Genomic DNA, 72,089 nt, shown 5'->3' with positions numbered 1-72,089 from the left:
TTTATTGGAACATAGCCACACCTATTTGTTGACACAGTGGTTATAGCTGCTTTTAGTGACAGTGGCTGAGCTGAGTGCTTGTGACAGAAACCGTGTGGCCTGAAGCCTAAAATATTTACTTTCCGTCCCTTGACATCTAACTTCGCTGACCTCTGACACTGAAGAAGGACTAGTCAACAGCATGAATAATAGATGGAGAGAGAAAAGGCAGAAGCACAAAGAGGAGGGTGCCCAAGTCTGTCACCATGAGGCTGGAAGCATCTATCGGAGCCGTTGATGTCGCCCAGTTTGAAAAAGACTGGACGCAGGGTGGGCACGAGAGAAGGGCTTGTGTTCTGAGCAGATGCAGCCACAAAGAGCACTTTCAAGGATCCTACGTATATCCAGGGTCTCAATATATTGAATTCACTCAGGTCATACCTGGTCCCTTATGTCATGGATGTACCAGGACTTGAAATCGGGATCCATATTTGATTCAAGAGTCACGAAGATGGAGTTAATTCAACATCCCAAGACTGGGAAAAGGAAGAGGAAGGGCCAAGATTGTAAGTCAGAGTGAGCCTGTCTAAAGTGTCCATCTTCAGGACCTTCCAAACTCCCAGCGCGAGATACCTGTGTATGAGGATGTGAGCTTCTAGCACAGCTCACAGTAAAACCGTGATTCTTAGTGTGACGCATGTCTCCTCAGAGGGCCACTGGACAATGCCTGGGGAATTTTTAGTTGTTTCAACTGTTTTTTTTTTTTCTTGGCAGTACGGGGAGGCTCGAATTCAAGGCCTTGGACTTGCCCGTCAGGTTCTCGGTCACTTGAACCACCTCCCCTCTCAGCCCTGATGGTTGTTGTTATTTTTCAAATGGGGTCTTATCTTTGTGTCTGGGCCATCCTGGACTGCCATCCCCCTATTTATGATTCCTGTGGAGCTGGGATGAAAGGTGTCCATCACCACACCCATCCTTTCTGATTGGTTGACCTGGGATGGGGGCGGGAGTATCTCGTGAACATTTTATACCCAAATTGAATTTCTCCTCATCTCTCCTTCCCTGGTAGTGATGATGATCAGATTACATGATATCTAGCCAATAGAAGATGACTCTGTAACTGAAAGGAATAAACTCCGGAGATGTGAGGTGGCCAGGATGCACTCTGAAGCACATTGTGCCACATACATGCAGCCAATCCCGAGAGGCTGTACATGCACGCTTCCAATTGGATAACCTTCTAGAAATGGCCAAGCTGTGGTGATAGCAGCTCAGTGGTTGGGGGCAGGGGAGGGAAGGGAGAGGGGCTGCAGATGGACTACACGGGGCACTGAGAACTTTCTCCAGGAACACTTTCATATTGTGAACGTAGGGCCAGTCTCACAACCCATGTGTCAAAACTCATCAAATTGTTTGTGTAAGATGGCGACTTTGTAAGTTGTATCTCCACAAAACCAATTGGAAAAATCCACTTGACACCAGCCTCCTACCTCTGTACATGATTCTTTTTTTTTTTTTTTTTTTTTTGGTCATTTGAACTCTGGGCCTGTGTGCTGTCCCTCAGCTCTTCAGCTCAAGGCAAGTGCTCTACCACTTGAGCCACGGTGCCACTTCCAGTTTTCCTGGGCTGGCTTTGAACCATGATCCTCAGACCTCAGCCTCCTGAGTAGCTAGGATTACAGGAATGAGCCATCGGCGCCTGGCAGTACATGATTCTTGTAGAGGGATGCTGTCCCTGTCCTGTTCCAAAACTTCCCATCACTCTTTCCCACTTCTATTATTACAATTCAATCACCACAGTGAATTTGGCTGTTTTTACATGTTGTTCTTTATTTTTTTTTTTTCCATGCTGGTACTGGGGCTTGAACTCACAGCCTGGATGCTTTCCTTTAGCTCCTGTTACTCAAGGCTAGCACTCTGCCACTTGAGCCAGCCCTCTACTTCTGGCTTTTTGACAGTTAATTGGACATCAGGCTGGCTGGGATGTTCAGCTCTCAGCCTTCTGGGTAGGCGGGATTACAGGAGTGAACCACTGGGGCCTAGCTATGGTGATGTTATCATCAGAGAATTAAATGAAAAATAAGTCAGTTATGAGTTTTCAAACAGCCGTTGAAGGTAAATTCATACTCATGGTTACATCCTTTCCTTAGCTGGCATGCGGGTAGGCGTGCTATCCTTGAATGTTCTGCCTGGACAGGGACGTTGTTAACCGGGTCTGACCCTGGTCTGTACTTGGTCATCTTCATTTTTGGGACCTTTTGGGGGATGCTTGACTCTGATCTTGGTTGAATCATTTAAAGGAAGGTGACAACCATTGGTTCTGGCCCCTTTGAGTTTTGACTGGCTCAGTTCTGTGCCTGGAGCCAGAGAACATACATCCCGCCCATCGGGTCTGCTTCCAACTGGGACTATGTCCACTCCCCATAGCACTTTGCTTCACCCTTACCTTCACAACCTGCAAAGCCTACTTGGCCACTTCCAGACCCCCTTCCTTCCTGACTGTCAATGTGGTCTCCAGATACCATGCTTCTTTTTCCCTCCAGCCTTTCAACATGCAGTAACACCTTCCTTTTTGCTGGAGCTTGAAGAAGACACGATTTCCTGGGAAATCAAACCAGGAGATACTTAAGTGTGCTCTGCGGTGTTCCTAAAACCAGCTCGGTCTCTGCCTTCTCCTCAACTCTTCGTGACTAGAAGGATCCAGTGTGGGAGTTGAGCCTGTGAAACTGCTGGACTCCTATCTCCACGCCTGCAGTGTCTGTTCAAGCCAGAAGGCTCTCCTCTAAGCCTGCAGGCTCCTTGCTGTCTGACCCATGGCATCTATCCTTGCTTTGAATTACAAATTGACCTGGAAGCCAAGCACTAGCCCAATGCATCACAGCCCTCACTGAGGAACAAACTGAGCTGCCAGACAGAAGGATTTGGCAAAGAAAGCCCATGGACATCTGAGAAGCAGTAAGTTTGAACCAAGGTGATTGTGCGTGTGTGTGCATGCATGCACCTCTACAAACAGCTTCACTCTGAATGGAAGCTAGGCATTTCTCTCCACTGCTTTTCCCTTTCGGGATCAGCGGGCCTTGTTGGGGTGGCCTTGGGAAGCATGGCCCGCCGTGTGATGTGGCACAGAACTGGTGACTGAGCTGGCTTCCTTTCAAGGAAGGTCACTGCCATTGCTTCAACTACCTTTGAGTTCTGATTGGCCTGGCTCTGTGTCTAAGTCACAGAACGTACTGTTGATCCAAGGTGGTGCTCTTGAAAATGAATCTTTGCGGGACCAAATGAGACCAGGGGAAAATTACATGAGGCAGCACTTGTAATTTTGTACTCACAGGTAGGCAATTGGCTTCTCTCCTCTCCTAGCTCCAATGTGCATTCACTTACACACACACACACACACACACACACACACACACACACACACACACACACACACACACACACACACACACCTACAGTTTTATTCACAAGTGTGTAATCAGCCTCTCCTCTCCCAGCACCAACACACACACACACACACACACACACACACACACACACACACACACACACACACACACACACACACACACTCTACAGTTTGGTTTGTCCGATAATTGGCATTTTTGTACTGGGCAGGGAAACGGCTCCTTGGGAACAGCATGATCCCTCATCTTGGATGCCTCAGGTCCTTCTTCTTGGACCACAGTCCCTGTGGATATAATGTGGATGTCATGGATGATTTTGTAAATGCGGGTCTTAGAAACCCAGAAGCATGAAACAAAAGATGCTCATTCTTTGATTGTGTTCTTCTACCCATTCATTCATGGATCCATTCAAAGCACCTTCTGGGAAACACATTGTTGATTTTCCCTCTCTCTCTCCAGTAGTCCTGAGAGATTGTGGTTGGAAGGAAAGCCCTGGTGTGGGAGTTGGGAGATGAGGCCTGGGCTCACTCTTGCCGACTCTCCAGGTGACCTTGCTCATGTTGTTTCCTGTCTCAGAGCTGCCTGTATCTCCCCTGAGCTCCCTTGCACTTGGGGGTGGAACTGGTATCCACACTACGCTCCTTCCAGGCTGATTCTCAAGGTTCTTCCTCTTCTTTATCCTCTGGTCCCCTCCAGATGAGGGAGAGATGAACAGATGAGGGAGACAGAGAGAACACCAAGCAAGCAGAATCCCTCCAAAGCCGAAGATTTCCTACAGCAAGTGGGAAAGAAATCATCAGGTTTCAACCTGAACAGAACGGAGCAGAACAGAACAGAACAGAATGTTAATGCTAGTTCTTTGCCTTTTGAACCCAGCTGGGTGTTCTCTGTCAAGCCAGAGATGTGGTTCAGGATGAAGACTGCCTCAGGTATACATCACCTTGGCAACGTTTAGGCAAACTTGTTCGGAGGCCCTGTGGTGGATATTATGGGGTAGCTTTCCTTTCTTTTTCTTTCCTCTCCTAACACCAGTCTAAGTTAAAGAACAGGTGAACTGGATGAATGTCTCTCATTGTTGTTGTTGAAATTTTTAAAGAGATTTCTTACCATTGGCTATGTTCAACCCAGAAACAGTAAGCACTTAGCTAAGGTGTTAGCCAAAGGTAGACTGGGTCTTTGAGTTTTCATGGATAACCAGAGCATGTGACTTATGGGTCCTTGTTGAACAAGACCAGGTGTGTTGTTAGCAGATGAAAGATGGGGACACGTGTGTGTGTGTGTGTGTGTGCGCGCGCGCTCACATACGCAGGCATCCATCAGAAGGGGTGGGAGGTGGTGCTGGTGGTGACTTTAATCTGACGATCCATGTTCTCCTTTCAGATGCCTCTGTCTGCCCCAGAGTCTCTCAGTTACAGTCCTATCCAATGTCAATCAAGTTTTCTTTATCTGCTCAGCCAGGGTTTGGGTTGCTGTCTCTCAAATCCCCGAGGACACTCATATGCCAGTAGGATCCTGGAAAAACAGAATGAGCTCCTTCCAGAGGGGTTCAGTACAGAGGCAGAGATGTCCTTCACTCTTCCCCCTTCTGGGGGTTCATGCTAGTGACCTTCAAAAATCTATAGGTAAAGCAATGGAGTAGGATTTGGGGTGGGGGACACTTGTTTCTTTGGCTCTTGTATTTTATTGCTTTTCTGACTTGGACTTTTTGGTTGCGTCCTTGAAACATCGAGGTCATCTGCATGCAGATTGGCTCCCTGAACATCGGTGCAAGGGTTTCTGGGTCTCATCTTCTTAGAGAGGGTTTGCCATCTTGAAATTCTAATTGCTAGGGTTCCATCAGGGGCACTGGGGATGGTAATTCCCAGGTGGTGACTAGTGGAATGGGATGGAGCCAGTCCCCATTGCTCTTCTTCCCATCTCCCCTTTGAGGGCAAGCTTGTGAGCTAGAGATGGTAGTTCTTTTTTTTTTTCTGTTGGTCTTGGGGCCTGAACTCTGGGCCTGGGCGCTGTCCCTCCCTCAACTCTTCAGCTCAAGGCTAGTGCTCTACCACTTGAGCCACAGCACCACTTCCAGCTTTCTCTGCTTGTGTGGTGCTGAGGAATCAAACCCAGGGCCTCATGCATGCAAGGCAAGCACTCTACCACTGAGCCACCTTCCCAGCCCCAAAATGGTAGCTCTTTTATCGAATGGAATCAAAAGAGGATATTCTCCTCCAAGGATTAAAACATCTGAAAAGCAACAGCTTCTATTGTTGTGTTTCTTACATTGGCAATGGACAGTGCATCTAGAAATCCCACATGTCTATAGAAAATGTAAAGTTGAAGATTTTTAAAAATTCATTTGAGGAACTCATTACTGGAAATCATTGGTGATTCTTCTTTATTCTTCAGCTTCCCAGATTTTTCTGACTTAGGCTGGCTTGGAAAGCAGCATCTTGACTTTGGAAGAAAAAAAAATCAGAGTAAGCAAAAAAGGACATTGGCATCCTCCAAGTTCTCTCTTTTTTGAGATCCACTTAACAAATTTGGGATGTGTGGCCATCCTTTCCTCTCAGTCTCTCTTATTGTTACTGAGGTCACATTTCTTGTTTAGAACTGAAATATCCTGGGCAGAGATTCTTCTATATTTATTTCTATTTTAGAAGTTTCTATGGCACAGAAACCTGTAAGAAACCAAGAAACCAAAGCAGTATTTTGACCCCTGTTTCTGAAAACGCATTTGTTACTCAGCTGCACAGTCAGCAGCCTCCACAGGAGGCTGAGTTAATGTAATTAGAAAAACAACTACAGGGATGGATGCTGGACAGAGGGGGAGGGAATCTAATTTTACACCACAGAGCACCTTCGGGTTCCAGCTTTGAGTCCACGTGGAACTCGCAGGACTCTTTATGGAAGGGAACGAGGGACTTTTCCTATCTGGTCTTTTCTTAGGCTCTCACCACTCTTGGTTAGACTGCAGTGCGGTCTGGAAAGCCAAAAGTAGACTCTGTCTACTTCAGTCCTCCTTAGGGATAGCAGAGTAAGTCAAGTTGCTTATAAAGGAAAGATATAAAGGGCCTAGGGTTAGTATCCCCAGGGGTGTGTTGTGAGGACTGTACTGAAAAAGTAAGGACACGGTCCAAGCAAACACTGCTGTGTAGTCTTCCAGCTGGACAGGGCTCCTGCTAGTTTCTCTGGGCAGAGGGGAGATCCACGGTCAGATAAAAAGCCACTCATCACCCTCTGAGCAGCAGCTGGGCGAGGGGCCAGCCTGGGAGAACAATAATTTCCTCGCTTTTCAATTTGATTATTAGTTCATATTCATTGGAACCTGCGATGCTTCTAGCCTTGTAGCCAGTGTGTTAAGAGAAGGCGTCTGATGGGATTCGTTTTTTCCTCTTAGCCTTTCCCATTTTTCATCAAGCGAGTCAGCGTGTCACTAGTTAGGGATGTTGAGCCAAACCTCATCCCGTAGCTTTCTGTCCTCTCACCCTCTCCAGGCCAAACTGGCCCGTTGCATGGTCCCCTCCCCTCGTCTCCTCTTTCAATGAGGTGAATGTCCTAGTTGACTTCAACAAACTACTTGCATGTTTAACAAGTTGTTTTTGTATGTGTGTAGTGGTACTGGAACTTTAACTCAGGGCCTAGGCACTGTCCCTTAGCTTTTTCTTTGCCCAAGGTTGGTGCTGTACCCATTTTGAGCCATTAGTCCACTTGTAGCTGCGTCTCTTCTATTCTCTTCTTCTTCTTCTTCTTCTTCTTCTTCTTCTTCTAATTCTTCTTCTTCTTCTTCTTCTTTCTTCTTCTTCTTCTTCTTCTTCTTCTTCTTCTTCTCTTCCTTCTTCCTCTTCCTCTTCCTCTTCCTCTTCCTCCTCTTCCTCTCCTCTCTTCCTCCTCTTCCCTCCTCTTCTCCTCCTCTTCCTCCTCCTCCTCCTCCTCCCTCCTCTCCTCTCTCTTCTCTTCTTCCTTCTTCTTCTTATTCTTCTTCTTCTTCTTCTTCTTCTTCTTCTCTTCTTCTTCTTCTTCTTCTTCTTCTTCTTCTTCTTCTTCTTCTTCTTCTTCTTCTTTCTCCTTCTTCTCCTTCTCCTTCTCCTTCTCCTTCTTCTTCTGGTTAATTGGAGATGAGTATCATGGACTTTCCTGCCTGAGCTGGCTTTGAACTGCCTCCTCAGATCTCATATTTCAGGTCTCAGTCTTCTGGAGTAGCTAAGATTGCAGGAGTGAGCCACTGGTAGCTAAGATTGCAGGAGTGAACCATTGGTTCCCGGGTAAGCACATTATTTTGTACAGGTTTAGGATAGAAGTAAAAAGAGAGGGTGTTTAGAAGGACCCCCCTCCTTCCTTCTTCCACCCTGTGTGTCTGTTCTTAGTATTTACTGAATGATCACTGTCCGTTGGACTCAATGCTTTGTAAGTTTTCTTTTCTAGTTCTCATATCCTCCTGAAGACATAGCTGTTGTGGGCTCCATTTTACAAATGTGGAATCTGAGGCTGAGACCACTACAGACTACTCTGAAGGAAGACCTGAGAGTCAGGATGTATGTCTTCCCACGAGAGCTCTGGGAGGAGGGAGTCTGTCTGCAGGCCGTGTCTGTGGCTTTGAACCCTGGTCAGAGCTCTGCGATCTTAGAAGTCCAAAGCCAAGAGAGAATGACTCAGTGACATCTCTGTTGTCCTTCCAGAAGAGGACTGGGAGCTGAATATAAAGCTCAGGTTGGAGAAATGTTCCTAATTAGAGGTCTCACATGTAGGGTTTCTTGAAGCTTCAAGCATCCATTTAAGAATACATGCTTATGCTTGACTTGGCTCCTGACACCAACCTGTAGCTCTCTTATTTTCACATTGCATTTTTGAACAATGCCTTTTAAAAACCAAGTTACCATGGGTAGGAGCAGCTTAGATGCTCCCAGGAACAGAACAGCTTGGCCACCTGCTCAACAACATGTGCGGTCTGTCTGCAGGTTGGATGACGTCAGCCCCAAGGGAGCCCAGGTTGTGACCCTCTTTGAGGATTATTGGTTTGTTTGCTACCTGAGGTTGATTCTAATGAGGAATTGTTTCAGCTGTTCCATTTTGCCTATTCGAATGAGCCTTGGATGAAATGATTTGGCCATGACTAAGTGTTATAGCAGGAGTGGGGGGGGCTAGGGGGGGTAGGGGAGGAAGATTGCAAATGAAGCCAAGATTTTTGCAATGCATTGCTGTTTTTCCTCCTGAGGATACAGTGGGCTGAGGTTAATAGCCAGGTGCGGAGAAGTTTATAGACTGCCAGTAGTACAGGAAGCCAAGAGCAGGAGGGAGTTGATGGTAACAAGCAGGTATCGTCTGGGGGTATTTTATGGTGGGCTCAAGGTTTCCCTGAGAATGTCAAAGTCAACATAATTAAGTCAACTTTGCAAATAAATCACCCTGGTTCCAGAATATACCTATCATCCTAGGAGATTAAACAAACACGTTGCTAGGTCCTAGGGTTAGTACTAGATATTCAGTAGGGTCATATTAGAGAGGAAGTTGGATCATGGTGGAGAGATTTCTCCTCTCCTCCTCTCTCCTCCTCCTCCTCCTCCTCCTCCCTCCTCCTCCTCCTCCTCCTCCTCCTCCTCCTCCTCTTCTTCTCCTCCTTCTCTTCTTCCTCCTCCTCCTTCTGTGGGTTTGTGGGACTTGAACTCAGGGCCTGGGTGCTCCCTGAGCTCTTTTTTGCTCAAGGCTAGTGCTAGTACCTACCTCTTTGAGCCACACACACCATTTCTGGTTTTCTGGTGGTTACTTGGACATAAGAGTCTCACGGACTTTCCTGCCCTGGCTGGCTGCTTCAAAACCGTGATCTCGTCTCAGGTCCAGAAACTTCCTGAGAAGCTAGGATTACAGGCATGAGCTGCTAGCCATCTGGCTAAGTTTTCTTATTTTTCTTTCAGAAGGGGGCATAAATACTTGAATTTAGGTAGTCATGTTATGATCTGGAAGGAATAAGGAGTGCCCAGAAGGTTATTTCTGGTTAAGCCCATCCAAAAGAAAACTTTAGGGCAAGATGCAAATATCATTAGATGGAGTCCAGAACATAAGCAAAGCCAGGCCCAAGATGTTCTGAGTCTCTGGTAGGCTAGCCAAGAAGTCCTCTCTCCTCCAGTAGGGAGTTTTAACCATATGCAGAACCAATGACACAGAAGGAGCTGTTGGTACCAACAGCCATCAACCCAGCCAAGTTCCAGACTGCTCTGGAAGACATTTTTGGCCATGTACCTAGGTCTACCCTTGTAAGGTTTCTGGGTAGCTAGAAGTATTGGCTCTGATGGACTAAGCTCTAAATTGGCTTAGGCTGGGACAAGACAAGCCTGCCTTTTGCAAACAATTTATTCTGTGGGTACTTAGCAATCCTTGAACCTAGTCCGAATCCCTTCTTCATGACATAATAATGGTTTAGCTTGCGATGCTTCTTGTGAATTCTTCCCACCATACCTTCTTTGCACCATGCTGCAAAGAATAAGTGTGGGGTCACTATTATCGTTAGTCTGAGAGTTTTCTCCTAGACACACTGCCTCTCTAAGTCATGTCTTGGAGCGGAGCATTCTAGAGGTCGTGGGCTGATCAGCAGTCATAGTACTTGTTCTGTCCAGCGTAAGAAAAGTTATAGAATTCCTGGGATGTTATTTTCCTCATTGATAAGAATGTGGCTGTCATAGTTAATGTTCATCATATGCATACCTATGTCTAGCACTTTTTGTGTTTTTCCCTAATTGCCCTGATCAAACTGAGAAACTGTGCTGGGTAGTTTTTGTTTATCTTACAGACTGCCAATAGTTGTAGAAGCCAAGAGCAAGCAAAGGGGGTTGATGGCAACGGTTTCTTCTGAGATATTTCTAATGTTTCCCTCCCTCCTTCCCTCCCTCCCTCCCTTCTTTCTTTCTTTCTTTCTTTCTTTCTTTCTTTCTTTCTTTCTTTCTTTCTTTCTTTCTTTCTTTCTTTCTTTCTTCCTTTCTTTCTTCCTTTCTTTCTTTCCTCCTTTTCTCCCTTCCTCCCTCCTTCCTTTCCCTCCTTCCCTCCCTTCTTCCCTCCCTCCCTCCCTCCCTCCCTCCCTCCCTCCCTCCCTCCCTTCCTTCCTTCCTTCCTTCCTTCCTTCCTTCCTTCCTTCCTTCCTTCCTTCCTTCCTTCCTTCCTTCCTTCCTTCCTTTGTTAAATGTATATCTTAGTACTGGAGCTTGAACTTAGGGCCTAGCTGCTCTTCTTTAACTTTTTCATTCCAGTCTAGCACTCTGCTACTTGAGCCACAGCTCCACTTCTGGCTTTTTTCGTTGTTGTTGTTAGTAACTTGGAGATAAGTGTTCCATAGACTCTCCTGCAAAGGCTGGCTTTCAACAATGATCCTTAGATCTCAGCCTCCTGAATAGCTAGGATTACAGATGTGAGGCATTCATGTCTGGTTTCTTGTAGGGTATTTCATAGATGACTGGTAGATGCTTGAGAGCATGTCAAGGTCAAATGTAACTAAGTCAGGTTTGCAAATAAATCACCCTGGGTCCAGAAGAGGGGATCAAATAAACCGACTGTCAGGCCTATTCTCTCTCTCTCTCTCTCTCTCTCTCTCTCTCTCTCTCTCTCTCTCTCTCTCTCTCTCTCTCTCTCTCTCTCTCTCTCTCTCTCTCTCTCTCTCTCCCCTTTCTCCCTCCCCTCCCTCTTTTAAATTTTGGCCCTGTTTTGAATGCCCTTAGCCTTCTTGTTGGGCTCAGCAGTGAGGGGGAGGGGAGGGGAAGCAAGCAGAGAGCAATGCCCTTGAGTGACCTTGGGCTTGCTGCATCCCTCACAGAGCTCACAGGTGCCGTTGAGATGCATCTCACTTCTTTTTTCTTCCGCTAGAAGGGTGATGGTACACCTCACTATTTCTAGTTCTGGGGCACCACACTGTTCCTGCCACTCACCCAGTCCTTTTTAAGTAATGCCTACATCAAACTCTCTCTTCACTTACCCAGCTTCAGCATGCTGTGTGTCTCTGCTAGAACTCTGATCCATGCACATGTGGTTAACTGATAGGCTATTTATTTTACAGACATGGTTAGAGAGGCGAGCTTCCACATCTACTATGAGGCAGAGTAGGAATTCGAGCCCACTTTTGTCTGGTCTCAGCGCCTCATGCAATTCGTCACATTGGCAAGGTTTCTTTTTAGACTGGACATTTCTGGGGTCCTTCCCCATCATTTTCTGTCCCCCTAGGAAGTGACAATGCATGAGTCTACCTGCCTCCTATCCCCTAGTTGTTGGGTATGAGTTTGAACTATGAAGATCTGGTCTGGGATGCAGACCTTACAACTGTGTTCTCAAGGGAACACTTGGGCAATGATTGAGCCTGGCTTCGGTTCCTTATCTGAGGGACATAGAAAGCAGGGATTTCCCATGGGGCAGAGGGGTTACATAGGAGCTCACCTGGCACCAGGAGGTCACTTCCAGGAGGTGCAGATGGCTGGGTCACACACTATCCTATAATTCTTCAGAGCGGAGCCCTAAATGATGGAGGTGCATGTGATCCAGAGATCGCCAGGAGCTTACCTGGCTTCTTGCATTTTCTTCATGCTCTCTTCCACGGATGCCAATAGGCCTAGCTTGGTTGGCTAAGACAACCGATGTGTAGTTGGTGGACTATGCTGTTGGAAGAATTGGTGAATGGAGTAAGTGATCATCGTTTGATTGGAATCACTAAGCAAACAGGGGACAATGCTTATAAAACTACTTGATCATCTCTTGTCTTCTTTCAGAACAGAGTAAGGTCAAGACTGAGAGAAGAAATGACTGGGAAAAGAGTAATGCTAGAAATAATTTCTGGGGGGAAATCATAAACAGTAATAGCTACCATTATGAATGGGTAGTAGATACCACACATCACCTCAATTAATGTCAATTTTTTTTTTTTTTGCCAATACTGGGGCTTGAATACAAGGCCTCTTGCTCTCGCTTGGCTCTTTAAAGGTCAAGCTAGTGTTCTACCATTTGAGCCACACCTCCACTTCTAGCCTTTTGCTGGTTAATTGGAGATTAAACCAGCAAAAAAAAAAAAAAAAAACCTCACAGGGTTTTCTGTCCTTCAAACTATGATGATCCTCACATCTCATCCTCTTCTGATTAGCTAGGATTGCAAGCACAAATCACCATTGCCAGAATGATCCCCCTTTCACACATGAGGACATCAAGACTCCATGAGAAGCTGCATGTCATACACAAACTCACCTTTCTGGTAAAGGGCAGCATTGGCATTAAAAACCCAACCTCAGATCTTAGAACTCTGGTGATAGATCCAAAACTCCAGTTGGATGCCTACCATGTATAGGCTGCTAATCCTATCTTGTGGGCATGATCTAGATGGTACCCCAATATCCGGCCACACCTATAACCTCACCACCCAAGGAATTTTTCTCTCCCCCTGTGATCCCTTCTTGCTTGGTTCCCCCTTCTCAGAGGTTGCTTCTTGCCAGCTTCCTTTTCTCATTGTGAAATGGTTTTCTCTGTTGCTGCCTGCCCCAGCCCTTAGGCGGGAGGTAGTGAGGAGGATTCACTAGTGTTTGCCCTGACCTGTCTGTCACTTCTCACACTGCATGGCGGGCGGCGGGAGGGGGGGGGCAGGAGGGGCGGCGCTGTGTCTCTGCTTTATTAACCTTTCCAATTTGACATTGTGTACGTTTTATGGTCTTCACTTCCGACCCACTTTGCCTCAATTGTGTTTACCTTTTAATGCAACCCTAGAAGACTGGGGTAAGGGGGTTGGGAGGTGGTGGGTGGGGAATCTATTTTTCCTGCCAGATGTGAAAAGAAAAGAAAAGAAAAATAAAACATTACTCCCTGTGTACACTCCACATCTGGCACAGGTAAATAGGAGGGATGCCCAGATGCCAGCTACTCAACAGCAGTAATACTGTCCTTTGGGGTGGAGGTGGAGAAAAGTGTCTAACGCCAACACGTCCAGTATTTTAACATGCATGGGGTTCCCTGGGGGTCAGGGGAAAATCGATTCTGACGGTAGGTCCTGGTTGGAACCTGAGATTCAGCATTTCATGCCAGGGAATTGCAAGGTGATATTGTAAATAAGGCTCTTTCTCGTCGTCCGATTTCTCATATCCCTGTCTCCCTGTCCCTGAGATTGTGCTCACTCCTGAAAGCTTTTCTGGGGCTTCACCACCCACAAAATCTGGGGCTCTCTGAGTGTTCTCACCTTTTTTGGGGTTCGGGCCTTTTGTGGTTTAGGTTGGAATCTGTCTGCTGAGCCCTTCAGAGGATAACAGTTAGTTGTCACTGGCTGGGAGACAAAAGAAATGCATATTTTGGAGCCAGTTTTCCCCGAAACACTAATGGTACCTTTATCTCTGGGTAATTAAAGCTCTGACTGATGAATGCGTAATTACGTCTAAGCTGGACTAAAATGATCACCTTGGTCTTTCATCTTCAGCTGACTTCATTTAGAGAGGTAACAGTCTCAGCGTGCTTTGCAGAAGAGCTGCTCCAAGGTGTCTGCTTTGGGTGGGGTCACAGGAGGAGGGGGGTGCAGTCTGGTCACCTCCACAATCACTGTGGTGTATGGAACTCAGAGCTCTTGTCTCTGTCTCCATGAAGTAGTGACTTTTGGTGGCTACAGAGGCACTGGATGGACAAGAAAGTGTCAGGGTTTGCTAAGCTATGTGGTCTTAAGTCCCATGGACCCTGGTGCCCATCCTGTTTGGGGATGTTGCCACACACATGAAGTGACAGCCCTCTGCTTCTGCTTCAGCCCTTAGACTATGGTCTAAGAGAACACAGATTAGTTCTTCAGTCTGGCTTTCCTGGCCCCTAGCTCTGCCAGTGTCATTGTCATCTGTGACCTTGGCTTGTTCTAAGCCAAGCTTGATTTTGCCTTCTCTCCTCTTTTTGGGCAGTTGCCCCTTGAGGCAGCCCAGAGTGCCAGGGAAAAATCCTAGGCCTTGAAATAACCAAGTAAAACATGGCCCAAGAATCATGGTGGGACCCCTGGCTTCTAGATGCCAATGGGCTCCAAATACCTCCTCTTCCCTGCACAGACTCTGAAGGAAAGGACAAGGTTGAACTCTCTGAGGGTCAGATTTCTCTTGTATTAAGGCCTCCAAGCCCTCATAAGATGTATTCTATCGGTCTAGCACATGGGCTGGCTGTTGCTTTAGGAGTTCCCATTACAGGAGAGGGCCAGTGAATGTTCTCTGGGTGCTGGAGACCAACAAAACTGGCTTGCTGTTTCTGAGGGTTTTCTTCTCCCTGATGTGTCCTAAAACACTGTTGTCCAATCTGATGCCCTGTGGAATCCAATGGGATTTCAAGTTATTTAAATGGTTGACATGGGTCTGTCTGCCATGAGTGCTCCCTCTGATCTCTGTGAATACAGGGACAGTCATTTGAGGGGGGATTTGGTAATGGGAGAGACATCTGAAGGAAATGAGGAATGAGATGCTGGTTGGGTCACTTCCACTGTGTTTTGTGCTGTCCGTTTTCACGTGTCTATTTTTGCAGTAAGTAGTGTTCATATGTTTAAGACTTAGAAGGGTGATTACTGTTCTCTCTGTTTATATCACTGCTAACCGATCTAGGATTACCCAATCCCAATGAAAGACTGACAATACTATTCTCTGATGCTGGTGATCTGGTTGCTTTGGGGTTTGTTTGTTTGTTTTGTTTTATCTGTTTGTTTGTTTGTTTTTTTTGCAACCCACCTATAAATGTCTTGAATGCGTCTTTCTTCCTTTATAAGATGTTCTACTCTCAGCCTTGTACTGGCAACTATCTCTTGAAGTTGACAATGACCTTGCCCTTCATTGCCAAGTTCTGTCTTTTCTGATTAATTTTTCTCTTTCTTGTGTGACACATGTACTGCTGATGGGAAGAAGGATATAGATTGAGCTCCTTCTTCTACTTACCACTTTACCTCATTTCCCTTCTCACGCTTAACAAAATGGACTTCTTGATGTTATTACTTGAGAGATTACATGTAATGGTCACAATTTCAGCTCTGTCCTCCATGCTCTTCACTGTTTACACTTGAGTCTTTAGACTTTGCATCTCACAAGCTATAGACAGGTATAGTCCTGGCTGTATTTATCTAGCTATCTGGCCATGATCTCCAGTTCCATAAGTCTCAGGTCGTCTGTGTCCGTCTTTGAAATCTCATTCACTTTTTGATTGCTTTTTCCACGGTACCATCTCTCTTCAAGGAGACATGGCAATCACCTCTGCATTCCCTGTAATCCAACTCCACAGTGACTTAGTATCCAAATCCTACATCTTTTAAGTACTGACCACCCAGTCCTTCTTTCCCCCCGCCCCTGACCCCTGAGGTTCTGAACATCTCACATGTGGTTTCTTGAGAAAACATTTCTAATGCTGTCATGGCTAAGCCATTCTAGATAGCAAGTACAACTAGAGTTTTCTTCTGGAAATGCCTCTCTTCACTACATTTGTAATAGGACACATGCCTTAACTTGACTTGAGAAATTCTCCATGATTTCCATATCCTTCCAACCTGTTTTCCCACTGATCACCTACATCTCTTGGCTCAAGTCAATATAAATGCTGTGTTAATTAGGATTAGGTTCAATTGCCAGTAACACTATCAGTCCAAATAACAGTGACTTACACTACACAGAAGCTTACTTCCCCCTCTCATTTAAAAGACCAAGTACAGGCAGTCAAAGCTGTAATGATGGCTTTATTTCACAAGAAGCTTAAAGACCCAGGCTCCTTCTCTCTTGTTGCTCGACTTTGTGCGACCTCCATCTCAAAATTCACTTAAAATACCAATCAACCATTTCACACAAGCAAAGAAATGCAGAATTTAGCCAGAAAGAAGGGGGAAGGAGTACAGAAGAACACAACTTTTTCCTCTTAAATGCATATGGTTTCTACTTGGATCTCACTGACCAAAATTTAGTCACATGATCACAGCTAAGCATAAAGGGTGCTGGGAATTTGGGACCATATTTGTGTCTGGTTAAGTCTCAAGGCTTTGTTGCTAAAATGAGTAAGTAAAGATATTGGGAACAACGAATACTCCCCAGTGCAGCCAACTGTTTCTTTTGCTTTGTAGTCTGTGGACATTTTTGTTACTGAACTGTGGTTCATGCTTGCCTTCTTTGCCTGTTATACCTAAACACTACGTGTCAGAGAAATGACATCAGAGTTGACTAAATGCTATCCTGGGTTTATTACCCAATACTTGCTGTGAAATTTTGAACTCCATTCTCTCTAGGTCTCAGTGTCCTGCTCTGTAAAATGGGCAACAAAACTCCTGCTGAGGGTTCTATGGAGGGTCATGGGCTCACAAAGCTCTTAGGCATTTTGCATGAAGTTGGGACATGGAAACATGACAATCACTGTATTTTCTCAAAAGACTTCAACTCAAGTTCTTTTTCTTTCAGAGAATTTCCTATGCATTTTAGTTTAAGATAACTATTGCTTACTTTGAATTCTTCTAAGTATACCTGTACCATTTGAGACACTGATAAAATTCACACACACTGCTTGGGACATTTAAAAAAAAGTGGAAAGAATAGTGACTTTTCCTGAGTTGTTACCTTAAGTGATTATCTCTTTATGTACACATGCCCCACTTTTCTAAACTTGAAATAGATCTTGAAGATAATGGCCAGGCATTAAACAGGAAGTTTTTGTTTTCTACCCTTTCCTTTTTTAGCCTCTTACTATCTCCAGAGTTACCTAAGATAAAGGTTCATTTCATTCCTCCCTTGTCTTCTCCTATCTTTGATGATTTCTACAGATGTCCAAATAACTGAAGGCTATAATGACTGTGTAGGAAAAGATATTTTTTTAAGACTTGTCAAACTTGTCCGTTACTATGTTAAGGGTGAGCTCCAGGTAGACATGCTTTTTTCTCCCTTCTTTGTGTGTAGCATAACCCCCAGTGGAATTCTTGAAACAAAACAACAGTTTTTAAGAATGTGAGCACATACGTGAAGGGGTGAATGAATAGGGACAGAGTCTCGGGGTTTGTGATGACCAAAGAATTGACTCTGCCAACCACTGAGAGATCACAGACTCCACTCTAGGTGAGCCATAGACTCTACACTTTGGTTTGCAAATAACAATCTCATCCAGAGGTGATGAGTGGCTTTGATGATGCTTTGGACATGTGTCCCCATTTCCTCAAGGAAGTAAAAATTATCTGATTCTGCTGCTATCCACTAAATCTCTCCCTTCTCCCCCCCCTGCCCCGCCAAGAGAATATGATTACAAGATCAGATGTTCTCTGGAGTTTTGCAGCAGTTTGATTATGGTTCATTGTCTTTCTCTGATGAACACAATGGGGGGGGGGGTAGGATGGCCTCCCAAAGGCAGGCAATGAGGGCAGGTTTCCTCCAGCTCTCTGTCCCTCTAGCCTAGTTATGGTGTTATCTGTTTTGTAATAGAGAGGAAGTAGTGTCTTCAAGGATGGGATGCAATCATTCCACAACTGCACACTTGGCAGGAAAGCTACTCTGCTAATGCACGCCACGTGTTAGGCGGTTGGGTGCAAACACGACTTCACTCATCTCAAAAAACCAGATGTTCTTCCATGTTACAAAGGAATCAACTGAGTTTCAGAAAGTTTCACATGACTGAAGTGCAAAAGCAAGAAGATCTGAACCCAGGTTCATCGAACATGAAACTTTTATTATTTTCCAGTGGCAGCTTCTCCATGAACCATTCATTAAGGAAGAACGTGTTTCATACAGTGTAAGCATCACAAATTTGCACCATTAGGTCTACAAACTAGATGCAAACATACCTACAGTCATGTTACGTTTCAGTCATATTCTGGGCATTGTCTTTTCCCACCTCTTCCTCCCTGTACCTCTAGGACATGAACTTGATGCTTCATGTCCAGGAAGGTCAGATTGTTGTCCTGTATCTAGGTTCTTGAAAATAGGATTTAGGGCAGCCATTTATTTCATTGTTAAAAAAAATTTCTTTTCTTGCTAGGTGCAGGTAGCAATCCTCGCTACTCAGGAGGCTGAGATGTGAGGACTGTGGTTCAAAGCTAGAAAGTCTATGAGACTCTTATCCCCAAATAACTACCAGAAAAGCCAGAGTAGAGCTGTGGCTCAAGAGCTAGTCTTGAGCAAAAAACAAATCAGGGACAGCACCCAAGCCCTGAGTTCAAGCCCCAAGATTAGCATGTGCACGCATGCGCGTGTGCGCATACATATACGCGCACACATACACAAAAGATTTCTTTTCTCTGAAATGGTCTCTCCATACACAAAAAAGCACTGCCTGGCTTAGATGATAATTATAATCTGAGTTCCAGAAGACCAGCTTGCCGGAGACAAAGCAAAATCTCATTGACTCAGAAACATTTACATTCTCCTGTCTCTCTTTCTGGCACATATTAAATATATTTTATAGTTGGTAATATACACGTAGACCTATGACACATACACACATAATAAACTGAACAGATAAAGTACATTATTACGCCTGGTCTAGATCACCAAATAACCTGCCGGCTGAACAAAGGTTTTCTTTCCCCCCACTTTTTGTAGAAAGATTGCAGAGTGTGTGTCCCTTTTGTCTTGCTTTCTTCTTCTCCTTTCCTTTTCTTTCCCTACCGCCCTTCCCCTGCCCCTCCTTCCCAGGCTCCAGGCGCTCTCCTCTGGGCTGTGAAGCATTGCATTCCGCAGAAGGCTGAATCTTTGCAGCATTTCTATGTTCGGGTGGTTAAGAGGCGATTGTGAAGAACCCTGGGGGCCGACTGGATGGAGGTTGTTCCTGGATAAGAGGTCCTTGCCTGGGATTATGTGTACTTCATTTACTCTAATCTCACCTGCCCCTTTAGCTGGGTCTGTTGTTCTTGGGGCCCAGGATGGGTGGAAGCAGGTACAAGGAGAGTGATTAGCGAGAGCTCACCAGACTGAGGGGAAGGTGACAGTCCTGCTGGGGTGACCTGGAGAGGAGTTCAGGAACTCTGCGACTTGGATAGAAGGTGGTGTTTGAACAAGTCCCTGTGAAAACAGTCTAGCTTAAGGGAGGGTCTCCAGTACCTTTTGAGTTGCCAAATTTAAAAGGAGGCCAAACCAGTTGCTTGACATTTACTATGATATGAACAGGTCATATTACACTGAAGAGCAGGGCCCAAGTCCAGCATATTTTCATATTTCTCTCCTCTCACTCCCGATGATTCTAATTCATTTCTTACGCTCTTTTCCCAAAATTGAAGGTTCCTACTGAAGTTCAAATAAATGTAGACAGTTACGGATAAGAAAACTCAGTTTTGAAATCACTTCATCTGTTATTTATAAGTTTCAGTTATGAAAAAGATAGAAGCTTAAAAAAAAAGACAGGATTTTGTTGTGTAGCCCAGGCCAGGCTTCTAACTTGTGATCTTTCTACCTCTGCTTCCTTGGTTGCCAGGACTACAAGTATGTGCTATCATGGCCACTGGAAGTCACTTTGGGATAAGAATCAGAGGCTTTCTGTCCCATGAAAAGGATCTATCACTAACTACTTAACAGCATTAGTGTCCAGCACCAATGAACAAGTCACTGGCTTGTAATCAGCAGACAACTGAGGGAACTCCTTGTCACCAAGGGGAAGGTTAAAGATGTGACCCCGAATATGCTGTGCCTGTAGAACTCACCTTGCTTTAACTGGCTGCTAAGAGCAAATGAAACAATAGTTTCTAACCATGGCAGCGTACCAGGATTACATGGGGAACTTAGCAGAAATACAGTGTTTGGAGCACTTGCATTTGTTCTGTTTTTAACAAGGTCTCCTTGCACAGCCTGGCATAGGAGTCACATGCAGGGATCAGGGAGAGAATGGCAAGGAGCTGGGAATTAGAAGACTGGTAATCCAACCATGAGATGTAAGCTCCCTCCTATATTGGTAGCAAATAGGAAGGAAAGTAAAAGAATAGATCATTTCTTTTTTCAAAAAAAAAAAAAAACACATACCAAAAAACAAACCCCCAGATTAGTTATTGTTATCTATGGGAAGTAGAAAAGAAAGGGGGATAATGGATGCTTTTGAATCCAAGAGCCTGAGAGAATGACAATGTAGGGGAGGGAGGATCATGGAAATGATCTTCTGGGATGAAATAGGGATATTGGGAGTGGGAGCTGGTTTGAGAGAGGATAACACAGATATAACCGAATTTGGAAGAAAGTTTAGAGAGGAGGCATCAGGAAACATATGGGAGGGAGTTTAGAACTTGATCTACAGATATGAGACTATTACCATCTCTTAGACTGTGTGCTGCATCCTGTGTCTTCACCTCTGACTGAGCTTTGTACCTTCCATAGTCCATTATCCCCACTGAAGATGATTCTTTTTTTTTTAAGCAATAAATCAGGGTACAACAGCTAGTGTAAAGTAAATCAGTTCCCTGCCAAATGCCAGTAGCACTTCTTTTTCTGTTCAGAGTGCCTCAAAATGCGTTCTGTGAAACCAATAGATGGATATCACTTTTAATTTAGAAAGTAGTAGAATGTGGGAATGAGGGTAAGCAAGGGTAGGCAAGCTCAGTGATCGAGCTTGCCTATTGTGTATGAAACTCTGGGTTATATCACTAGCAAAGAAATAATAATAATAATAATAATAATAATAATAATAATAAATATTTGTGTGTGTGGAGGGAGTGGTCTGCGATTTCTCCAGGGAAATGTGTCTTCTATTCACTTTGAAAATACCTGTGCTCTAAGAGGGGGTAGATGAGGTTCTGTAAGGTTCTCAGGAAAGAACCTTCACCATAGGAATGTGCATTATAAGCTACTCCTATCAGCATCTAAGAGGCAGAATTTCCCTAACTTGAGTGAAAAATCACTATTTTAAAGAGTTTTTTGAGTAGCCAATTTTCTGCAAATTCCCCTTTGGCGATCATTTACTAGTTGCTATAAAATAAAATTGTTATCCTCTACTATAGGTAAATATCAAAAAGACACTTCGAGAGAAGAAATGAAGAAGAAAGGCCTTTTTTTAATAGGTGAGCCTGAGGAAAGGATTATTTCAATAACTGTGAACTTTGAAAGCACGTTTCAGTCACTTGAAAATAGTGTTGGTACTGCAAGCTTGTGGCTCCTGTAAAGAAAAGTTAAATCAACCTGTGGCACACCCAGAGTGCTATAAAATTACTCATGAGAAACTTGTTGTCAATTACCAGAGCCAAATAATAGAGCATATTTTTTCCCTCTCGTTTTTCTCTATCTGTCTCGGTCTCTGTCTCTGTCTCTCTCCCTATTATTTAAAATGCCACTTCTCAGCCAAGCAAGCAGTCCTGGGCCGGATGTGTCATTTCCCAGCAGGGTTAGGCAGGTCTCTGGGGCTCACCCTGTGGGTAAATGTATGGCTTAGCTGGAACTCTGGGTGATCCAGGCAGCCTCATGAGTAGCTCAGGACAAGAACTCAGTCATCTGCCTTCTTCCATTCCCTTTAAGATGCGGCTGATCTCTGGGACCCACAGTGGTTGTCTGCACCCCTGTGGGTGGATGTTCTAGTGACCTGGTAGCCACTGTGGTGTGCTGTCAGAGAGCATGCTGCCATGCCTTCAAATACTAATGTGATCTTAACATAGTATTATTTGATTAGCTGCATTGGATCCCTGAGGTCTGTATACTTTCTGACTCTTCCCCCACCTCTCTGTGGTATCCATCAGCTTTTAATCTCATGTGTTGCCTTTCCCTCTTCCATATCAAACCCACTCAGCTGGTATGCTGAGAAAAAGGGGAACAGAGTCTGAAGTCTGATGTAAACAGCCCTCTTCCCTGGTAGAGAAGAGGCTGAAATACCCACCCCACAGAGCAATACCACAGGACACCAAAGGAAAGGAGAGGGCCATCCTAGACTTCATCCATTCTGGAAAATGCTTGCAAAATTTACAAGAATGGCTTGCTGATGAAGCCAGAGCAGTTCCAGATTGTTTCCTGTCCTGTGGCTTGAGAAGATCCCCAACTCTCACTGTGAAAGGAATGGCTAAGATAGCCAGAACTAGTAAAAGCTTGTTTTAAGAGGAGAGGAGAAACTCTAGTTCCAGTGACATAGACTATAATTCTGGATATACCTTCAAATCTAGACTACTAGAGACATTCAACTTTGCTACTGAGTTGATCACTTAAAACATGAGGTTAATATTGTGAGATTCTCCAATTGTTAAGAAGAAAGGAAGAGATATAAGAGGGCACCAAATAATAAACGTATTGCATATATCATATGAGGGATGAGACAATTACTTATCATGCAAACTTCACTTTCACTAGGTCTATTTTGTATAACCTGTTCATACCTGTTTATGGATGTGGGAATAATCTGTTGCCCAATAATCACAGGGTTATTTGAATGATTATAGCTGGTTAACCTCCCCATTTCTTAAAAATGCCTATCTGTAATTTGTTGGTGGTAGCTCACCACTATTCTCCTAGCTACTCAAGAGGCTGAAATCTGAGGATCATGGTTTGAAGACAGTCTAGGCAAGAAAATCCTCAAGACTCTTATCTCCAATTATCCACCCAAAAAGCTGGAAGAGGGGCTGTGGTTCACATAGTATAATACCAGCCTTGACTGTAAAAGCTAAAAGACAGTGCCTTAGCCCCAAGCTGTTATACATGAGCGTGTGCGCACGCACGCATGCACACACACACACACACACACACACACACACACACACACACAACATCCATGAACTCAGTTGAGAAGCACATTCGTTTTCTACAGAGAATGCCAACTTTGCCATGATTTCTGAGGGTAGCTGACCTTTCCTTACTTCCTGTATGCCATTTTGTAGTTCTATGATGCACATCACACAGTAAGAGAAGTGTCCAGGGATCCTTTAGATGTTCACTTAAATTTCTTGTCAACATGAGAAGTTCAAGAATGAAGACCCTGTCACACCACATTTCAATCATCCGTTTATTAGTGAGATAAAAATGAAGAGAGATTAGGTCATCAGCATTGTCTAATTGTAATTGTCACCGCTCACCCCTGATGGATACATTTCAACCACTCATCATAGTATATAAGAAAATCTCTGGGAGAAATCAAGTATATGTTAGTACAACAATTCCAGGACTCTTGTTTTCTAAAGGCACAAAGTCCAAGCCATGTTAACAGGAGGAAAGTGTATCTGTCCATAAGGACAGGAGAGTAAGCTGTAAGAAAACAGCATTGACACTTGCTTTGATTTGAATTTCCTTCTTAAGTAACCTGCAAGTAAATCAGCAGCAGCTTTCTGTTATAGGTTTAATATAAACCTCAGCTCCTACCAGCTTTCCCACTCTTTGGCCTCCTTTCCTTCAGGCTGTCCAGGAGATACATGCATCTAGCGGAAGGTGAAGTTGTTAAGATGCAAGTAGGGAATGAAGAGGATGTGCGGCTTTCCTGAGAAAAGAGGATGGGAAAAGCTGTATTCATCCATTTTCTATTGCTTCTCCTCCTTTGTGAGCCAGGGTCAGCCAGGGCTCTGAGAGAAAACCAAGGGCAGTATCTTCAGCAGGTTATAAACTCGCTGTATCCTTCCCATGGAAGCCATGATCCCTTTGAATGGTGTCTTGTTTCCATCCCCTACTATATGTGATTGAGAAAGACCCAATAGAAGTGCAAGCCAAATCCACTCATGTCAGTAAGAGAAACAATAGCAAGAGAAACCCGCTTTAGTTCCTCTACAAATGAAGTGTTAGGACCTCTTTATCTACCTTGTTTTAGTGTAATTTTGTTTTCAGAGGATAATAGAAAAAAAATGCCTTCAATCGCCTATGAAAACAAAGCCTTTCTACATGGTTCTGTCATGATTGGCTAAGGAGTTAGAGGCCCTCTCCGTTTTCCATGTGTTTCTGCACTCTGTTGTAGTCATTAGTTGGATGTAAGTGGCTTACCCAAAAGTTTCCTTTCTTCATCTTCAAGTCTGGGACAGGTTGAGCTGGTTATTGCCAGCTTCTTGAAAACATTTCCAGAGAGGAGTGGATGTCCCTGCCAGGTGGTTGGAACAGGGTGGATTTCTAGACAGGAGTTCCTGTTGGGTCTCGTTCTCATGGCTAATTAAAATCTCCAGGTCATTGGTTACTAATTTGTTGGTTCTTTTATTTTATTAGTATTATTATTATCATTACATATGGGCCTTCTGAAGACCCAGGAGGGAGGGAGGAAGGGGGGAGAGGGGGAGGCTGTGTTATTGTTTCTCTTATCTGATTGGGGTATAGGGCTCTAGCAATCTTCTTCTAAGTTATCACCTCTGCCCCATTCTCATTCCGAGATGTAGGAATCTTGGTACCAGGGCCCAGAAGGACCATCCTAAGAACTTAAAGCCCAGGGGAACCAGGCTTCCTTACATGTAACTGTGAGGGAATCGCTGGCCACTGGGCAAAACTTGTCTTTGCAAAGGGGAAACACATAATTCATTACCGTCTACCTGCTTGCCAGTCAGCTTCGCATGAAGAGGGACCAGGTGGGAGGGAAATGCTGACTCTTCTTATTTTTTCTTTTCTTAAGAGCATGTTCAGGTGGAAAATCTGAGCACTGTGTTTGGCGTCAGGAGATTGGAGTCTGAGCCTGGGTGCTGCTTGTATGAATGTGGGAAAGCCATCTGAATTTTCCAAACCTCGATTCCTTTATCTGTAGAACTGAAGTAACGTTACCTCTCTCACTATCTACTTCAGAGGACAGGCAAGGGGGAGTGTTGAAAGGACAACAGAAAATTGAAACTTCAAGATACTTTTTAAATTAAAAATAATATAAAAAAAGGACAATAAAAACTAAAAAAATTGTAAAACACAGCAGGCTATTACATTGACTCATGACGAGTAACCAAAGGGGGCTATAAATTGACAACTTGATCTCAAAGAAAGACTCTCTCTCTTTCTCTCTATATTCTGTAATGTGTCCTCTTAACTTCTGTTCTTGGGGCCTTTTGCTAAACATGGTGAATTATTGAATAGGACAATCACAGATTGCCTATTTCATTGACAATCTCCTGGTGAGTTGTTGGATGACTTTATCTGGACCACAGAAATTTCTAGAGCATGTAGAGCTTTAGTTACACGCTCTATTATTATTATTATCATTATTATTATTGTCAATCATGAGGCTTGAAACTCTGGGCTTGGGCGCTGTCCCTCAGCTCTTCAGCTCAAGGCGAGCGCTCTACCACTTGAGCCACAGTGCCTCTTCCGCTTTTTTGGTGATTAACTGGAGATAAGAGTCTCACGGACTTTCCTGCCAGGGCTGGCTTTGAATTGTGCTTCTCAGATCTCAGCCTCCTGAGTAGCTAGGATTACCGGCATGAGCCACTGGCGCCTGGCAAATTATTTTTTAATTAATTTTTTTTTCTGTGAAGGAGAAGCCACGAGTGGCTTCCAGGGCTCTGCTTTTGTTTGTTTGTTTTTTCTAGAAGCCTGTGGCCCCAACAGTGGCTGCTATGGGAATGGAGACAGATCTGAACAGGCTGATGAGCAGCAGGTCCAGCACCAACCACAAGAAGAACCTCAGGCCAGCTGCCAAGTTTCAGCCAGGAGAGAACATCTCTCCTAGGGTTTATAACCCTGCAAAGGAGGAGTCAACAATGGAAAGCCCTCCACACCCTCCACACCACAACATTACTCATGAACACCTTGCTGTTAATTAACAGCGGGAAATACCACAGTTATTGCATTTTATCCACCACTCTCTTAGGAAGGGACTCTGAGACACCAGGCAGGGGGATGGAGATGGGGAGGGGGGTGCTTATCTTTGCAAAGTTTTGGATGTCCTTCAGAGAGCTGAGTTCTGGTGAACCTGATAGGTTGGTTGCTCATCAAGGGATAGGCGGATGGAAGCCCGCTTTGATGGTCCATCCTCTTGCAACAAATGTGTAGGTATTTGGCCATGACTTTTCTGGAAGTTCAAGTTGGAACCTGCTGATCTTTGAACACACCGGAGCAAGTGCTTATTTGATATAAACAAGTCTCCAATCGTCTGTGAGCCTCCCTGCTTCCTGAGAAGGCCTCTTCATCTGCTGTGGACACGTGGGCCTTCTCTTGTCCCATTGCTTGGAAGATCTGACTCAGGGAGTATGTTTCAGTTCTTCACAACAGCTGGGTCTTCCTTATGGACAATAGAAAGGTCTCCATTGAACGTTCCCATTAGATATGGCAAGCAACCGACTAAGATCCTTTTTCATATCCAACATTGGGAGATGAAGATGAATGGGTCAAGAGCTTGACCTTCAAGAAATCACAGTCCAGGGTGGTAGATGGATGGGTTAGAGGTTTAATCACAAGGTTTAAGCAGGAAGTAAGGGTGGTGGGAGGTCCGAGGTGCCGAGGGAAACCGGGAGGGAAGGCAATCATTTTCCAAAGTGAGGGAATTTGAAATAGAAATCAAGTTTTACAGGCTGAATAAGAGTTGTTATGGACAAGGTGCTTAGGTGTACCAGAGAGAGATGCTCATGCAAAGATCTTAAGGTATAGAAGAACAAAGCATGTTCCATGCAGTGAGAACAAGTAAAGACTAATGGCTGATGCCAGGTAGCATATTTCTGGGTTTTCGATTCTTATTTCCCTGTGGAATTTATATGCTTTTGGTTCAGCCTATGTTTTCTGCATATGGTGATGTGTTTGTAATAACATATGGAGCCAACATTCTTGTGCCTACCACACACTATTCTATTTTCCTACTTGTTCTTCTCCCCTCCAAGTGCATGTCTTTCTTAGTGTCCACTCAGATCTATTGCCTTTGAAGGCAATGAGTTGAAATCCTGCCCTTTCCACATTCATCCCAATTCTCAATTTACTCTCTTTAATTGGTGTCTCTGGTTGGATGGAGTTGGAGGCCGAAAGGATGCTTGGAGCAGCTTCTCTGCTCATGGCCCACTATCCTTCTACATCTCCCATAGGACAAGTGTCTCCATCTTCTAGTGACAGGCCCTCCCATTCTATGGGAGAAGCTTCCCAGCTCCTTCACCCTCCACTTTGCATGTCCTCTGCATTCTCCACTGGCAGCGCACTCAAAGTATCCTTGGTGAGATCAACACAGGCTTGGTGAGATTTCTTGGCAAGAGAACTATAGGATTTGTCAAGTTTCATGAAGTGTTTCTGATTCACTCATTCAGTCTCTCCCTTCCCCATTGGTACCAAGGGCTGTGGCTCTGATGCCACACTATTTGAGACAAATGACACCCATTGCCTTGGATTATATAGTCACAGGACCCCAACCTGTTGGCTTTCATTTGGGGATCTGGGTTTCCTGTTATCTTGGCCACCTTCCACAAAGGGAGCTATATCCACCCCAAACCACATGGCCCTTTGAGAGGGTTGCATAGTCCGTTAGCCTAGAGCAAGCTAAGGTCCCAGCAAGGATGGAGGCAGCCTCTGAACAGAGACATAGATTCTGAGGAGCAAGGCTGCTGAGGAGAAGGCACTCTGGAGGATTTTCCATGTTTTGATTCCAATTGGCTTTACGGTAAATATTTTATGTGAGCAAGAGACCTGCAAATCCATCCAACATCTGGAGCCTCCCTGGAGACGATGCATTTTATGTTTCTGAACTCAGATCCCTTCACCCACATGCCTTGAAATTACAGGTGTCTGGTCTCCATGGTATTTTTTGGAATGGGATCTATAAAACAAACCAATAGACTAGCCAGCTCGGTAACTGGACTGGGGCTCTGCTGTCTAGATGGCAGCCACCCATTGCTTCTCAGAACTCTTCACTCCTCCCCTCTGCTGGAGCAGAGGTTTCTGTCTATTGAGGCCCTTGCCCAAGCTTCGGACAGTGCTCATGACAGAATGAGCACGCAAGGCATTTTTGTGGGATGAGTGGTTGAATGTTCATTTTGACCCAGACACTACCACCCAGCTGCCAACACCTTGTGAAAAGGAAGGCGAGGTGCTTGTTCTTCCTTAGTTTAATAACAGTCTGCAGGTACTGTTGTCTTTTATATGGCTGCTTAGCTCATTGTGAAGGCCCCATAAATATTAATTGATGGACAAGAAACTCTGGGGTTTGGCTCCAGAAGCATCCAAGGACTATTTTTTTGAGGGAGTTTATAAGAGCAAGAGAATGTAGGATATTATGTTGGGGATCCTGAGAGTCTCAGGGACCCTCCTCCTCTGTCTCCCAAAGCCAAAGCCTGGGAGAAGTGGGTGGGGAGAAACGGGAAGGAAAAGCACCTAATTATATTTGTGGGTTATGTAATTATACCTTCAGGTTCTCACTGGTGGTGGGTTTGAGTACTTTCAATTTGGAGATGCTTTGTTTGCTACCGGGCTTTGTTTTATTTCCGTTTTCTTCATCATCCTGGGTGCCTCCCCAGTGCCTTCCAGAGAGAATTGTCTGAGGACCTGGACTTGGTGCCTATTCCTGACTAAACAGATCTTGCCAGTCTTTGGCAAGAGGACCCAAATCCCTTGAACCCAGTCCAAGCTCTTCAGCCTGTTGAAGTGTCTTCATGGTATTAAAACAGTGTTTCTCACTATCTTGCTACCCCAAGATCAGCAACCTCAGCATCACTTGGAAACTTACTGGAAAAGCAAAGTCTTGAGTCCCAACCCAGAACTCCCAGAAGCTCTGGGGTGGAGCCCAGCAATCTGTATTTTAACGAGCCCTTGAAGGGGTTCTGATGCATGTTGGACGTTAAAAATTGCTACTGTAGATTCTAGAGTCTAGAACGATTCTCAGCCAGGCCATGGTGATGGTATGTATGTAACAATCCTTGGCTAAACCCTACTCCAGACCTTCTAAGTTAGCAGACTCCAAGGGGTGGGAATCAAACAGCAGATGATTGTTTAGTCCTTTTAAAGTTCACACAGATTCTGATGAGGCATCATCAAAGCAGAGCACCATACTACCAGAGTAGGACTTTCATTTGACTGCTATCAGGGGTTGTTCCCCAAATCAAAAAACACCACATGGGAGGTGCAGGGGTTTGGGTCTCCAGATCCCACTTAAGAAAGTAATCAGTTCCTGAACCTTTATTTCCCACCCCTGTACCCTCTGTCCAGGACCAGCGATGCTGCCTATGAATCTGTTGCAGTTGCAAGTCCGTCATCCCGTGTGGGAGAGCTTCAACCCACAGTCCCAATAGCAAATCATTCTGTAATGGTTCCTGTCTCATCTCAACTTGTTAGTATGAGGTGAGAAGCCTGTTTGATTCTGCAGCACTAGAGCCAAAAGACTGGCATCAGGGAAAAGAAGAGGTCATCTACCATACTCAGCCTTACATGCTGTTTCTCCTGGGCTTCCTTAGTGGTCAGATTAATGGATTTCCCATCTTGATGTATAGCAGATCCATCAGGAGAGCCAATGAGGTTCAGGCTCATGGGAATAAGAGAGGGCCTGGGCTTTTGCATTTGGGCCAAGTTACCCAACACTGCTGATACCCATCATCACTGTTTACAGAAGCACTGCTATCAGCCAGGATCTGGCACATGGCTTCTGTAAATAACTAGATAGCAATTTAGACTTTGATGCGACCACTCAGTTCCATCTACTGGGCTAGCAAACTGCCATAGGTAACACAGAAGTGAATGACTGGCGCTCGGGTTCAATAAAACTTTATTTATAAAAATCAGATGGTAGGCCATTCAGTCCATGGTTTATAGCCACAGCAATCAATCTTAACCGTGAGTATATGTTAGGATCACTGGGAGAGATGGTTTGTTTTATTTTGTTTTGTTTTAAGGCCTGGGTCTTACTTCAAAAGGTTTGGATTCAATTGTTCTGAAGTAGAGTCCAAGGTTCTTCTTTTCCTTTCTTCCCTAACTCTCTTCTGAGTTCAACCTGTATGCCAGGGTAGAGAACCACTACTGAAGGTCTTCATTCAGCAAGTAGCTACTCATTCATCATGTTCTCGGAACTTTAAAACATGAGTCAGGTTATATTTTTTTCACATAACACTCCTTGGTGATTTTACCCATGACAGAATTGGTGCCCTGGGCTGGGGCTGTAGTTCCGTGGTAGAACACTTGCCTAGCACAGTGAAGCCTTCAGTTCAAAAATAAAAATAAAAAAACAAAAATAAAAAAAACAACCCTCTCCTCCACACACAAAAAATCCCAGTAGAATTGATATCGATGCCCTGTTTTGTAGTATCCTTCAAGATCTTGCTATTAGAGAGCTCTTTGGCTTTGGCTCTCCTCCTTCCTCTTCTGACACATATAGTTTCTGTCCCACTGTTTCTAGAACATGATAGGCATCCCCTAATGGTCTTTCTTTCATCAGAGAGCTCTCTATTATCAAGCTGTCTCTGTGGTGCTCTGTGTCTTAGAACAGCAGCAGGCATTTCTTTTCCCTGTGAATTTGTGGATTGTGCAGGGCTCAGCAGGAATGACTGAGCATCTGCTACAGGACATGATGTGCTCCATGAGAGATCCGCTGGGCAGGCTCAGCAGGACTAGTGGCAAGCTGTTGCTGGATGCTGATTGGAAGTGTAATTGGGATCTACCCAGGGTCAGCTTCTTTCCATCTGGGCCTCTTCCACAGGCTGGTTGAGCTTCCTTATAACATGGCAGCTGGGCACCAGGAACAAGCATCACTCTTAAAGTCAAGTCCAGAAATAGACAAAACAGCATTTCCTTCATGTATTCAAACAGTCATAGGGTCTTCTCATATTCAAGAGAAGGGAAGACAAACTCCATTTCTCTAAGACAGTGTCCAAAACAACCAACTTTCTTCTCCCGCTGCAACTTTCCCATAGGCATTTCTGCTTACCTTCAAAGCCCCTTGGCCTGCATCTCAGTCATAAATTTCTACTTCACTGGCTGCTGTGGTGTCTTCTTGGTGTCAATTAAACCCCTTAAAGTCAGCCCAAGCAGAGTAGACCCTAATTCCTTCCTCTGGAACATCTTGTTATCCAGATCTGTCAGGAACACCCAGCTGCCAAGTCAGAAGCACCGAAGTCGGCTTCTCCTCCGTATTGCCTACTGGATCAGTCAATAAGTCTTACTGGCTCTACTTTCTTAATGTCCAACCTTGAATTTACTCTCCCTCACAACTTAACCCTCTGGTATTGTTTCAAGAACCTCCTTATTCCAGGCTTGGACTTTGCAATAGACTTCTAGGGCCTCTGTTTCTCCCTGTCCAGTTCTCCTCTTCCAATATCATCCTCTGAGCAGCCAGTGCATTGCTGAGAGGCAAACCCCCACTGACTCTACCTCCTGGGCATGCCTTGAAGTGATGGAAGCCTGGAGGGACATGAAACTTGGGAACCCTGCCAGATTCCTGACTCATAGAAACCACGATGTAGTCAGTGCTTGTTGCTTTATGCTGTCAGGTTTTGAAGTTAATTGTACATTCGCTACAGGTAGCTGACACCTTTGTGTGCCACTGACCTGGCCTTGCCATTTTCCCTGAGAGTTTGAACCTAAATGCCAGGTACCCAATGTAGGGACGATCCAACATTGTGCTAAGATGACCCCATCAGTTTTACCACTCCCTGCTTTTGTACCCTCACCCATCTTTGTCAGCCTTAACCCAGTTTCTAGATGGCGGAAACTTAAGTTTTGGAGTGGCTGTTGCAGTTCTGGGAGGTCTGGATTTGCCCATGGAGCTCCTCAGGCCTATCATGGGGCTATTCCTGCATTCAAAGCAGGACTGCCCTTCAATCAAGGACTTTCTGAACAGAGGGTGTTATCAGATTCCATGTTGGAGCAGAGACTTTATTGAATTTGAGGAAGGAATTCTTTCCATGGGCCCTCTCGGTGGGCAGTCCATCTTTGTTAATAAATGTCTCTCACCTACCAGACAGCTTCAATAAGGTAAACCACCAAGCTGAGGTCACAGCTGTCAGCTCAGTTTTACCAAGACACAGAGGGCCCGTTGGAGGAGGCTCTGGAATTTACTTGCTGTCCTCAAGACATGACAGCCTGGCTGTTTCTTCCAAAGACCCAGCTCCTCTTTTCCAGATTTCCCTCTTCCTTGATTTAAACTTTTTATTCTTTCTACATTTTAAAAATTATTTTTGCTCTCCTTAAGTAGTCGTACAAGTCAACACATCCGTCTGTGACTGCAAGGCACCTTGGTGGATGTCATCCCTTTCCTCGCTCTACCCTATCTCCTCCAACCCCATCCATCCCCTCACTTTACCAGTTCCATTTTCACATGTGGACCAGCAGGAGTGATACTATGTCTAGTGCAACTCTTCAAGTGTTAGAGGGCTAGAGACACACAGTCCTGTGAGTGCACAGGTGTGCATGCATGTCACCTATATGTATTATTAAGTAAAAGAGATCTGTTCTATGGGCCTTTATACTGGAGCTAAGCCTTCCCTGCATCCTGGCCTGCCTTTCCCAGGAGTAAGCTCTACCTTAAACCCAATGATACCGGATTTTCTCCATTTGGCTGACAGAGAACTTTGCTCTCTTGCAAACCTGAAGCTGCCAATCTTGTCTCCCCCTTCCCCCCTACCCCATCCTTACCCACTGCCTCATCTGTCAGTTCGCTATACCTCACCTGTCCTGTGAGGTCTTCTTCCCACCCCCCTGCTCCCCAAATTCCTCCTCCTCCTTGTTTGTGCTTCTGTCTGTCTGGGAGTCATGCAGCCTGTCCTTCAAGAGGAGCCACGATTGATGACCAAGAAAAGAGCCAGGCAAGAGCCCCTGCTCTTCCCGGCTCTGGCAAGAGATCTGCTCATTCCTGTGGACTTATGAAGTGGTCAGCTCACCCTCCCACATGGAGCCTGGCACAGACTGGCCTGCCCAGGGTCGCCTTTCCTCCCTGCAGTCCAGCACAGAGCGAGGTGGTTCTACAAGGTGGGTGGGCAGCTGGGGTGTCTGGTAGGGGTGGAGGCTCCTTTTCAAACCTTCAAGAATCCAGGCAACCCCTGACACTTTTCCACCTTTCCTGGTCTCCCTGCTTGAATTCTGAGTATGCTTTATGGTGTACCTTCCATTCAAATGACGCCTCAGCTCCTGCTCCTAGGAAATGGGTAGTTTCTGCACCACAAGAACAGAACAGTTGTTCCTTGGGCTTTTTCCTGTGTGCTGGTCTCTATTTAAAGGTAGTATTGACTGATAAGATCTAGGATAATCTTTTTGTTGTTGTTGTTGGTCATGGGGCTTGAACTCTAGGCCTGAGCGTTGTCCCTCAGCTCTTCAGCTCAAGGCTAGTGCTCTACCACTTGAGCCACAGCACCACATCCAGTTTTCTGGTGGTTTATTGGAGATAAGAGTCTCACAAATTTTCCTGCCTGGGCTGGCTTTGAATTGTGATCCTCAGATCTCAGCCTCTTGAGTAGCTAGGATTACAGGCATGAGCCACTGGCACCTGGCGTCTAGGATAATCTTAGCAGATGAGCAGAATAGCTTAATTGCTATGTACATATGACCATATAAGATGATACTAAGCGAAATGAACTCCAACACATGAACACAAGAGGTTTTTCTTTGTTGTTGTTGTTTTTAATGTACTATGATGTTTTGTTTCTTTTGTATGTTCTTCCCCCTATGGTATATCTTCTGTTGTTACCGTATTTGATTTTGGTAGCCTAGTATTGTATAAATGTTTAGTTGAATTAGGGAAGGGAAGGGGAGCAACAGAATGAGGAGACAAAAGACAAGGGGAGAACCAAAGTGACAGCAATATATACAAGACAATATGTTGGAAATGATTTGTACAACCTGGGAGTGGGGTTGGAGGGAGGGAAAGTAGGAGAAAATTGAGAGAAGGGGTAACACGGTTGATAAGAAGAGTACTGATTACCTTACTTATGTAACTGAAACCCCTCTGTATATCACCTTGACAATCAAGAAGAAAGAAAAAGAAACACAATGCCCACGTTGATTTGACATTTTGATAAACAACATATACATATATATGGATATATGTATATACATATGTATACAGATTTATGTATGTATGTATTTAGTGAAAGTATATCACAAATATGACATGGGATATATGTACACTATCCATGGCCTTCTGGCTCTATCGTGAAGTCTCACTTGAAGAGCTATCTTGTTAATTCTTTAGTCTCTAGTCTTCTAAGGGTGAGTTTGGAAGCACTTTAGGGAAATAAACCCCTGCAGGTCGAGGAGAAATTACCTTTCTCTCATTCCTTCTTCCCATGGACCTCTCTCACCTCTCTTTATGGGAAGCTCTTGACCAGGACGGTGTTGACTTGGGGTGGTGAAAGGCAGACTAGCAGGGACATTTGGCAATTCTGCTTGTCGAGATGTGTGTGGAATGGTATTGGCATCCAAAGGTTAAAGGTTAGAGGTACTGCTAAATATCTCACCACATACAAATACATCTGCAACATCTCTCTCTCTCTTTCTCTTTCTCTCTCTTACACACTCATACACACACACACACACACAGGTCATTACTCAGCCTTATTTATATGTAAAGATGCACTTAAGAATCTTTGGAATGACCTTTGAATAATGAACTTACAGGTTAACAAACTGAAAATCTGGAAGCTAGAACTTGTGTTGTCAGTGAGGGCAAGGGAGAGAACAGGTGAATGAGAGGGGAAGGGTGGGAAATGCAGTAATTATAATAATCAATGTCCATGTGTAAAGATGAAACCCGGGCAATTGAGGGGATGGGTAGGGTTGGGAGAGATGGGGGGGAGAAAGATGAAATGATGTCCTATACTCACAAGTGGACATGATGATTTCAAATCCCTCTGTACAACGTAAGGATAATAACAAGAAAAAGAATCTGCAGAGTGAGCGGGGCATGGTGGTGCATACCTATGGTCTCAGCTGCTTGGGAGGTGGAGGTAGAAAGATGACAGAGTTCAAGGCCAACTAGGGCCATGTTAGTGTACAACTCTTATCCTTTTCAGATAAGAAATGAAGCAGGGACTGGATGGGTATCCTAGAGGCTGCAGTCCTACCGCCTCTCTCAGAGTCCCAGAAAGACGGGACAGGAAGTCCTCTGGTTTCTCCTCCAAGGTGGCTCTAGTATAACATACAGCAATGCTGGTCCTTTGGGGACCAGGCCCTGTTCTCTGGCTTCCTGCCCTTCACTGCCAGCCAAAGCAGTGCAGTGACCACGGGCCAGACTTTTCCAAAGCTCCCGGGTGTGTTGTGTTCCTTCTGCAGAAACAGAGATGTGGCTTTGCTTGCTGCCTGTAGGGATTACACAGAACCTTCCTTATTATGTTCTCAGCCTATCCTCTGGATGTCTCTTTTCTCCCTGTCCCCTCCGGGAGCAGACAACCTCTAGGCAGAGGTAGCCCTGTTGGGATTCCCCCCTCATTCTGATACCAGGAGAAATGGCCAAACTTCAGCTAAGTGTCCTAGATTTCAAGGTTTCGAGGCCAGTCTTCCCTTCCTTCCTTCCTTCCTTCCTTCCTTCCTTCCTTCCTTCCTTCCTTCCTTCCTTCCTTCCTTTCTTTTCTTTTCTTTTCTTTCTTTCTTTCTTTCTTTCTTTCTTTCTTTCTTTCTTTCTTTCTTTCTTTCTTTCTTTCTTTCTTTCTTTCTTTCTTTCTTTCTTTCTTTCTCTTTCTGCATTTCTGGCAGCTCCTGGGCTTTTCTAACAACGCTCTTGTGCTAGGGATGGGCACTGACAAACCAGCTGTGGGTTCAGATTGCAAAGACAAACACACAACCACCCCCAAAGCCAATCAAGACAAAGGCAAAAATAAGCAGTAAACAAGTGTGTGAAGGGGAATGGGCAGGGGAGGGGGGTGGGAGAAGAGCAGGAGAACCTGGCTTCTTGTGTAAGGAAACAGACAACTTTGAACTAGAAGGATGAAAGGAAAGTGTTGGTCTTACTGATTAGATTTGTTTGTTTGTTTCCCACATCCTTCTGATGCTTCACCTGTCCTTGGAGAGGCAAAATGGCTAATTTGTGGTGACTTGGGACTTTTCCCTTCACCAAGTACCAGGAGCTTCATGAGAGAAATCTTAGCAGGCCATATTCTCCCCCTCTCCTGACCCTGTTTCTGTCTGCCCCTTCTTTGCCCCCCTCCTTCCCCATCTCTCCCTTTCCAAAAGATTTATAGAGCAGAGAGGCTTGAGAACAAATGAGCAGACTTTAGGCTGATGTATTCTGCATACTAATGACAAGACACTGCTTCTGTACCTAGGGGCAGAGCCAGGTCAGGCCAGTGTAGCCGTGAACTTTATTTATGGGCTTATAACTCTGTAGCTGCAGTAGCTCTGTGTGAGCTTGGAACTCCGGACTGTCTCTCTTCATGGATTCATACATATGTCTTTAAGGAAATTTGGGGAGTGGAGGATGGGGAGGAGAGGGCTGGTAGCTCTTTGTTCAGGGTCTCACGGAGTTGCTTCAGTGCGAAATTTAAGCCAAAGGGACAATCGAGACAAAAGGTAATAGAAAAGTATCAGTAATAATATTTCTTCCCTGAGAATAGTGAAGCAGTAGGTTTAAAAAAAAAATAATTCCTCTTGGGCAGGAATTTATTCCGTTTGGTACTTCTGAGTTTTCCACACATTGGTCGATTGTTTAAAATTGTCTTGAATCTTTTATCACAGAATGGATTTCCTACAGGGAAATTACTTAAAACCCTTATATATTGCTAGGGCTACCCTCCTTAAAGCTAGTTAAGAGTGTTGGTTGAGAGAGATTAGGGTGAAGCACTGAACTCAATGCCTGCCAAGACACAACATTCTTTCTGCCTTCTGGTGATCAGTTATAACCAAGTAGACCCAAGTTAACACAATACAAGAAACCACCCAGGATTGTAGGTCTGAGGTCCATTGAAAGGGCTGATTCTGCTTTGTCTGAATGTCCATAGACTTAGCACAAGGACAGAGAGAGTGTTGATGGTGTTAGTCCTTCAGTAAAGACGTGCTGGTCACCAGCTTTGCATCAGACACTGTGTTTGGGGCCAGGGATAAGAACGAGATGGAACATCATCTGTTTATGATGAGCTGAGTGGATGGAGGGGGTGAGAGCACATTTCAGAGCATATGTTGGGCCACTTAGGGTACCGAGCCTGTTCATTGTAAGACATGTCAGTTCTAAGATAAATGTGAGAAGTGGAGCTGTGGCTTGAAGTGGTGGAGTGCTAGCCTTGAGCAAAATTTCTCAGGGACAGCGCCCAAGCCCTGAGTTTAAGTCCCATGAACAACAACAACAACAACAACAACAACAACAATAACAAAAGATAAATGTGTGGGATGTGTGCTTAGATATCAGCCTTGGTATGGTGGGGACTTGGGTCATAATCTCCTGACTGGCAGATGAAGACTCCAAGTACCTGTGGCCTTCAACAAAAGCTCAGAAATGCATGCTGACATCCCCACCTCCAACCACAACTTCCCCGACTCCCCTGTAGAGCTCGGCTGGACTTCACCTACCACTTTTACCCTTCTTAGGTGAAAAATTGGATGAGAGTGTGTGTGCATGTGTGTGTCAGTCCTGGGTCTGAACTTAGGGCCTGGGTGCTGTCCCTGTTTTTTGCTCAAGGCTAGCACTCTACCAGTTGAGCCACAGCTCCACTTTTGGCTTTTTGGTGGTTAATTAGAAATAAGAGTCTCACAGGCTTTCCTGCCCAGGCTAGCACAGAGGCACAATCCTCAGATCCCCGCTTCCTGATTATCTAGGATTACAGGTATGAACAACTGGTACCCTGCTGGATGAGGATATTAAAAAGAAATATTTGAGAACAAAATGTTGCTCATGGAGCAACATTTGCTTATAGGTGACTTCAATGCTCAGTGTCAGTTCATTAGTGAAAGAAAATTATGCAAGATTCTTCAGGTCCTCTTTTAGGGAGTCTACCTTCCTCCATTTCCATCTCTTGTTCTCAGTTTACCCCATGGGAGTCATAGGTCCCCTCTTAGTTAGAAGATGCTAGAAGGCCACAGGGTGTGGACAGCGTCAGAGGACAACTGGGTGCTGATGTGTGTGTGTGTGTGTGTGTGTGTGTGTGTGTGTGTGTGTGTGTGTGTGTGTGTGTGTGTGTGTGTGTGTGTGTGTGTGTGTTGGGAGAGAGGGTAGTCAATGGGGCTCTGAGTTTTGCAGTCATCAGCCTTGTACATAGAGATCTATGGGGCAGGCACAAGCTGGCTACTGCCTGGGGAAGGCCAGCTTGGGCAGAACAGTTTGCAATCCCTCTTCTTAACATGCAGTGGGATGTAGTGGAGCGTGCTGGTTATCCTAAGCTGCGCTGGAAACTGAGATTGGGAGAATCACAGTTCCAAGCTGGATGTGGTAGTGTGTGCCTCCTCTGGGAAGCCTACAATGGGTAGGTAGTCCTCTACCCAAGCAGGATGCAAGATCCTGTCTCAAAAATAACCAGCAAAAACAGGGCTGGTGGCATGCCTCAGCAGCAGAGCACCTACCTTGCAAGTAGAAGACTCTCAGTTCAAACCTCAGACTCAAAAATGAGTCAGCTCTTAAAACATCATAAAGAACAAACAATCCAATTAAAAATGGAGAAAGATATGAAGAGAAACTTCACCAAAGAAGATAGAGGTAGCAAATCGAATATGAGAAGATGCTCAATCATTTTCCATTAGACTGCAAATTACATTGATAAAACACCACTATACATCACTAAAATGACCACAATGTAAAAATTAACAATGCCCAGGATGTGGTGATCCCTCCTCCACACTGCTGTGGGTGGAAACTTTTTAAAAATATATGGAACAGCAACTTTGCAAGCCAATTTGACAGTGCCTTATAAAAGCTAAACGCAGTTTTACCCTCCAATTTAACAACATGCCCTACTGGTGTGAAAGTCCATCCACAACAGAATCTGCATGTGAATGCTTTTATTTATAACTGCAAAAAGCTGACAGCAACCAAGAAATCCTTCAGTATATCAATGGATAAACTGCAGCATACTTATGTAGTAGAATATTACTCAACCATACAAAAAATGAGGCATCAAGCCACCAAACGATGGCTCTTCACTGCTTATTGTCAAGTAAAGGAAGTTAGCCTGAAAAACTATCAGCTTTAAGATTTCAGCTACATGGCATTCTGGAAAGAGGCAAAAAACGTTAGAGCCGGGAAACAGATCAGTAGCTATTAATTGAAGAAGAGGAAGAATTAGATAAGAAGAACTCAAGTAATCCCTTAGTGAAACTATTTTTGGGGTATTGCTTGGATGAAGAGTATAAGACATCAGATATCAGAACACATAGAACTTTACGACAAAGAGTAGGCTGCATGAATATAATTAGAAAATGGTTGAGAGTTTGAGGAATCCCAGGATGGAATGTTGGACATGACCAAGCAATCTAACTGTGCTATAAATGTATGTCAGAGAATATGGTACTGACCTCTGTCGCTTTGGAAGCCACATTGTGATAAGAGTTCTTTTCTTATATGGGTGGATCTGGGATGGCAACTCTGAAACCATTATCCATTTATGTTGTCACTGGATGATTAAACAAGTCAAGGAAGGGCAGGGGGAACCAGGGTTTTCAGTACTGGATCAGGAGATGATGGACCCAAAGGCTGACGGATAGAATGATCCATGAGGCAAGGCTCTAGAGTTGGAGAAAGAATATGAACTTACATTTAGCTTACTATGGGTAGACGTGATTATATACAGAAATACTCATATTGAATCAGAGGTTATTTTTCACACATCTGCATCTTTGCTTCTCCCACTGAGCAATGCCCTAATACCCCAGGAACAGTGCACACACTAGTGCCCAGATCTTGATTCTTAACACCATTTATCAATAGAAAGACCTGGAGAAAGAGCAGATTCTCTAGGAACAGGAAATATTCATAATGAACCTAGAACATCTTCTAGCATCAACATGTATCAGGTTTTTAAAAACAACAATGACCATAACAGAAAGAAATACTCAAACAAAAGAAGACAGAAAACAAAGCCCCCCTGATAGTGTATATACACAATTATGGAGATACATATTCAAGTGTAGCCAGCTGAGAGAGTTTCTGATGGTTAAAACTGATCCAATAAGAAAATAAAGCAATATTTTGTATAATAAGTGAGTTCATGTTGATTAAAAACCTGGCTGAATAAAGAAACAAAGCTCTTTTTTTTTATTTGAAGAAGAATTCAAATAAACTTTGGTTAACCATCCACTCTCAGGAGAGTATATGGCTGCGTGCAGATTGTACATGGTGACTTTTCTTCTGAAGAATGAAATATGGAAAATGAGTGTCCACTGAACACTGGAGAAAATGAGCTGACTGTTCTTCAGTCAGGTGATTCAGTAGACATCAACAAAGAGTCATCTTATTGGAAGGAGACACTTTACAGTCTGTGATCTTTCTCCCTGAAACACTTTGTCCCAATCAATCTAATCATTCAGGAAAAACAATCACACTAATCCCCAACTGAGCGACAACCAACAAAATAGCCTGAGCTATGACCCCCTGGAGCTGTGTTGATGATGGTCAACAAGGAATGGTGCCAAACCAAAGGGACCAGAGGGGACCCAAAGGCTACATGTAATATGGGATCGATCCCAAATGGGATCCTGGAATTGAAGGAGGATTTTGGGAGCAGGGGGTAGGGGAAGGCCTATAGAATTATGAATCAAGTTTGGAGCTGAGCTAATAATAATTTTATCCATTTTTAAAAAAATTAATTGTGATGAAAGGACCACCCAAATGCAAACTGGTAATTATAGGGGAAACTGGGTGTGGAGTGTACAGGAAATATCTGCAGTATGTTCTCAATAACTTAGAGACTCTATAACTATTCTAAAAGTTCTTCAAGGAAATACTGGCAGCAGATTGGTTTTGGCTTCCAAGCTACTGTTTCCTTACTCTTCCCTTTAGACCATTAATTTCGAACCTGAGAATCACTGGAGGAGATTTCTTTACAGCTCATTTTCAAAATAGGTCATTTATATGTTGAGTAATATTATCAAATGTCTTCATCCTACCCCGGGTCCTAACCATTCTGTTGTCGTCTATTGCTCCAAATAATTTTTTTTTAATTAGCTTTCAAGGATTTCTTTTTGTAAGTTCAGTCTGCAAGAAGTATCCACTAGATTTTATTCCTTCCTACACAAGCAATATTACCCTACAAACTTTCTTCTGCTTGCTGATTTTGTTTTCTTTGTATGTGTCCTAGAGATGCAGAGCTCTCTCTCTCTCTCTCCCTCTCTCTCTCTCTCTCTCTCTCTCTCTCTCTCTCTCTCTCTCTCTCGCTCGCTCGCGCTCTCTCTCTCTTTCTCGCTCTCTCTCTGTGTCTCTCCTCTCTCAGTATCATGAACATGCTAGGCAAATACTCTACCACTGAGTCATGCCTCCAGCCTTTGTAGTTTTTTTTTTTAATAGCAAACATGCACAGTTACGAGGAGGTCACAGAATTAGTGGGAAATGAGAAAACATACAACAGAGGGGCTCATCAGCTGCACTGGACAATGATGAAAATGAACTAAGCAACTCAAGGGCAGCGATGGGAGGGAGGGAATGAGGGAAAGAGGGAGCAGCTGACCTAAACAAAAGGAAAGAAATGTACACGTCACCCAATGTGGAAGAAATAGTTGTATTGTTAAAGCTCATAGAATTCACAAACTTTATAGACCACGATAATGACAATTTGCCTCATGAAGGTTAAAATGTGTTTGTGACTTTAACTAAGTATCACCATCTCACGATTCTATGACATTTGTGAAATGCATGTAATCAATCCCAATTAAAAATTATTTAAAAAGAAACAGATGCATAGTATTTTAAGGTAAGTGTGGACCAGAGTTTATTTAATCAGTCTCCTATGGCTCCACATTTGAGTTGTCCCAATCTTTGCTATTACAGTTCTGCAGCAGTGAGTCATCTTGGACCTATGCAATCAGGATCTGGAGTGGAGATCTGCAGTAGATGGATGTCCACACCCGACTTGGAGTGAATCAGAAATTCTTAAGAGTCTTGGGTGGCTTTAGGCTTTTTAAGTCCTCTAGGTAGTCCGGTATGTAGCCGAGAGTGAGCAACGCTGTTATAAAACAGACATAGTCTGGAAAACGAGAGATGACTCTGAACGAGGGTGACTCTGAACCTGGGGCTCACCAGAGTTCATCAGAGTATCCCTGTGCAAGACTCACCCCACAATCCATAGGGTAAAATGCTTTCTCTTTTTGTTTTCATCCTCTTATTTTGTTTCTTTTGATATTTTCTATTATGATTCTTTAAACACAATTTTGATTGCTGTTATAAAGGTGATGTACAGTGGGGTTACCGTTAGGTAAGTCAGGTCAAGAGTACAGTTCTTTTTTGTTGTTGTTGTTTTGTTATTTTTTTTTTTTGCTGGTTGTGGTATAAAGGTGATGTACAGTGGGGTTAACGTTAGGTAAGTCAGGTCAAGAGTACAGTTCTTTTTTGTTGTTGTTGTTTTGTTATTTTTTTTTTTTTTTTGCAGGTTGTGGGGCCTGAACTCTGGGCCTGGGCGCTGTCCCTCAGCTCTTCAGCTCAAGGCTAGCACTCTACCACTTGAGCCACAGTGCCACTTGTAGCTTTTTCTGCATATGTGGTGCTGAGGAATCTAACCCAGGGCCTCATGCATGCAAGGCAAGCGCTCTACCACTGAGCCACCTTCCCAGCCCAAGAGTACAGTTCTTTTTGGACCATGTCACCCTTCCTTATGATTCTTAGTACCCTTAGGATGTGTGGATCTAGAGAGAATGGGCAAATTATTGCAGGTCTAGAGGTCTTTCTCACAGCCGCAATCACCTAATCTGTGTCTGCTCTCTTTGCTTTCCCTCCCCAGCCCAGCCACGGGGAGTCATTCTGAAGTCCAGCAGAGGATGAATGACAGGTCATGGTGAGTACCCATAATGCCACAGGGCGGGGTGGTAGGCTTGTTGGAGCCCACGGGCAGTGCAGACATGAATGACAGGCCCGCCGTTGGAGGGTGCGCATCGCTGCCCATCTGTGAACCCCAGATTAATATTTTGCCAGCCTTGATGAACTTTTCTTTCCTTCCGGCAGCCTCCTTCCCATCTGTAGAGCTGAGGCAAGCCAGGAAGACATGGGTGTTCAAATACAAACTTAACTTTCCTGTCGTTCCTGGATTTCAGCGACTTGGCTCGGCATCTAACACAAGATAGGTTTGGGCCTTGTGATATCATGGGGATAGGATGAAGGGAGTCTACTTAAAAAACAAACAAACCAGAAACAAGAAAAGAAATAATCTTTAGTGAATAATATGGGCCGAGTGTTTACTCGGGGTAATCCTTTTCTAGCTGTATAATAATTCAGCATAAGACATGGTCTCTGGTGGAGGTCACTGGCAATCTGTGGCTGCTGTATGGACATTTGTTGTCCTGGGTGGCAGCCTCCACTGTCAGTGCCTGGCTCCCTGTCTGAAGAATGCAGCCCTCCTAGGACCCGGGGTATTGCAGACAAAAGGAATCTTTCACACTACGCAGCCAAGTTTTGCCTCTCTACCACCTCTTCCTGAATATGGAGGAAAAGTACGTATGGGGCTGATTCCACAGGACTTCTTCCAGTTTCTTTATCCTAAAACTGGTGTAACAGGACCCTATGTGCTTGGAACTGGGCTTATCTTGTATTTTCTATCCAAAGAAATATATGTGATTACTCCAGAGACCTTCTCTGGCATATCATTACTAGGATTAATGATCTATGCTATGAAAAGGTATGGAGCCTCTTTTGCAGAATTTATTGATAAAATCAATGAGCAAAAAATTGCCCAACTAGAAGAGGTGAAACAGGCTTCCATCAAACAAATCCAGGAAGCAATTGATACAGAGAAGTCACAGCAGGCACTGGTTCAGAAAAGCTACTCACTTTTTGATGTCCAGAGGAATAATATTGCTATGGCCTTGGAGGTTACTTACCAGGACTGGCTGCATAGAGTATACAAGGAGGTAAAAAATCGCGTGGACTACCATATCTCTGTGCAGAATATGATGTATCAAAAGGAGCAAGAGCACATGATAAACTGGGTGGAGGACCGTGTGATACAGAGCATCTCTGCACAGCAGGAAAAGGAGACAATTGCCAAGTGTATCACAGATCTAAGATGCTTGCAAAGAAGGCTCAAGCACAGCCAGTTATGAAAATGAATCTCCCAACAGAGATCTCTAAAAACAGTTAACGGAATGGAAATTAGTCTGTGTGCAAAATCTTTCTGTATTGCTATCTGTGGAAATGTTTACCTTTCTTAAAAAGGAAAAGTTCAACTTTTATTTCATGAACTAACTATTGGCCAGTCAAGTTTCTCATTTTTAATTCTGCCTTTTGAGTTATTTGATTGATCACTTTTGAATAAGCAGTTTGCTTTAATTAAAATTTGTTGTAATTTAGGATTATTACCAAGTTACAGTTTAATTTGGAAACTAATTTTACAATCTTCCAATAAAGTGACAATTGAAACAAAAAAATAATTCAGCATACTCCTTTTATATGACAAACAGAGACACAGAACAGTTTAGAAGTTGGTCCAAAAGAACACAGCCAAGTAGCATCAAAAGAAGCAGATCTCAAAACCAGTGTTATCTAACTCCCAGATCCCAAGCTTTCTTCACTACTGCCTTCTTCTAATAGATGTGAGAATGTTCTGATTTCTGTGGACTGGCTCAAAGATTCTTAAGGACTGCCGTCTTGGATAGGATCCACAACCTCGAGGACCTCTACCTTGGGAAGACATAGACATAGCTTGCAAGAGATTATCTGCCCTTATTCCAAAGTTAACTCTCTGAGGGAGGTGAGAGGAATTGCTTCCTATCTCCAATGAAGCCTTTGTAATTTTTTCCCAAGGTTCTTTCCCATAGCAGTAGATTCCAGGATTCTTCCAATCATTCCACCTCGAACCATGTGTGAACCTCGCCTGCTCTAGAACATTCCAGCATCTAGCATGTAGGAATGTTACCTGCATGGTCTCTTGTAGCTTCCTCTACTTTATGAGATAAACACACAGTGACTCCAAGTACTTCCATAAATCATTCAGTGGCATCACACTCGTGAGTAGAAGAACCAGATTCAAAATTCAAGTCTCCTTGAATGTGCCCAGTTCCAGCCCCCTCCCCTACTCCCCATTCTTGTGTTTTCTAGCAAAACTTTTTCTTTCACCCAACGGTGAGTCTCTCTGCTCTCTACACCCATTTCCTAAATACATTCAAAACTGTTAAGTTTCTTTTTCCCCCACCCCACCACCACCAAAGCCAGGGAGAAATAGACCATAGTGGGTGGATGGATGGATGGATGGATAGATAGATGGATGGATAAATGGATAGATATGTGAAGAATTAACCCCAGTTTTCCCCAACCTTAACCGGACAATTTCCAGGCATTAGAATCAGGAGCAAGGAGAGCAAATCAGGAGCAAGAAGCAGAATTGAGAACCCAAGGGTTAATATTGCTAGAGTGGGAAAGTTATCTGCATTGTTGTAAAACAGCTTCCCAGCACTGCACAAGGGGCTATTAGCATGTAAATGTACTTTGCCTCATGCTTTTTAATGTTTTACTTCTCTTAATTACTGAAACCGGTTGTAATTTCTGAGCACTGTTTGGCTTCAGGGAAGCAGTTTCCTCTAAAGGACCTGTCATGGCACCTGGGACAATTTCAGCTCTAATTTTATTAACCAGTTGGATGGACGAGGCATTTTCTCTTGTACTCTTCAGATGGGGAAAAAGAAAGAAAGAGAGAGAGAGAGAAAGAGAAAGAAGGAAAAAGAAAAAGAGTGAAAGGAAGAAGGAGAAAGGAAAGGAAGAAACGGGAAGGGAAGAAGAGAAGGAAAAGGAAAGAAAGAAGGAAAGGAAAGAAGAAAGGAAAGGGGAGGGGGAGGAAGGAATGGGGAGTGGAGGGGAGGGAAGGAAGGGTAGGAGAGGGAAAGGAAGGGGTCCAGGTTAAAGTTAGAAAACTTATCATTTGTCCTTTTTTAACCTACTATCTTCTAAATCCTTGTGTTTGAGACTTGACATTCTCCGTTAGAGATCAAAATGATCTAAGAGAGTGGATAGAGATGAGGGAGCTTATGAAAGATTTCAGATACCAGACCCTGGTTATGAGTTTGCAGTGAAAAACGACTTCAGCATGCCCCTTGGATGGGAACATGATGTTCTCTCTCATTCCAGAGCCTTCTAGATAAGTGCAGACTGTTTCTAAGGGGACTTCTGATCCCAAAAGTCTACTTCCTGAGAAGCATAGATGACTGGGAGAAAGGAGCATGCCAGACAGACAATCATTGCTGCTGCCTCTGGGCCAGGCTGGAGCTAATTTCCCCTTCCTCCTCCCTCTACATGTCTTCCATGAGTCAGTAATTCATACAGAGACTCATTTTCCTAAACCTCCTCTAAGTGCCATTGTTCCGCCACCTCGTATTCTGGGTGTCTTATTTGGTGGTTGTTGAGTCAACGCATCTGGCAGTTTTGCTGTTGGTCATTTAGCTCTTGGTTGAATTCGGGAGCCTTCAGGACACGGAGGAATGACGGACGCACATCTCTTGATGAAGGGAAATGCAATACCTCTGCCATAGCAAAGGCTGGGACAGGTGTATTTCACCTCAGGTACGTCCTCGCTGGCCTGCACCCGCCTTCTGTGGACATCTGCCCATCATCCCCCAACGGGGTCCTGTGACATCCCATGCTGCAGCTTGCCCGTATAAATCTTCTCCCAACAAGAAGTTCATCAAAGCGTGGATGCAAAACAGAAGACAGACTGAGAGGCCAGGACCGGAATGGGATGATTTCTGCGGGAGCACTGCAGACGGAGTCAGGACAGGAAGAACTTCCTGCAATGCAGAGTTCTGCAAGTGAACATGGAAGGGAAGAGAAGGAGACCAAGAGTGATACCGCATAGGGATCCTGGGGCTTTTTCTCTACCAAATAGAGGCAGGAAAAGTGGGAGAAGAGGCAAAGTTTATTTGAAAATAAAAGAGTCAGATGCCAGGGGGAAACTGAGGAAAAAGCCTCATAGCTATTGGCGGGTTGGTATAAATCTCCAACCCAGAGTTTCAACCAGGGGTGAGGTCTTTACCTACCTGCTCCCCAAGCCAGGATGCGGGGGAGAGGAAGGTGGAGGAGGGGGAGAGGGAGGAGGGGGAAGAGGAGAGTGAGAAAAATGAGGAGGAAGAAGAGGAGGGGAAGGGGGAGGAAGAAGGGGATGAGGAAGAAGGGGGAGGAGGAAGGGGAGGAGGAGGAGGGCACAGACTTCTCAGTGTAAGAGAACAAGGAGGCCTGGAAATTGGTAGCCTGATGTGGGTTTGTGGGGGCTTCCCTTTGCTAGCCTCTTCGGGTGAGTCTCAGCTGCTTTCTCAAGAGGAATTAGCTACCCAGGATGAGGAAGCTGAGGGGCTGAGATCCAAGCGATGGGCCTCAAAGACTGATGGTGCGGTTGGCTCCTTGAGTCCTGCATTTGTGTCTTATCTGTTGGTGGGAGTTTGGGGTGGGGGGCAGTGGAGGATGGCTTTTCCTTTCCCTAAGCAGACCTCTGTGTGGGTCTCTGTCCACTCAGTGACACCTGGCTGGAAGGCAGCAAGAAGGTGTCAGCCACCATGTTGCATTCCAAAGACACTGCAGCTCAGAGTGTCGTGGAGATGCCCCAGGCCACCCCACCAGTGACTCAGTGGGACCAATCCTGTCCGTAATTCCTCTCTGATTCCAGACCATTCCTTTTTCCTCCACACTGCCTCTGGGGACCCCAGAGAGAATCCACCATTTACCTCAGCAAAACCAGAGAGAGAAGTGGTAGAGGTGGTGGTGGTGAGGAAGGAGGGTCCCCCTGAAGATTGACTCAGTCCCAAGCGGCCAAGCTCTGCCCACCGCCCCCCACCCCCAGCCACCCACGGACCCTTCCCCTCCCCAGCCATTTCAACTTGTTCCCTTCAAAGAAAACATGACTTTTTCCATTGATGGAACTCACAGGCCAACAATAAGACCCATGGCATTACCCACCCACCCCCTCCCCTCTTCCCTGGACCAGGCTTTAGGGCAGGCTTGCCCCCCCTCCCAGCCCCCACCCCACCTGCCCTGACCTTCCTTTTTTTTGGGGGGGGGAGGTAAACTTTCTGCATAACAATGCCTGGCCCATGGTGGTCAAAGCTACCCTTTTGCTATTAGGACCTAATGAAAATGTAACCGCATTTAACCCCCCACCGCCCTAGATTGGCCAGAGAGCCCCGAGTGGGTTTAATTCCTTTGTATGATAAGCATCCATTTGGCTGGTCCATCCCTTTTCTCTCTGGAGAGGACGCAGGGCTGTGTGTATGGTAACTGGGACCTCTCAGCTGTCCAGGGTACAATGGGGGAACGTATCTTTTGTGGCATTAACGGCTTTAGGGAGGGGGGAGGGGAGGGGAGGGTGGGGGGGTAGAGGGGGTGCCGTTGGAGAGGAGGAGAACAATGTGTGAGAAGCTGAGGTTGTGGGTTTCCCACACGGACCAAAATGTGCCCCCACCCCCCCTCTGGGAGAGACAGATCTGCAGAGACCAGCCCACAGCTGATCCTGCCTTGATTGGCTTTTTTTTTTTTTTCATTGTGCTCTCAAGGTTCGAAAATCCTTTTGTGGCGTGAAAGAAGAGGCGTTCCTGCCGTCCTCCCGCTGGAACTGATTGGCTATTTCCACAAGATGGTCAAATCCACCCGGATTAATGTAAGGCCCGGGCCTGGCTGCGGTGTGTAGGGCAGAGCGGGTCTGGGAGCAGGGGAGGGGGCCAGGGAGGCAGGCCGGGGCAGGCCACTACTTTCTTCATATTCATTATTCTCCCACCCTCCACCCACCCCCTAGCCCCGCAGGGATGTTTATTCATGGACCACATCTGCTGGCTGGCAGGCTACACGTCTCTTGTTAGAAAGAATGCCTGCGAGTCCCCCAGGAGCCAGGAAAATGGGGGCACATTCCTCAGGACCCGGCTTTTCGCTTGGCTTCGAGAGTTACTCCCTTTCTGAACCCACCTGTAATCTCAGCCCTCTCTCCAGGGCCCAGCCTCCAGTCTCTTAGGGAGGCCCACCTGGGCTTCTCCCACCCATCTCCTCTTACTACACCCTCTGTCTGTCCCAGGCCTCCTTTGTCCCTTCTACCTGAACTACCCTCCTCCTCCTACCACTCCCTCCCCGCATCCTGTGGAGCTTCTTGCACGAGGAAAGTGCCGGGCCTTTACAAGCCCACTCAGAACTGGGCACTGTGGTTCATCCCTGTAAGCCTAGTTGCTCTGAGAATGGTGGTCCCAAGCCAGTGAGCAGAACAGTCTGTTGAACCCTTATCTCCAGTTTGTCAGTAAGAAAGCCAGAAGTACGGGTGTGGCTCAAGTGATAGAGCACCAGCCTTGAGTGAAAAAAGCTAAGGGACAGTGTGCAAGGCCTGAGTTCAAGCCCCAGTCTTGGCACAAAACAAACAAACAAAAAATTAACTGGGGCTTTGTGGTTGACTCTCAGATGGAAAGATGTTTCCCCTGCCCTCTGTCATATCGTATTTTTCACCTTTCATGATACTCACCAGTTTCTACCTGAAGGAATCATGATCTGAGGGAATACGACATCTTCCTTCTCAGCCTGTCTATAGGACTGGGCTTTGTCCTTCACCTCTGTCTCCTCATCTGTCCCTCTCCAATTCCAACCATATTCAGAAGGCCTCACTCAGTAGCTGTTGAGTGAATGGATTTGTAGCTAGACTTACCTGTCCAGGCACTCTCCTCTCGCTCTCTCTTTCTCTCTCTTCCCCCCGCTCTCCTTCTCCCCGCACCTTCTCATGCTGGAATCAGTCTGGAAAGGTGACCTGTCTCTTTCCCATTAGTACCATGGCATTTCGTTTGAATGCAACTTTCCACCATCCCGTGTGAGCAGCACCATGTATTCAAAGGTTAGCAACAGAGGACAAAGGAAGGCCCTAACAGAGAGGGTTCTATTGAATACCTCCCTCCTCCCCGGTCAGCCAGCTCCTTGGGGGCCAGGTGCATGGTTACTTGGCAGTTGGGAACGCCTTTGCTATTTTCTAACGTAACCAGGGCAGATTCACTGTGGAACTAGTCTGACTGACCATAGAGAAACATGGAACACAAACAGAAGGAAATGGAGTCTTCTTAATGATGAGGTTTTGCAGGTTCCAAGTGAAGAAGGGACAGTGGGCAGAGCTGTGTAAGAGTCATGTGATGTTGGTATCAGCGAGAGTGCAAGCTGAACTGTGGCAGAATGGAGGTGTATGTCAGTAAGATCGTGGCAAGCGGTGGGGCTCAGTGGGTCGTGAGATGTCTAACGTTAAGGTAGGTTCACAAGTAGGATGTCTTTTAGGGACATGGTTGAGGATCTGGAAGGTTCCTTCTTCAAGGGAGGACTTGCAAGAGACACTACCCCCTGTAAATGCTACTTAAATACTGTTCAACCATGTCAGTTGTTCACACTTTAGTATAAGCTGATTCAAATAGCCTCTTTCTTGGTTTTACCTGGTATTAGGTGCCCTGAACAATAGGAACTTGGTTGCTAAGAGTAGCCCAGGGAGGGGGCCAAATGAAGGCTAAGAAAGCCCTAACACCTCAAAGGAAGAATCCCAGGAGGGAGGAAAGATGCAGAAAGGGAGGGGTATGGCTGTCCATGGAATGTCTCTCTATTTGTTTTTCTGGCATTTTATCTGAGGTGGTTCCCGTTCAGAGATGGGGCAGTGACTGTCCTCTTCCTGTCTCCCTGCTTCCAGAGTCCTGCATACACTAGTCACGGCTGAAACTTTGTCCATTTCCCAGGTCAGATAAGGAAACCCCCTAACCCAAAAGCTACACAGTCCTTAGTTCTAAATAAGCTTTATAAAATGCATACTTATATGTGCAATCCTACAAAATTAACAAGAGTGAGGGAAGGGGCGGGTGGGGGAGACATGGGTGAGAATGTTGAAAGAGCTGACATTGATCAAGACATGTTATATTCATAAGACTGCTTTGATAAATGGCAACTCCTTCATACAACTACTTAAAGATAATAATAGAAAACAAAATCCAGTCCCCTTGGTGCTGATGGCTATAATCCTAGCTACTCAGGAGGCTGAGATCTGAGGATTGCAATTTAAAGCCAGCTGGGGCAGGGAAGTCCGTGAGATTCTTATCTCCAATTGACCACCAGAAAACCGGAAGTGAAGCTGTGGCTCAAAGTGGTAGGGCACTAGCATTGAGCAAAAGAGCTTGAGGACAGCACCCAGGCTCTGAGTTCAAGTTCCCCGACCACCACCGCCTACAACAAAAATCTAGTCCTAACCTAGTATCAGTGCTGGTGATGAAGTAAATGGAGCAGGGAGCGGGGCCCGCAGAGGGCTCTCAGGATTTCTGAACCTTCTTATTCAATTAATGCAGAATCTAAAGGGTTACACATAGCACATAGCCCAAGTTCAGCCAGATGTGTCTTGGCCAGATGCGTACCTCCGTCACTTGGGTGAAAGTACGTGGGGCCTGCCTGCCTCGCCATCATCTCTCGGGGAATGCCTGTGACTGCGTCTGGAACAAGGACTCTAGTTCTGACTCCTCCATACTGGAGCTCTAGAGCAAGTGTGACGCAGTCAGACCCCTGATCCCCAAGTGAAAGAACGGAGGCTAGCCAGTCCACAGTTCCCACTTCCACACAGAACGAGTCTCCCAAAAAAGTCTCGCAACCTGCAAATAGGAAGCAGAGAGCGAGTTAAACAACCTGGTGAGCAACTTAAATACTTAAAACTGAAAATAAAGAAATAAATCTGACTTATTAGTTCCAAAGCCAACTTATTCATTCCAATGGAGAACTGGATGAGAGAGAGACAGAGAGAGCGACAGAGAGACAGAGACGGAGAGTTGCTTATATTCACAGAGAACCCACTTTAAATAGGGATACAGGTAGACCCATTGCAACAATGAGATGTACAAGACTTTATGTTGAAAAATGAACTTTACAACTTTGGCGTGGGGGGGGGGGGGAGAAGGGGAAAGGGGGCGCGGAGCGGGGGATGGGAGGGCAGGGATGGTAAGGGGAAACAAAGGAGGAGGCTACAATGCTTGATAAGAAATGTACTCATGGGCTGGGAAGGTGGCTCAGTGGTAGAGCGCTTGCCTTGCATGCCTGAGGCCCTGGGTTCAATTCCTCAGCACCACATAAGCAAAAAGAAAAAAGCCGGAAGTGGTGCTGTGGCTCAAGTGGTAGAGCACTAGCCTTGAGGCTGAAGAGCTGAGGGACAGCGCCCAGGCCTAAAGTTCAAGCCCCACGACTGGACCCAAAAAAAAAGAAAAAAGAAAAAAAAGAAATGTACTCATTATCTTGCTCATGTAATTGTGGCCCCCCCCCAGTATGGTATTTTCACAATAAAAAAAACCTTTGTTAATAAAAAAACCCCAATGTGATCAGACAATGTAAATGCTGCGAAAGTGTTCCTGAGGATAAAGCATGTTGTCTATGTGACACAGGTTGTTATCAAAGTGTAGAAATTCGTTATCTGCATATATGCAGACATACTACCCTATTCCTTCCCTGGCATCTGACAGCTCAGGTTGTAATATTTTGGGAGGAGAAGGTGAGCGCCTGAGAGGTGGGAGGGGAGGGCGGTAGTTCAAGGTTTATTAAGAAAAAGAAAAAGAAAAAAAATGCTGGTTGCTGTTTGTTCAACGCCTGTAATATTAGCTACTGTGATCTGATGATGACAGCTCAAAGCCAGCTTGAGAAGGAAGGTCCGTGAGACTCTTCATTCACTGCCAAAAAAAAAAAAAAAAGCAGAAGTGGAGGTATAGCTCAGGTGTTGAGTGTCAGCTTTGGGTGAAAAAGCTAAGGAACAGTGTCCAAGCCCTGAGTTCAAGCCCCAGTGCCAGCACTAAAAAGGGGTGAGGTAATTTTATTGAAAGAAAAAGAAAGAAAGAAAAACAAACAAAAAAAAACCCTTTTTAGTGCCAGTGCTGGGACTTGAACTCAGGGTCTGGGTGCTAAGCCACATCTCCACTTCTGTATTCTGGGTGTTTTCCCTGTGGTTAATTTCCTTGAACCTTTATCCTTAAGCCTCAGCCTCCTGAGTAGATAGGATTTAGGAGTGAGCCCTAGCACACAGCTTCAAGGTGGTTCTTTATATGTCATTTGGGTTTTTAGCTTTCTGTAGTTGTGTCTTGTTTTTTTTTTTTTCTCTTGTGGTGGAAATATACAGAACATAGGTGAGCAATACAACGAATCACCTGTTTAGCCAGCATCTGGCTGAGGAACCCCATGATTGTGAAAAATCCTTCATGATCCCACCCAGAACCCTCCACTCCACCCCACCAAGCCCTTCTCCCAGCCTCATGGAGACATCAGCCATTCGCGTTGCTTGCTTTTTGAACTTCATATAAATGAAATCACACAGGGTAGATGGCTTTAGGTCAGGATCTTTCCCCCCAGCATTGGTTCTGATTATTGTATCACATCTCAGATGGTTTATTCTCATTGATGACAAAACAATCCATCGTGTGCACATACTGCCGATTATGTTTCCATTTTCCCAGGTGGATGTGACCATGGATTCCAGCTTGAGGCAGGATGCTTAGAGGGAACACAGACTTCCAAGTCCTTTTTATTTTCTTAAATTTTTTTTTTCCAACACGTTGGCCCAGTCTTGCGAGGTAGGTGCATGCTCTACTTGGTAAAAATCCTAGTGAAATTTTGAAATATGATGCTAAAGAACTCGACAGACTCTCAAATTGTAAACATGTCATTGTGCTAAGTATTGTACAGACAGGAAAAAAAATAGACTCCTACCCTCCCGCGATTATAATCTAAACTCAGCCGGATCACCAGCCCGAGAGAGTTATATTAAGGACATTTCGGTACTGAGTGAATTTGAAATCATAACATAACATACTGGGATATTAACAATGGCCACGTCTAAGTTTTCATTGAGAACTGTTCATGTTACTTGTGTTACCAATGCGTCAAGAGTGTTTTATGTGCCCTTGGACTTTGTTTATATACGGAAACCCTAGAAAGTCTGATGGGCTTGGCTCTCCCCCCCTTCTTCTCTTATTTCTGCTTTTTCAAAATTGCTTTTCTGTGTTTACTCATAGTTTCTGCTTCTCCATTCCATTGTGCCTCATGCACAGTGTTGGCTCTATGCTGGCTCAGCCCAGATCTTTTTTTTTCTTCTTTCACCACGCTGATGGGCAGCAAGTCTTTCTGTCCATTTTCTGCCCATTTCCCTTCATGCTCAGGGCAGAAGCTGCTTGATCCTGTTCATCTTTGGTTCATCTGCTAAATCGGATTGTTTGCATGTGGGTCAGGGCTCTAGTCTGCTCTCATTTGAGGTCAGTTTAAAAGCCCTGCCCATAGAAAGTTTTCCAGAAGGTAGAATCACGTTGTACCTTGGATGTGTCATGAGACCTACGTGTTCCCAACTGTGCTTGAATTTCTCAGAAATACTTGGGAAAGAAGCTTTATCCTGCTCCAAAGTATTTCTGTTGGATTTTGCTCAGATTTCTTTCTTGGATAAGGTGCTAAGAAATGCCAAGCACGTGTGTGTGTGTGTGTGTGTGTGTGTGTGTGTGTGTGTGTGTGTGTGTGTGTGTGTGTGTGCGTGTGTGCATGTGTGCATGTGTGCCAATACTGGGGTTTAAACTCAAGGTCTGGGTGCTGTCCCTTAGTTTTTTTACTCAAGGATGGAGCTTCCAACTTTTTGATGGTTAACTGAGGTAAGAGTCAAATGGAGTTTTCTGCCTGGGGTGGCTTTGAACTGTGATCATCAGCTCTCATTCTCCTGAGTATCTAGGATTATAGGAACAAACCACTGGTGCCTGGCTAAAGTATCTCAATTATAAGCCCTGGTTTTCCTCGATCTTTGTTCTTTTCTATTCCCAAAGGCTTTTTTTTTTCTTTCTCAAAAGTGATATGTACTCGGGGATATGTACATATGTATATATTGGCACACACACATATATGTATAATCAAATGGGATGACGAATACACCCATATATTTAAATACATGCATATATATACATATGTATGTGTGTATGATTTTGCAAAAACATAAAGCTGTGACCAGAGCCAATCTGACTTCAATCGCATTGGATTCCCAGAATATTGGAGCAGAGAAAGAGGGGGAGAGAGAGAGAGAGAGAGAGAGAGAGAGATCCTAAAGAGGAATGACAGAATGTCCAAAGCCACAGAGCAAGAAGCAAGAGAAGCAAGAGCTGGCACTCAGGTCTCCCCCCTCCAGGCCATTGTTCCTCTCTCAGACAAGGAGGCTGTGATCAGGGCCAGCAAGGAGGGGCAATTGCTAGGCTTCCTCTGGTAAGGATATACACAGGAGGGGCCCACTGAGGGGTTGTATCTTTGTGTGTGTGTGTGTATGCGCACACGCACATGCACCTGTCCTCCAGTTTGAACGCAGGTCCTGGGTGCCATCCCTGAATTTTGTTTTATGCTCAAAGCTAGTGCTTTACTGCTTGAACCACAGCTCCACATCCAGCTTTTTGGTGACTTAATTAGACATAAAGGTCTCACAGACATTCCTACTGGGCTGACTTTGAACTACAATCCTCAGATCTTAGCCTCCTGAGGAGCTGGGATTATAAATTTGAGCCACCAGTACCCAGCTCCTCTAGGTTCTTTCTTACCCTTGGGAGGAACAGGTGACTCTGTGATGGTCCAGCATCAGGACCATTAGAAGGTGAACAGCTCACATACTCCAGTGCCCAGGATCAAGAAGCCGGATCCTTTGGGTGGGTCTGGGGTGTTTCTAGTTCCTGTACTCTTGGTGGTAAAACAGAGCTCCAAGACCATCTGCCAAGCCAACTTTCTGGTTTAATTGACTCTCATGTAGGATAGATCTACATTTCACTTAATTTATTTGTAACTACCTTTTTTGTAACAATGCCGAGGATGGAACCCAGGGCCTCATGAAGGCTCTGACAGCTCTCTAACACTGTGCTAACTCTACAGTCCCAATGGGCTTATGTTTTAAATTGCCACCGGTCTCCTATTCCATGACAGAGACAAGTAAATGAACATTTGGAGAGTGGGATTTATGGCAAGGCTAAGAAGATGATGGACCATCACTGGGTGCTTGGAATCGGGCTGAGATAGGGAGTTTGAACAAGTTGGGACCAGGAAGACTGATGTCAAAGATGGCCCCATCTAAGGCCCCAGTGGTTATCTGAGGGGACTTTCTCTACAGCTGAGCTTGAACCCTGGAGTGGGTGCAGACCTACTCTTTCCTCTCTGCCATTGGCCAAATTTCTATATCTCCTCAGTTCACTGATGTTGCCCTTTTCTTCAATGGCTGTAGTGTCACCATCAGACACTTGAGACTGAGGTTTTGGCCTGTGGTCTCCCTGTCACCTGCAGTCCCTTCCTCAGTCCTGACCTCTGTCTAACCCCAGGTATTACCAGCTATCAAGTGTGTCCCTGAACCATGTATTTCATTCACACAACAGCCCTGTGAAAAAAGCAGAGGTGAAAATGAAGGGTCCTGTCAAGTGATAGAGAGGTAATTCTAACTCGCAGGATTTGAATTTAAGTTCCCTGTTCTTTCATCTACTGCCCACCTTGCCCTGCCTGTGAAATCTGAAACCCCATGTTCTCCACGGGAGTTCCATAACTCAGCCTCTTTGGGTTCTGAGATTCCTCCTTCCTTCCCGGACACATTCTTCCTGCCCTGGTGCCCGTGACATCCACAGCATCTGACCATTGGCGCCAAGGCTTTTTTGCCTTGTCTTGAAGATGGCTTTCTAGTTTGTCGTGTGTGTGTGTTGGAAGGGCATCTAGGTATGTCAGCTTGAAAGACTCATGTGTTGTAAATGTGAGCTGGAATTTAAAACGAAATGTAGGACAAGGGGGTTGACAATGCCTGAACATCTTTCAGCAAGAGATGATTTAGGGTAGAAAGTCTTGGTTTGACTTGTGATTCATTTCATCAGTCCATCCATCCATCTACCCATTCATTTCATTCATTCATTCAGGCAGTCCATTTTCCAACCCACCAGTGATTTTAAGCAGCTTCTGAACTCAGATATTGAAATAGAAGTTTATAGCCATAGAACTGTAACTTCCTTGGAGCTGGGCGGACCTCCTGCCATAGGCACCAGGATGGCTGCAAGAACTTATTTAGGCTCAGCTACCTTACTTCAGGCTGAGATCTCCAGAACACAGATTTGGCTAAGGGACCTTACTCAGAACAATTCCGAGGGACTCTGGAGAAGACGTGAATGGCACTCACCCATTGTTAGACTCATTTGCTGGCACAGAGCAGGTACCCTTCTCATTCAGTACCCCTGGACCTCCCTTGGATTCATACAGAGTTTGGAAGTATTTCTGGAAAATAAAATCAATGGGCAGATTATATATGCTCTAGCCACTCAGCAGTTGGACACTAACACCTAGGTTAGGCATCTTGAGTTGTTGCTCCATCTTCTGAGTGGCAAAAACGCTGAGGAGGACTCAAAGATGGTTTCATAAAGATCAGGAAACATTGCTGGGCACTGGTGGCTCATGCCTGTAGTCCTAGCTACACAGGAGGCTGAGATGTGAGGATCACCATTTAAAGCCAGCCCAGACGGGCAAGACCATGAGACTCTTTATCTCCAGTGAACCAGAAAAGGGCCAAAGTGGAGGTGTGGTTCACGTGGTTGAGCACCATCCTTGAGTAAAACAGCCAAAGGGGCAGCTCCTAAGCCTTGAGTTCAAGCCCCAGTATTGCCCCCATTGCCTTGTGGCAGGGGGTAAATCCAAGCTTACAACAAGCTGGTATTTTTGTAAACACTCACAAGCAACCCTTGGTTTCAACTGCACTCAGCATGTGATGATTCTGAGAATGTGAGGATCAAGTCCACGCTGAACATGAGCTTGGGGAATGAGGTATAGAATGCCCCATGTTGTGTGGTAGGCTTGTCTGGGAAGGAGAAATCTTGACTCCAAAGGCTTCCAAAGGCTCCAAGACTCTTGGCTTTCTGTTGTCTCAACCACTATTTTCTAAGAGGCTGCGAGGTCAGGGCTAGTGCTAAAGGTGAAGCCTCCAGAAGTCGTACACAAAACTCTCAGCAGAGTCTTGGCCATATTGAAATAAGAAGAGTAAGTCTGGCTCTGGTAGCTCATACCTATAATCCTAGCTACTGAAGAGGTTGAGATCTGAGGGTCAGGGTTCAAAGCCAGCCCTGGGCAGAAAGGTCAGTAAGACTCTTCTTGCCAATAAACTACTCAGAAAAAAAGCTGCAAGTGGGTTCTATGGCTCAAGTGATAGAGAGAGCTAACCTTGAACACAAAAAGGCTCAGGGGCAGCTCCCAGGCCCCGAGTTCAAGCCCCAGGTCTGGCAAAAACAAGACCCACAAAAAAACAAAACCAAAAACAAAACAGTAAACTCTGACCTCTCCAATTCTAAGTTTGGCCTCTTTTGTTCCTTCCTGCCTCCTTTACTTCCATCTCTTTCTACTCACACCCCATTTGGATAGCAACCCGGAGACTCTGCTCAGCCAGCACCCCCACACCGCTCCCTCCACACTGCTCCCGTGGGGCTGGCTGGGGGCCTTTCCAGGAGATGTGTTTGTCCCAGTGGAGGTGAAGTGGCCTTTGAGGCCTCCGTGGGAGGGGGTGGTGACAGGGAGGCCACAGCCTGGCCCGGGACTGTTGACTGTGTGAATGTGGCGGGTTTATTGTTCCTCAGCTTTATGCTTCAGGCCTCGATGGGGCTGATTTAGAAATCCTAATCAGGGAGCTCTTGGGGCTTCCGGGTGTGACACAACTTGAGCAGCTCTGGGGGTTTCTTTGTTCTCTGATGACAGCTGACTCGGTGGCCAGTGGGAACAGTTTGCGCATAGCTCTACACTGCATGCGTTGGCAGCTGCTGTCTTAACTCTTTGTTACCCACGGCTGAGGTCCCTTCACTTGGCGGATCTTTCCTCAGAGTGACAGCTTTGAAAATGTCCTTTCTCTCAGCGCAAGAGCAGGGCATCTGTGCCCAGCGAGGAAGGGGCACGCCATGTCCCATGCTGGTGATGCTCTTAGAACACCAAGAGTGTCTCTTGCTCCATGCATTTCCATGTTGCTAAGCAGCCAAATGCTGTCTGGGGTTTGAGGCTGGCATGTGGCATGGATGAGGACCACACTGTCTAGTCTGTGCTCGGGTGGTTTTATTTCTACTCTGGCAGAAGTGACTAGAAGCAAAGGACAGGGGTTTCTAAAGACATTTGGAACTTAGAGAAGTTCACAGAGGAAAAACAAAAACAAAAACAGAAGAGTGATTGGAGTTGGAGGCGAGACTATTTTGTGTCAGAAGAACAAACATCACCATTTGGCCAGCCTTGGACAAACCACCTTTTCCCTTCATACCTCAATACATTCATCTATAAAATGGGAGAGATGGTTATAACAATAATAGGACCCCATCAGATCATTGGGGATAACCACATGAGCTAGGCTATGTGAATGTCTGTCATATCTCATCATGCTGCTGCATATGATACCATAAACTTTCTCCAAGAGAGGATATTGCTGCTTCTGGGGGCAGAGAAGAGGTAACAGCTGCAGAAGTTTCCAAAAATGGTGTGCACATTTGTTTTGGTTCTGAGTTCAAGAACCAAAGGAAGATTGCTAGGAAGCAAGTTATGCTTGGTACCAAAGCAGTCATTCACTCAGCAAACTAATGTCAACAATGAGGTAGGCACTGAGGCAGACAAAGATGGCTACAACACTAAGACAGGCCTGGGAACTGAGATGATATGAGGGTGCAGCGTTAGGCAAGTGCTGTGTATGCAGGTGTATGTGTATGTGTATGTGTACGTGTACGTGTATGTGTATGTATGTATGTTGCAGTGCTGGAACTTGGACCCAGGGTTTTGCACATGCTAGACAAACTCTTGACCACTGAGTTTCACCCCCTGCCCCATGGGTACATAAAATTAGGTCCCTTGCTTACAACCTGGGTGGGTTGGAATTATTCTTGTATTGGGCATTACACAGATTCCAGGTGAGGAAACTTGGTAAGGTCACCATTTAAAATATTTACCCCAGATTGAGCCTGGCTACAAGACAGGCTCACATTTCAATATTGTCGTCTCTTCTGATGCTCCAGACATTGGGATGGGAAATCAGACATAGTGATGGGAAGTAATTCTTGAATTATTAGGGAGATTATTATTGTATAGGAAATGGTTATAGGAGCAAGGGCCAAGTATGAAAGGAGTTTGAATCTTATCTCTGAGCCAAAGGGAACTATTGAAAAAAAAAAAAGTAGAAACAACATGGTCCTATTTTCAAGTTTTAACCTATAAAGTTGCAAGTGAATACCTAGGAAGGGATGATTTTTGGAAGCAGAGATATCTAGCAGTAGGGAGATACAACAGTAGAAGCTTTGGATGATGAGGGAATGAAGTAGGGCAATGAGCAATGAAGATGGCCTGAAGGAGATAGAGGTGAGAAATATTTCAGAGGCCGAATCAACGTAATCAGTTAACTCTATACTGGAGAAAGGAGTGAAATAGTAAAGATTATTGTTTTTAACTTTCTATTTGGAAAACAAGTTTGTAGTCATGGAGTGCAGTGGTTGTGCTAGACTACCTGCTACTTGTATCTGCTAAAGTGGTGAGTAGATATATTGATTAGATACATTTATACCAATTCAATATCTAAGTCTAGGTATCACATCTCTCTGTCTATCTACCATCTATCACTCATTGCCTATTTCTACAGACAAAAGGATAGTTGTGGTCCTGGGGGAGAGAGATGACAGAGAGAGATAGATACCCAACAGAATGTATCCCAGTCTCCTGGGAATCCAGGAGACTTATGTAAAAGGAATTGATCTTGGTTCTGTAAGGAATTAATGAGGACCTAAAGTAGGTAATGACCATAGAAATGGGAATGTGAAAGTGATTTGGAAGGTGATGATAAGGTGGGTTCTTGAAATTGGTGATGGCCAGATGAGATATGAGGAATAATTGCGATTTCCTAATTTGAAGGCTTTGCAGAAATAAATTAGGATTCTATTAATATTAGAGAAGTCATCAAGTGGGAATGATTTGATTTAAAATTCAACAAAACTAGGACACCCATTAAGTCCTATTTGAGGAGAAAAAGTAGAAGTAGCATATAGATTAGATCTGGAAATGTAAGATGAAGATTCTGGAAGCAGTCTTCTACCCTGATAACTATGGAGACATCTGTGGCCATAATGATTTCAGGGGCAGGATGAGGAGTACAGTTATTGGAGAATATATTTCAAACAAGAAATAGCAACATCCTGCTTTGTGGAAGAATGTTTAGGACTAGATAGTTCCATGAGGATTAGTGCTCTTATTAGTGAGTGAAAACGACGGCTCCATCTCTCTAACCATCCACCTATTCGTCTATCCATCCATCCATCAATCCATCCAGCCAGTAATTATTTTTTAACATCGCTTTTTTTAGATTCTGCACTTTGGAGAGTCAAAGACAAGGCATAACTTCATCACTGGATTAGCAGAGTACAATGCAAAAATATTTATTTCAAAAAGGATGTCCATCACCAACTTGTAAGTACTCTTAATGCATAAGGTCAAAGGAACTACAGAGTCTTTTTTTTTTCAGACTGACTATTGGTCAATGATTTCCTTTTAGCTAAGTGGTAAATAGCTTGATTCAAACAGAATGCTTTAAAGTCTCTGGCTAGTGGTGTTGAAGTCATCAAACAATCTGTCTGTCTGTCTCTCTGTCTGTCTGTCTATCTTGTTCATTTCAAATTTTATTTTCTTGTTATGTAAATTGAAAGGGCACCCTAATGTCTTCTATAGTATGATTCACATTTTATATTCAAGCAGTATGAATTTATTTTCTTTAACTGTATTTTTTTTGTCTTTTCTTTTTTGGTACTGGGGATCGAACCCAGGACGTTGCACTTGCTAGGCAAGCACTTTGCCACTGAGCTACATCCCAGCCCTGAATTTATTTTACATTTTAGCTTTAGCCACAAAGAAAGATGAGTCTGTTTCCCAGAATGCTCTAGCCTCCACTTTCACCCCACTGCCCTTCAATAAGGACAGTCAGGAGTTGATTGGGTTTAGATACTTTAGATAATATAATACCTGTGGAACAATGGTAGATTTCTTGCCCAGTATATCTTCAGAGAAGAAAATTCAGTTATTATCATTCCTTATGTCATTTTGTTGGCCATTAAGAACAACATTATTAAACCAATGACAAATTTTGGTAAGCATATTCGTAGAATCGTTTTCTTGTTTCTAAAAATCAAAACAACATATTACAACTTTTTATTTAAAAAACAAGTAAGCAAGAAAATGCATGAAAACAAAACAAAAAAAGCCCACATCAACAGTGGGGATGTATTGGCCATTCTATTGAAAGACAAGTGTAGTAAGTGGAATTCAAGGCTAGTTTAATCCAATAGATACTTAAAGTGTCAACAATCTAATTTAATTTTCTCTCTTAGCTCTCCTTTGTCTCCAAGCCAGTTTCTATCAGAGCAGTAACATGGATTGTGCACTATCTTTGTTATCTTCCAATCATGCTGTCCAAGAATGAGGAGGTTTGTTTGTTATCTTTCTATAATGAAATCAGAAGCTGCTTCTCTCAGAGTCCCCAACAAACCATTTTTAGGAGTCAGATGAAAAAAAAAATCCTGTGTTGCTTGGTCTATATTTCCTCTGCTGTAACTAATCATTGAGGTGGAAAAGTCATCCAATTTCTGGCTGGTTCAACCTTACAGGTAGGTGTGGCCAGTCTGCAATTAACCAATGGCTACTGTATAGTGGGAGAAAAGAAACACAGAAAAGTTATTGGAGATTTAGCTATAATTTCCACTACAGCAAGAAGCCACTTTTCAGTATTCAATCAACTAACATAGTTCGAATGCTTTCTATAAATGATGGGCTTTACTAGGTTTGTGGCAATTGAGTATACTGATCTAGACCTTCATAATTACTGAGTGACAAAGCATTAAGTTACAACAATAGCTTGAATCTGTCTCCAGGTTTTTTGTAGAGTTATTGTGGCACTATCTGTTATAATGTTTACCTAGAATTTGAACAATTCAAATGCCGAGTTTCAAAGTACCTAAGTAGCAGCATATTTGCATTAAAAAGTAGGAGTTACCAAGAAGTTCTTTCTTCCCTTCCTCCAGTGTATATGCTGATGATAGTTTGGTTTGGGGGAAAATTATGTCCATTCGACCTGTGGTACAACTTCAGTTAATATTTGACTATTGGTTTCCTGTTGCTCAGGAAAGTAACAGTGACCATATATGTTATCTCCCCTTTCCCCTTTCCTGTCCCCCACTTTCGTGTTTCTACTCCTTAAAAAAGAATGCCTATCTGCCCTTGAATGTGGAAGATATGTTCACTGGCATAGAGATGGAATGGGAAGAATCTTTTGAGGGTAGTTGAGCAACAACAATGACTAAGACATGGACCATTCTGCTGATTTTGTGAACTATTGGAACATATATTCACCTCCCCATCTTCGAGATCATCTAGGTTTTAGGCAGCTGAGATAATTGAGAGGAGGAGAGTTGAAAAGAGAAGAGCTTTGGTGGATGAATGAGGCAATTCCCAGGGGCGTGGGGATGAGGCTACCAGTCCCGAGGACAAAGTCTATCTCTTCATGCCTTCGTCTCTGATTTCCCATCTCACTCTGACCTTGTGGAAAGATCTTGTTGGCATACTGGTTCCCCAAACACCTGTGTCCACCAGACCATCCATTATGAATATTTCTGATCCCCTGGCTTCGGCTGGCTGGTGTCTCCGTGGTAACAGAGAGTGAGGAGGGGGATGTGGGGGCAGCTCGGTCCATTTGTCATCAATTGCCACTGTTTTGTTCCGCCTGGTGTGTGCTCTCAATTGTGTCCTCAAAGTTACTCAGGGAGAGGCTGCTTATCTTCCTCTAAAGCTGGGGATGGGACAAGGCCCAGGGAACTGCTTCTGGAGAGAGACAGCGCCTGGATCTTATACAGAAAGGTCCATCTTCCCTGGGAGAATACTTCTTTCTGTAACTCAGATGTTATGTCTTTGGGAGGCATTTGTGTCAGCATAAAGACCTTTACCTCCTTGTTGAATTAAGAAGCAAGACCTTCAGATACAACTCCCTGTAATCCAGATGAAGATGATGTATTTCTTATTGTGGGCTGGAATTTTACTTTTAAGAAAGGGTGCTTGGATTATAACTGTATCATGGCCTTGAACAGTGCAGAAATTGTGCACCTTTGGTTGTTCCCTCTATCTGTATTCTGGGCATTCATTTCCGCTATTCACAAAAAGACTATCCCTCCCATCAGGCTTAAATAGGTCAAGCCAGGAGTTGGTTGGAAACGTTCCTAGTTGGCCTGGCTCGGATGTTCCCTGGTGCCACTGCTTTGGGCTCAGTGAATGCTTCATTTTCCTTTCCTCCTAGTTTTGCTCTTAGCAAGGGCTCAGACCAAATTTCTCTCTTAACCATGGCATGTCAGATGATGCTCTCTCTTTCATTCCAAGGGAAATGAGCCAGTGTGACCAAATCTGTGCTTCTTCCTCCTTAGTGATTTGGCCTCTGCATTAACAAGGTATCATTCCTCCTCTGAGAGAAACTTCTTTTCCTCTTCCATCAAATGTAATGTTCCTATTCTCTTTCTTTTTCCTTCTCTGCTGGCTCTTTCTCCATCATCCTTCTTGGCCCTTTTATCTCTTCCTCCTCTTTCAAAGCAGAGATGTGGCTCAAGTGGTAAAGTGAAGTGTCAGCTGAGATAGAAAGAGCCAAGTAGAGAGCATGAGGCCATGAGTTCAAGCCCCAGTACTGGCACAAATTGAAGTGGTTTGTTTGTTTGTTTGGTCTTGGGACTTAAACTCAGGGGGTGGGTGCTGTCCTTGAGCTCATTTTGCTCAAGGCTAGAGCTCTATCACTTTGAGCCACAGCGCCATGTCTGGTTTTCTGGTGGTTAATGGGAGATAAGTTTCACAGCCTTTCCTGCCCAGGCTGGCTCTGAACCATGATCCTCAGATCTCAGCCTCCTGAATGGCTAGGATTATGGGTGTGAGCCACCAGCACCCAGCTTTAAAGTTGTTATTTTCTTTAGATCTTTTCTACTTCTCTTCCCTTCTTGCAATGCCATACAATTCTCAGCTGGGCAGAAGGGGGGGGGCGGTGCAGGCTGCATCTCATACCAGCTTCTATCCCAGATCATTCCCTATGTATCCCTCCCAAGAACAAGCTCGGCAGAGATATGGGCAAAACAACTGGGCCTTTCTGAAAATTCCCCTCTGTGTTCCTTGGTGTTATGTTCCCTCCATGTTCCCCTCTTCTTCCAGATGCTCAGCCTCTGAATCTTGGCATTCTCTTTTCTTAGTCCCTAGAAGACATGGTTCTCCATCCTTGTCTACTAGTTCTTTTGTTCATCCCCTCTTACCATTGACATAATCCATTTCAGTACTCTATTCTCTTTGCTCAGATATAGGCGAGGGCTCTGTATCTCTCGGCGTCGTTTCTTCAGCTCTTTCCTTCCTGCTGGCTTTTTTTCTTTTCCTTTCTTTTTTTTCCCCCCCGAAGTCAAGCTCTGCTCAGAAAATAATACCTCTCAAATCCCTGGAAATCAAAGTCCAGTCTGCTCCATGTCACACGAGTTTCCCTTCACCAGACCTGGCTTGCTCTCAGTTCACTGGCTGAACGTCTGACTCTAGTGGACAGCTGCTGCAAGTATAGAAGGGCGTACCCTTTGGCAATATAGTGAAAAATCTTGAAGGGATGTTTTCCACTTCCAGGAATTTATCTTAAGGAAATAATCAGACAGCTGCACAAAGATGTGTGCAGAGGCAGCATGTTTGCAGTAATTTTTTTTCAAAAGAGAGAACAAAACAACAGTGTCCAATATCATGAGTTCCATGGAGCAGTAGTCAACCATTAGAAAATAATATATCCCTTCTTGCTGATACAGAAAGACATTTTTAGCTTACTTATTTCTAAGTTTCAAAAAGTTACAGAATGATGTAATTAGTATAGCATTAAGCAGCTAGAGGACTATAGCTCATGACTATAATGTTACTTAGGAGGCTGAAAATGAGAGGATCACCATTCAAGGCCAGCATGGGCAGAAAAAGTCGTGAGACTCCTTCTCAACCCATAGCTGTGTGCAGTGGCTTGTGCCTATCATCCTAAGCTGTATGTGAGGCCAAGTTTTGAAGGATCACAGCCCAGGTCCAAACGTGGGCAGAAAGCAAGAGCCTATCTCAAACAAATAACCAGCAAACCCCAACAATAACAAAGCAAAAACAAAAACAAAAAACAAAGATACACTAGATATGGAGGCATGATGTAAGTGATAGAGCATTTGTCTAGCAAGCCTGAGGCCCAGAACTCAAACCTAGTACATATATTCAATTCATATTAATGTAAGATATTGATAGTATCATATTTATCTACATAAGGAATATAGCAATGCTATGGTTTTATATATATGTATGTATATATTAGTGGCTGGAATTATAATTAGTTGTTAGTCCCCCCCCCTTTCACCAGGATTAAAAAAAAAAGCTTCTGTAGTCACTGTGGATGAACTATGTAGAGTAATGAATATATTTACAATATGCTTAGACACAGCAGTTTACAAAGCTTTTTTGGGTGGAGGGGGATGGTCGTGGGACTTGAATTCTGGGCCTGAGTGCTATCCCTGAGCTCTTCATGAGCACTCTCCCACTTGAGCCAAGTACTACTTCCAGTTTTTTGGTGGTTAATTGTAGATAAGAGCCTCACAAACTTTCCTGCCTGGGCTGTCTTTGAACCATGATCCTCAAATCTCAGCCTCCTGAGTAGCTAGGATTACAGGTGTTAGCCACTGGCACTCAGCCTAAGCATTTATGTACTTATGTATTTATGTATGTATATATGTATGTATGTATGTATGTATGTATGTATGTATGTATGTATGTATGTATGTATGTATTTTAATTTGTCAGCATGGGGCCTGGGCACTGTCCCTCAGCTCTTCAGCTCAAGGCTAGTGCTCTACCACTTGAGCCACAGCGCCACTTCCGGCTTTTTCTGCTTATGTGGTGCTGAAGAATCGAACCCAGGGCCTCATGCATGCAAGGCAAGCACTCTACCACTGAGCCACCTTCCCAGCCCAAGCATTTGTTTTTAAAAAGTGTTCTGTAGGGAGCCACATGAGGTCCATGCCTATAGTCCTAGCTACTCAGGAGACAGAGATCCAGAGGATCTGTTTGAAGCCAGCCCCAATACAACAGGCTACTAGATTCCATCTCCGAAAACAAATAAAAAACAGCCAAAAGCTGGGCTGGAGGCCTGACCCAAGTGGTAGAATACCAACTGAGCAAGCAAGCCAAATAAGCACAAGGTCCTGAGTTCAAACCTGAGAGCCAATAAAAAGTATTTAAAAAGGAAGAAAGAAAATGTTCTATATTCTTTCATTCATTACCTCTGGCTTCATAGTTCCATATTGTGGCATCGTATCACCTGTTCCCGAGTACGCTTAGATTCCTTCTGCCAAAGAGGAAGGAAAGACTTGTGGCCTGAGGTGTGTCCTCCTTGTGTCCGCCTCCTGACTCAGTGGCGTTTCCTCATCTGGAAAGGAAGGAAGGGCTACATGTGAACCTCAAAGAACTCAGCATGCGATCCTGGGGGTCATTATGACCCAGGGGCCCCTCAGTCCAACTTCCTAGATTGTCTCCACAAGAGGACCTGGCATCTTTTCTGCCTCTACTCTGAGTCTGGTGCCGACATAGCTCAAGCTGCACCGCTTGGAGCCGGGACCCCCATGCGCTGGCCGTGAGGGTGATGGGAAGTCTCCTGCACTTCCCAACTCTTCTAGTGTCTCCCAAGCAACGCCTAACACCAAAAGATGCCGCATCCTGAGCCAGCCTGTCTGCTGGCCACAGAGAGACTTCAGAGCGGCCTTGCTGTCTCTCTGACTGCTTCCAGTCCGTCCCTGGGGTCTGATGGGACCCAGGAGCGAGGGCTATCCATGCTGCCAGCTGTGAATCATAAGAAAGCTCAGCTTTCCACTGCTATCCTGGCTGGAGGACAGGCTGGCCCCCGTACGTGCCGAGTCTCCTCTGCACACAGGGGTATCAGGCCCACTTCATGCTATTTGCAGTGCGTCAAGCCGGGTGCTAGTGGCTCCCACCTGTAATCCCAGCAATTTAGGGAGGCTGAGATCTGAGGATCCTGGTTCAAAGCCATCCTGAGCAGGAAAGTCCATGATTTCCGTACTCCCAACTAACCACCAAAAAGCAATGAGTAGAACTCTGAGACATGATCTCATTCCATCTGAAAACCAAGCGGGGCTCTGCACTGTAATTCTAGCTACTCGGGAAGCTGAAGTCTGAGGATCATGGTTTGAAGCTGCCAGACTGACTCTTACCTCCAATTAACCACCCAATAGCCAGAATTGTCTCAAGTGGTTGAGTAGCCAGCCTTGAACAACAACAACCAGCTAAAGGACAAGTGCCCAGGTCCCGAGTTCAAGCCCCAGGACCCACATCAAAAATAAAATCAAATAGATGAATATAAATAAACTGAGTCAAGGCTCAAAGTCAGCTACTTAGACCATGAACAGTTCAGGGTAGAAAAAAGGAAGAACCAGAAACCCACGGAAGCTCCAACACGGCCATGATGCAGAACATTTAGAATTGGATTAATCTGGTTTACCGTCCCCCCTCTGCTCAATGTCTATGGAAGAATGTGGGTGGGGGGCGGGGGCAGGAGATGATCTGTAGGGTGGGTTGGGAGGAAGACTCCAGGCCAGGAGAAGGATGTGGAGGTTCAGAGGGCAGGGAGCCTGAGATCATTTGTCCTGGCCTGGTTGGAAGGCGGCTGGGCCAGCCTGATGGAACCTGTCAACAGTCCGAATGTGAGGTCAGCTGAGGCTGGCGGTCTCATGATTCCTACGGCGCAGGCCGCAGCTCGCATCTCAACCTCTTGAGTCACCTTATGATGAAACCCTTTATCAGCCTGGGAAGAGGTAGCCCCTGTGGAGTAGCCCCCATGGAGGGCTTCGTGTTGAGCATGGCCACATCCGGAAAGACTAGTCAGGGTGACTTAGTCCCAATGCAGCCAAGAAAACCAAACGAGTTAGCCTTCGCCATGAATCTCTCCTTGTACACTTTGCTTCACGCTCCCAAGTACCAGGCTATGGATTTCCCAGGCTTTATCTCTCTCTCCTCGAGCCCCCTCCCCTCCTACTTCTCAGAGAAAGAGTCTGAGAAACTGCCTGCTAAGGGAGAGGACAAGGAAACAATTTAACTTCTATAGAAAGATTAGGGATGGTTGTGGGCACCGAGTGATAAGCCGGGCGGGGAGAATTAGGAGTTTTGTCCTAGATGTTCTGCTAAATAGAAACAGTTGCTGTCTACCAGCGGGACGTGTCGGAGATAGGAGGCAGGGAGAATATTTTGCACCTCACGGGGTGTCCCTCCAATGCTTCAAGGTCGCCCCAAATTGCATGGGGTGGGGAGGGGGGGAGTGGCGGAGGAGGGGGACGTCTAGCTTGTGACTGACAACAGCCTGAAATGGTAATTCTGGGGTTGGAGTCTGGAGGGAGGCTGGAATGTTTAGTATAGCCTTGAAAGAAAATATCTGCTCACCCCACCCCTGAGATGGCAGCAAAACAAATAAAATCTGTTGTCTGTTCCTATCCTGGCAGTAAAATGTTAACTTGAATGGGAATGTGGGGTTGGGGGGGGGAAGGGAGGGAGGGAAGACTGCACCACATAGTGCTCATGTTCCTCAGCTGATTTTTTTTCCCCTTACCTTCTCAACTTCATGGCCCTTGTCAAAGGGTTTCTTGAAGAATCTCAAAGGATCAATTGTAGGAGGGTTTCCAGGGTGGGGGAAAGTTCTGGAAAGTAAGGTTTGGCTCAGAGGGGAAGCGAGACGAAGAGCCCTGTGATTTTACAGGCCCCCTCAGGCCGCACCAGGAGAACCGGCCGGGGCTGACAACTTGAGAGCAGGTTGTGTGACATTCAGGGCCAAGATTTATCACAGACACAAGGAAGCCATTGCCCACCGGAAGGTAAGGTAAGGCACGGGACTCGGCCTTCCGGGTGTTTTGTGATTCTCAGGAGAATTCTGCCATCACAATGGTAACTGAGCTGTCACTTCTGGGGACGTCTCAAGTTTTCTTCTTTGACTTTGACCTTAGCTGTTTTTCCTCAATGTTACTCTTATCATGTAATAAGGAAAATGGCTGCAGATGTTCCCAGGAACCAAGCTCTTCCATCCTACCACAGTATGAGTCATCCATGCTGATGGCTGCTTCTAGTTACAGAAGTGACAATGATTTCATTCGAAAGAAGGAAGGTGCCAGGCATGGCGGTACATGCCTGTGATCCCAGCTACTCAGTAGGTGGAGGTAGGAGGATCATAGTCTAAAGCCAGCCCAGGCAAACACTACCAGACACCACCTAAAAAAGAGTCTGAATGCAGATAACTGAGGGTCAAGGTTCAGTGTTTAATCCTTAGTACCACAGGCAAGGAAAAAGAAGAAGTAGAAGGAAGAGGAGAAGAAGGAAGGGAAGAGAAAGAACGAAAGGAGGAAAGAAGGAAGAAAGAAAGGAAGGACAGAAAGAAGGAAGAAAAGGAAAGAAAGAAGGAAGGATGGAAGGAAGGAAAGAAGAAAGGAAAGAAAGAAGGAAGGAAAGAGGGAAGAAAAAAAGGAAAGAAGGAAGGACAGAAAGCAGGAAAGAAAGAAAGATATGTTATGGTACCAGAGATGGTAGAAGCACCTGTGATCCCAGCCCTTAGGAGGCCAAGGCAAGAGGGATTTGAGTTTAGAATTATTGTGAGGTTTTTATTTATTTTTATTTTTTGCCAGTCCTGGGGCTTGAACTCAGGGCCTGGGCACTATCCCTGAGCTTCTTTTGCTCAAGGTTAGCACTCTACCACTTGAGCCACAGTGCTACTTCCAGCTTTTTCTGTTTATGTGGTACTGAGGAATGGAACCCAGGGCTTCATGCGTGCTAGGCAAGCACTAAGCCACCTTCCCAGCCCCAAAGTATAGTGACCAGCCTGGGATACACTGTGAGATCTTCTCTCAGAACAAAACAAAAACAAAACAAAACAAAAAAACAAAGAAGTGATGATCACATTGTGCTTATAAGATCGTTCTATCCTTAGGGCAATGACAAGAACCCGGCCAGTCAAGAAGATTCTGCAGTCTTTTACTTCAGAGGCTGCCCAAGTGTAGCCAGATGTCTGGGCAGATGGAGGAGTTGCGGCTCTACAGAGACCACCCTGCGTGGGAGATCGTTGCTTGGACTCCGACAGCATGAAATGACTATGGAAATACGTGATACATGTGCTGAGCCCCCTTCTACGTGGCTCAAGTCAGCAACTCCAAGGAGCTTAGCCCCTGGAAGGTGTCTCCTAAGTGGTCCGAGCATGTGAGCTAATCAGAGCTGGGAAAGAACGTGAGCCTTGTCATTTGGGAGCTGTCTAAACGTCCCGCACCTGTTTGTTTTCTGTTTGGTTTTCTTGTTCTCTATGTGTCACTCTTTTCTGTCTCTGTCTCTCTCTGAAATTACAGTCTCTCAGATGGGCTAAGAGGAAACATGGGAGAGATGGCTGGCCACACTTGATCCAGAAGACAAATCATATCTACTCCAGGCCAATATGTTGTAGCATGATTTTGAAGGCAAAGAGGATGTCTAGGGGGAGATGTCAGCCTGGCCTAGTCACCGCCATCTCCCCACCTGGACAGTCAGCTTCCACTTTGAAAGCCTCTGGGACTCCAAGTCTTGTTTCAATAAAGAAAGCTGTTTCCTTTGCATCCTTTCACATATAAATAAATAAAAGACTAACATATCATTTCACAGATGTCACTACCAACACGTAGACTGAGCTCTGAGAGCTCTGGACTTCCTTCCTTCCTTCCTTTCTTCCTTCCTTCCTTCCTTCCTTCCTTCCTTCCTTCCTTCCTTCCTTCCTTCTGTCCTTCCTTCCTTCCTTCTGTCCTTCCTTCCTTTTTTCCTCCCTCCCTCCCTCCCTCCTTCCCTCCCTTTTCTCCTTCCTTCCTTCATTCCTTCCTTCCTTCCTTTCCTTTTTCCCTCCTTCTTTCC

General features: G+C 44.9%; 1 long non-coding RNA gene and 1 pseudogene across 1 annotated transcript; both read left to right on the top strand.

Moving 5' to 3' along the window:
* Window positions 1-43,417: 43,417 nt before the first annotated feature.
* Window positions 43,418-44,271, top strand: LOC138807262 (ATP synthase F(0) complex subunit B1, mitochondrial pseudogene; annotated as a pseudogene).
* Window positions 44,272-48,730: 4,459 nt separating this feature from the next.
* LOC138807503 (uncharacterized) lies at window positions 48,731-71,231 on the top strand. The gene is made up of 4 exons (XR_011366179.1): window positions 48,731-48,765; window positions 53,582-53,698; window positions 61,468-61,571; window positions 71,149-71,231. It is a non-coding gene; the product is annotated as an uncharacterized lncRNA (long non-coding RNA).
* The last annotated feature ends 858 nt before the right edge of the window (window positions 71,232-72,089 follow it).

The sequence above is a fragment of the Dipodomys merriami genome, unplaced genomic scaffold (genome assembly GCF_024711535.1).
Source record: "Dipodomys merriami isolate MVZ:Mamm:240054 unplaced genomic scaffold, mDipMer1.0.p SCAF_42, whole genome shotgun sequence".
Lineage (NCBI taxonomy): Eukaryota > Metazoa > Chordata > Mammalia > Rodentia > Heteromyidae > Dipodomys > Dipodomys merriami.
Note: the sequence above shows the minus strand (reverse complement) of the source record. Positions and strands in the feature narration are given on the sequence as shown.